This window comes from Poecilia reticulata, chromosome 12, assembly GCF_904066995.2.
Source record: "Poecilia reticulata chromosome 12, P_reticulata-male-v2, whole genome shotgun sequence".
Classification (NCBI taxonomy): Eukaryota; Metazoa; Chordata; class Actinopteri; order Cyprinodontiformes; family Poeciliidae; genus Poecilia; species Poecilia reticulata.
Window position 1 is genome coordinate 31,378,196 of NC_088841.1, and position 72,089 is coordinate 31,450,284.

A 72,089-nucleotide genomic window follows, 5' to 3' on the forward strand; every position below is an offset into this window, starting at 1 on the left:
AGTTTCCCAACAGTCTCAGAAATTGTTGGCAGTTTTTAAAGCGTTCTGAAGACGACGTGTACAAGAAGGAGATTCATCATGAAAATCAAACACATGAAGAGAAACACCACACGCTGCAGAGAATCCTAGCTAACGATTTCTCCTGCCACTCCTCTCAAAAACAACCAAGCTGGTTTTGGAGAGGAGCAGGAAACATTGAATTTTGTGAATAAACTATAAAAAGTTAATATCCTGTTTGCAGGTTTCTCTCCGGACGCTCCGGCTTCCTGCTACAATCTAAAGTCATCATTGTTGGGTTGATTAGTCTCTAAATTTTCCTTTGGTGTGAATAAAACATCAGGGCTGCACAGTGGATCAGTTGGTACCACTGCTGCCTTGCAGTAAGACAGTCCTGGGTTTGAATCCCAGCCTGGTTCTGTCTGCATGGGGTTTTCTGCTTCTCCAGGTTCATATGTGGGTTCTATTATATTATATTATATTATATTATATTATATTATATTATATTATATTATATTATAATAATATAATAAATAATAATATAATAAATAATTATCAATTATACATAATCATAATTAATTATAATTAATCAAAAAATAATTAATATTTTTATTATTATTTATATATATATAATATATATATATAAACATCTCATTCTGAACTGATCATTACCGAAGAAGGATTTTAAATAAAAAATGTAATGAACATTTTTTATGTTAATTACATAAAAAAATGTTTGGGTCGGTCTGTTGGGTCGACCCAACAGACCGACCCAAACATTTTCAGGTCACTTTTAAAGTGTATGGAAGTATTTTGGTGTCTTGATCTCGTTGATGTCATTTCGTCCGCAAGCAGATGTGATCATGTAAATCCGGGTGGATCCACACCCAGAGGTTCTGCTGCTGCCTGGACCGTCCTACCATCCAGCCGGGTCGTGACTCCAGTCTGTTGTTCTGATGTTCTTCTTCATCTCTTTGGATTGTTTGAACAAACTGTAAGTTTGCTTTGTTTCCTACTTGAACTTTGTCTTCAGGAACTTTCCTGCTTGTTTCTTCTCTCTGATGTTTGGAGAAAATGTTCACTTCTGATTTAAACTCAAAGTTTAATCTCTCTTCCTTTGGAAAGTTAATCTACAGGATTATTAGATTACTGATGAACTGGAATCAAACAACATGATGCACAGCTGATATTTCTCTGTTTTCTTCTCTGAACAAAAGTTTCAACAAATTTGAACACTAAACATCTAAATAAAAACAAGTAACATAAAATTACAACTGTAAGAATGATAAACAAAATAATTCTAACACGCCTTATACCGAGTGTGTATTGGACGACCTTTAAAATATTGGGACATCATGAACTCAACATCTGCTCCTTCTCAGAATTGCCGAATAGACCAATTTATCTCAGATTGTTAATCTTATCTTGTCCAGAAGGATTCTTTCCAAGTCAATTTTTGGTTCCAATTGTGCTTTGCACGCAAATGGAAGGAAGGGAGTCAGGTCAGTTTGAATTAGAGAAGTGCCAAAATCCTTTTGCAAAAACAACTCCTTAAATAGTATTTCCACTCTTACATAATCCACACTATTCCGCTTTCAAGTGGAATCCTAATTAACCTTACCAGTTGTTTTTGTTAATTGCTATACTAAGTTTACATAGCTTCCCGAGAGTACAACTCTGTATATAAACCTTTAGAAATATAGATAAAAGTCACTTAAAGTGAAATACATGAATAGTGGGGGTAAACATTGTTTTCTGAGTAACTTTAATTAATATAATAATTCCTATACATTGATTATACACAATGGGCCATTGCTTCCATAAATTTTCTTCCATTTGTATAAGATCGAAAACTCTGTTGGCCTTTTGTTGATTTGTGTTATTTCCAGGAAAAAAACTACCTTATGGTCCCCGCTCGCCATGGGCGACCACCAGTATTCCATAATCTGGCACAAATGTAACACAATCATGGATCTACAGTGACCCAAATCACCCAAGTCTCAAAGTGCCCACTATCGAATCAACCTCTTCTGACTGAGAGAAGGAAGAGATACGCAAACTAGCTGTTGACATATACGAGCCAGATTGAAACGGATCTTGAAATCAGTACCAGACGCTGCCAGGGATATAGCATCATCGTCTAAAACGGAGAGCCCTGCCCATGCTTTGCCCTGGGTCTGGGTCTCCAGTGAGAACAGAGCCACCACCATCTCTAAGGGACTTGAGCAGTGCTTTCATCTGCTCCAACTCAGAAGTAAGATGGGCCACCTGCCCAGATAGGCCCTCTGAATCCCTGGAGCTCTTCTTGGTCCTCTTACGTGGAGGCTCCATAGCCTCAGGAGCCATACGCTTCACAGGCTGGTTGGCACCTTGAAAGTCAGCCAAATGAGCAGTACGCAGGGACAAGGGCAGAACAGAACACTTAGGGCAGACCACATCAGTCAAGGCCTCGTTTAGATAAACTGGCCCCAAACAAGAGGGACACAGATCATGCCCATCCTCCAACTGGAGAGGTGCCAAACAGACTCTGCAGCACGGCACATCCAGCATCTCACGCTCACAAGACAAGGTCAGGTCGAGCTGAAATTGCCTTCGCCTAATGGACTATGGAACCCGGTCGAGCAGAAAACGCCACCAGGGGTTCCAAGCAGAGAAAAAAGCTGCAAGGAGCACTACGACCACCGTAGCACAGTTGCAATATTGTATGGGGCAAGCCAAACACGGCTGCACAACGTTAATAAAAAGAAAGCCGAAGCGGCTATGCTAATAATACAAGACAAGCCAACACAGCGGCACAATATAAAAAAAAACAATCCTGAAAACGGCTGCAATACAATTAACTAAAGGCAATCCAAACGCAGCTGCCACAAATGCAAGCCGATACGGCTAAGCAACAAGCCGGACGGAGTTGGCTAACGCCGTACCAACAGCAACAGGAAAATTGACGCGGGAAGCGAACAAGCCGCCACTCCAGTCGATTAAAGAGAGAAAAACTACTTACCAATCAAAGAACAAAGTTGTATCAATGAAGAGCTTGCACAGTCTCTGGAGGACGAGAAAATCCTCGAGGCTGCCAGCGACAAGCAACAATCAAATTCTTACCACCTACTCAACCTGCATGCGAGAAGATGAAAAGGGACTGAGCTGTCATTGTCACTTGACTATATAGACTTACCGTTGTCACACGTGACCATGTTGGTATAAGATTCTCAACCTGTGCATGCGCAAGAGTGATCATTCAGTGCTTTAACCACCACATCTGGCGGTAAGTAGGCATGAAATAGAACTGTTGAATATTTAGGAGGTTGTAAGTTTGTCCTGGTTTACCTGCCCTTTGTTCACCAAGATGGTGCCCATCACTTCCGGTTCACACTTATCGTTAACTGTTAATAATCTTAATGATGTCATTAGGAAACATACCAAGACATATTTAAATGTGTAATATGCTATAATAGATTTAACAAAAAAAAATACTGATGTTAAACAGCGAGAGTTAGCATGGCAGAAACCAAGTTGAAGTGTGAAAATAAAAGTTTTATTCTTTACTCTGCACTTATTTAACCTCCAAAACACCACTACTGACAACAACTCTCTACTGCCCCCTGCAGTTTGAATAATTCATGTCAACAGAAATGTAGCTTAGGTATTATTTCCCTTTTTGTAGTTGTTCAAATTAAAATGTCCCCTTCTAATGACGTTCATCAAAAGTTAAGCAATAATTTTAAATGTCATAAAGTAAACCTTTTGATTAATTATTTAAAATTTACAATTTAAGACGATGTGAAGGTTCATCCTCAGAGCTGGTTGGTGATCTGGTGGAGTCAGAGCTTCTTCTGAGACAGAAAGTCTTTAGTTTCCTAACACTTGATTTCTCTAGCTTCCTCTTTCATCTTCATTTCCTTAAACTGCAAACATAAGAAGATAAAATCATTGATGAACAATTTACAACAACCTCACGATATCAAAGTCTCTCTGTTAGACTGAGCTCAATTAAAACCAATTTATGAAGAAAACTATATTAAGTTGTAACAAACAGCCTCCATGCAGTTACAGCATGAAGCTGAATGATGTTAACAGAATAAATCATAGACAGTTTTATAAAAGGAAATTTGCAATTGGTTTATTTGTAGAACTGAAAACAGCCTTTGATACCATCAATCATGACATCTTACTAACACTGGAAACGTCTGGGATTAGGGAGGAAGCATTAAACTAGAAGCTACTTTGGACAAAGGAAACTTATAGAACTAGATAATCAAAAATCAGTGTCATGATATGAGGGAAGACAGGAGAAGCAATCGTCGGTTGGAAAGCCGTACTTCTTTATTTAGCTAGAGCGCGAGGTAACAGCATGAACAGCTTCTTATTCAAACTCGTTTTCGGTATTTCTTTCTAATGTTCCCCCAGTGGTCAGGAAACCAAACTACTGTTAAACTAGATATACAATGAAAACGAATCTCACAACAATCCGATTTACTAAACATGTGGGGTTCCACGGGTATCAGAGTTGGGACCCAAACTGTTCAATTTGTAAATAAATGGCATAGTCAAAGTAACAAACCTTATAAAATACATTATATGTGCAGATGATACAAGTATTTTCTGTACTGGAGAAAACATTCAAACCTCTCAGAGGTGGAAATGAAAAAACTACAACAATGGTTCAGAAACAATAAATTATCACTAAATGATATTCGGAAACTGTAAAAAACAATAAAATAATGCAATTAAAGTAACTATTGACAGTGTTGATTTACAACAAGTCCATGAAATCAAATTTTTGGGTGTCAGATGATAAACTTAGCTGGAAACCACAGATAAGATCTAAATTAGCCAAAAGTGTTGATGCTCTGATGGGATTAGATTTTTACTGGACAATACATTCAATTTGGGATGGGATGGGATGGGATGGGTGGATGGATGGATGGATGGATGGATGGGAAAATACATACAAAACAAATTTACAGCTTTTATACGTCACACAAAAAAATCTATCTGAATACATAAAGTGGGATGTTGGGAAAACAAACCAGTTATTTATTAAATCAAATAAAATGAAATTCTGGGACTTTGTAACATTTTAAACTATAAAATTCATGTTTAAGGTCAGAAATCAGCAACTTCCACCCAACATACAGGAAATGTGATAGGTATTTTCCTAGAACCTACATAAAAGAACCACAGACAACGTATATGAGTTTTTAGCCGACTTCTGCAGAAGGAGAAAAACTCTGTCAGCTCCTCCGAGCTGTTCACAGAGCGTTCTCAAGATCTTTGAGTAGAGCTTGTCTTTTATTTTCAAAATTCAAAGAGGGAGGATAGGCAAGATAGACAGCAGAGAAAAAACAGCAAAGGTCGTAAAACATTTTACCTAAACACAGCAAAGGTCGTAAAACAATTTACCTAAACAACTAGTAACCCAGTTCCAGATGCGATATCTGATTTACGGCCTGAGCCCGGTTCAAATCTTGGTCAAACTGTTTCACCTGAAGATGAACAGGCAGCTGTGACCCCCAGCTCAGTTAATACACACACTAAAGAAGAGAACACTTTAAACTGCTCTAACATTAGACTGAATATGAACTAAAGTAACAACAAAATGATAACACCAAAAAATCTCTAACATTCCCCCCTTTTTGTCATTTTACCATGTGTGTAAACCCTATTCAAAAGCCAAGCATAGAAAAGAAAAGAAATAAAATAGAACCAATAAATGCAAGAATGTTTTTTTTTTTTTCCTAGTCTAAACATAAAAATTACACAATGACTAAATTAATATAATGAATAAATGAAATGAACAAAAACAAAAGAAAGAAACAGCAAAATAAATCAAATGCAGGTTTCTCATCACCAACACCACTTGTTTTCACATTTTCGGTGTAGGAATCATTCAGCAAATGAATTAATCTGTTTATTGATTACAGAACATCATCATTGTTCAGAAAATCGTCAGAATCTCAAAACAAATCATCTTCATTTGTCTCATAGGATGCCTTTGCTAGCTGATAACTGACAACAGTTGTGTTAATTGTTTTAAACAACATACTTCGTAGGCAAGGAATAATGCAACCCGTAAAAAGACAGAACAGAACCAAAACAATCAGAATAGGTGTCACGAGCTTTAACAGTAAAGTCTACCATGGACCAGACATGAGCCATGAAAACAAATAAAAAAAGGATGAGCCGCGTGTTCCACTCTCCACATATTTTTTTAAGATCCTCCAGCTCATATAGAGCATCAGAAATGGTTCCTCCAGTTCCTGTTTCGTCAGGAACGAATGTACAGCACGCTGGGCCAATGATTTTACAAACACCTCCCTGAGAGGCTGTGAGCAGGTCAAGCACAACACGATTTTGCAAAACCATGTTTCTCAGTTCAGTCAGCTCTCTCATGGTGCCATTTGCCAGCTGGTGTGTGCTGTTGATGAGTCGCAGTAATCCATATCTGTTGATTTCAGCGTGGCTTCGAACCTCTCCTAATCCAACTCCTGGAAACATGCTCTGCATGAACTTTTCTCCTCCGGTCCAAATCCTGAATTCCCATGGAACTCCAGTGTCTGTTGTGAGGCCTCCCCAGCGTTTGACCTCAGGCATAACTTCACGCTTGGAGCGGGCAGCCAGAATGTGTCGTCCTTTCCTGATGAATACAATCGGGTACAGGAAGTACCAGTCTGCCATCACCCGTGAACCATAGTCTCCTGGCACTATGGTACTGCACAGCGTTGTCTCCTGTCGTCCAATGTCCGATCTGTGATGTTGAAACTCCTCTCCTGAAGCATGTTGTCACAGTCTGGGTTGTCCTTCCAGACTTTGCAGTGTGGAGTCATCCTTTGACCCCTGCAGGCTGTGCAGTCGATGAAATCCTGTGTCGGTTCACAGTGGGTGTAAACTTTGTTACACAAGTTTCAAGGTAACATCCCAAGAGAAACGTGTCCGTTGTTGAACACGCAGCTCCTCAGAGACCCGGGTTTAGCTCCTGCTAAAGAAATGGTCTCTGGTATTTTCCATGCGGTTAGTGGAAATGGAAATACGTCAGCATTAAAGGAACAGTTCATAGATCCAAAAAGTTCCTTCACGGCATCTCCTATCTGAAGTAGAACAGAATAGTCATTTTTCCACCGTTTGCATCCCTTTGGCATGGGGACGCTGAGTCGTGGTTGTGTGCTCAGGCCATAGAGACACATCTATTTGTCATCCGTGATGTGTCCTACACGCAGACCTGAGTTGTGTGTGGCGATTGGCAGCTGCGCACACACATAGCAGTTCACAGCATGTCCCTCGTACGCGGTTCTATTCATTAGTTTCCACCACAGGTTGATGCTGCAGTCACAGCGCAGTAGAAGATCCATCTGGCATATGGAGTCCCCATTGCTGCTCGGCGCACAGAGATGTCAGAACCCCCAAACTAAAGACGGGGGAATCTTAAGCGTTTCTTCACCGGGTTTGAGACGAGCTACCCTAAAAAATAGCCCCCCTTTGAAGTCCGGTCTTCCTCCCTCCGCCTCCTTAGGGTTCAAACACTCTCTGCAGCTTGCAGTGACTTAGATGTATCCAGCTGGGTCTTTACGACTGTTGGTGTGGTCATCAGCACCTGGAAGGGTTCTTTTATGACCTTTATGTAGACCCAGTTTCCTGGCTGGATGGGGGTGGTTTTATCTATTTCCTGTAGAGGAGAACAGTCAGACGGCAGTAAATTTGCATTTAACACCTCTTTCTGTTTCAGGATCCTGATCATATAATCTACCAAAGTTTGCTCCTTATCTGCTTTCTGTAAATCTGAAGGAAATATAGGTAATCTATATGATCTTCCATGAATTATTTCAAATGGTGTTAACCCTTCCTGTGTGGGTGTAATTCTCATATATATAGTTTTGCCAAATCTAAACAGTCTGACCTTGGCTTGCCAGTAGTTTCCATGTATTTCCTCAATCTGCTTTTCACAGTACCATTGGTTCTTTCCACCAATCCTGCACTCTGGGGGTGGTAGGCACAGTGATTCTTTAATGTCATTCCTAAGTGAGTAGCCATGTTTTGTACGACTTGGTTTACAAAATGTGGCCCATAAATAGTTTGTGGGATGCCATGTGTTGGAATAATAGTTTTACATATAGCTTTAGCTACTGTCGAAGCATCTGTGTGAGTTCAATAAAGTCCATATGCATTGTTTGAAATGGATGAGGGTTTTGGGAAACTTCCTCTTCTTGGTCTAATGTTTCCTTGAGGATTGTTTCTGACACAAACTGGACATGCAGTACAAAAAGTTTTTAAGTAAGAATTTAATCCATATGTGGTAAAATGCTGTTGTAGCATAGAGACCATGTGGTAAAATGCTGTTGTAGCATCATTCAGTGTCGCCCTTTTAGTTATCCACTTTGTTTTCTGCGTTTGGAGCATTATCTTGCATGTCTTTTAACACAGTTTTGTCTATTACTTGAGGATCTTCTATCTGTATTGAGAAATTGTCTCCCCCATGCTTCCCAGCTGCAGCTTCCTTTGCTACTTTATCAGCTAATCTATTGCCACTTGAAACCTCATTCTGTTCCGTGGTGTGCGCTGCACACTTACAAACTGCTAGTTCAGCTGGTAAATGTATGGCCTGCAAAAGATTCTTAAGCAAGGATGCATGGGTGACTGGTTTCCCTGTAGATGTTATCAAATTCATCAAAGCATAACTCTTCCTAAATAAAAATGACCATCCTGAAATTAAACCAAAACCTCAAATCCTCTAATTTTCCATTTCTTTTTGAATTTATTGACTATCAATCAAATCTGGATTAAAATGTTCTAGACTGAAGTCTAGAAAATGTTGCTTTTAATCACAATCATCAGTTTTTAGTAGCCGTTTACAAGGTTGCTTAAAGTCTGACTTTCCCTTAACCTCGCATTTCAGACAAGGTAACAATGTAAGTTTTTTATAAAAAATTAAATGGTCAATAATTTCATCCGTTACTCAATTTAGCAGTAAAATTTCTCTCTTCTCAAAACAATTGTCATTCATCCCAATATAAAACACACAAACACAATCCCAATCAATTTATAGATTCTTTATACAATTAAACTCTAAGTTAAGCGTTTCAGTTAAATGCAAAGAAATACTCCATAGTATTTCAACACTGCAATATCAATTAAGTTCAACACTTAGAGATGTTTAATTTAGTTCCAAACTTGTATATTTATTTCAAAGAAAATAAAACATTTGCAAATCATTATTAGTTTTGAATCTAATAATTTTAGTTGGTGTAATTTAGCCGTATCACACTCAGTTTTTTTTTCTTTCTTAACTTTTAACCATTACAGTTTTTTCCTTCACAGTTTCCCAATCTATGGCTCGTGGGCCCTAAGAGGATCACTGGTCCTTCTGTTAAGGACTGAGTTAATGGGTACAAAATGGACGATTTTGTTTAACATTGTACCTAAAAACCTTCAATATGTCCTTTTCTAGCTAGATAATTCCTTCCTGCTAGTAAGTAAGCAAGCAAGTCCTCATTACAGTAGCAGTGTGTGTCACAGCAGTGTGTGTGTATAACTTATCTGCATTTCTCCTTTCTGTCTTGCTTCTCGCTTCCCCCTCCTGCTGCTAGCGTCACTGCAGCTGGTCCTCCCTCTGCCCCTCCTCCTGCTCCCTGTCAGTCCAACTTGCCGGTGTTGGATTATTTATAAGTTGTCCAGACCGTCCCTTTGTCCACCAATGAAACAAGCGGCAAACAGTTCAGTTTGCTTTCTTTTCCAAACGTCTAGTAGGACTCCATACAGTAGTTTTGCTGCATGGCAGTTCCCAGATGTCCAGGAATTAGGATCAGTGGACACTTTAGTGCCTTCAGTGTCCAGTTGGTAGAAATCGTCCTGTCCTTTTTCGCTTCTTTATCAACTAGCTGGTGATAAAGGAGGGACGTCATCTGATTGGCAGGACAGATCCGAGCTGAGGTCAGAGGTCAGACGCAGCGCAGCGAGGCTCAGACAGAGGAAAAGGAAAGAAGCAAATAAGAGTCAATTATAACTTTCTTTTCTTTTCATCGTATAGCTTTTAGCCACTTATTATCCAACTTTTTAAGAAGTCATAAACCATTTCCTTATTCAAACACATATAAACATGAAACATGTTAAAAGCTGTAGTCTCTTTCATCATGTTCACCATTAACTTGTAAAATGTAGAATGTAAGTTTAAGTTAACTTCATCTAAGACACGTCTCACCAGAGAACAATGGATTTCTCTAAATTTGTTGATCTCAGTGCTGCAGACTGTGAAGTCAGCGGGCAGCCCTCCTCTCAAGGCCTAAGAGTTACGAGGCTGGTTAATGTCCAGGTTGGTACCTTACTCTGACCGCTGACCCCTCCAGATAGACAGCTAAGAATCATTTCACCAAGTTGGTGTTATAATATTATTCCAACACAATACATTAAACATTGTTCTCTGAGGACAATTTTATTATTTAGATTTATTTGCTCAAAAAGAAAAACAAAACAAACACCAGTATTTCTTAAAACAAATTATTTCTCACTTGTGAGGTTTAAACCAAATTTTGTAGTAACATTAAAAATTATTTTGCATACACTGATTTCTTGCAGGAATTCAATTTCTTTTATGGTTTTACTTAACGTCTTAAACTGCATGCACATGTCTCTAGCATTTCATCAATTTGGACTGGGGGTTTGTGTTTTTGGGGTGTGGTAGAGTCTGATTATGCTGAGGATTTCTCCTATTTGTGGTCTCCTCACTCCACCACCCCTCTTGTCGCCCCGTGCAACATTCTTTGAAGGGCAGTTTCTTGCCCAGTGACCAATATTGCCACAAATCCAGCAGCCTTTTGAATACCGTAGATTTTGTGGGGTGTTATTTTGGGGTCGTCGCCTATCGTGACCTCCTCTGCCTCTGTCTCTTCCACGGCCTTTTGTCCGGTCGTTGGAAAAGGCAGAGGTATATAAACCTCCAAATTTATCCAGGTGAAAAACATCTGATCCTTTCACAGCCTTCCTGACCTCTTCTAAGGTACAGGGTCTAAAGATATATAAGTTTTGTGTCCCTTCCTCTAGGGAGGGATACAGTCGTGTTGCTGGAACAGCAGCGGCTGATACTGGAGCAGACGGAGCTGCTGAAGCAGCCAGGGGAGAGGTGGCTGCAGGAGCTTGCTCTCCCTGCACCGCTACAGCATTCCGTGTGCTTGGAATTACTTTATTTTCTTCCTTCTCTATAATTAAGTTTTTAGATTCATTTAACCATAATTTAGCACACCTCAGCTCATTCTCCTTTTTAGATTTTTTTTTTTTATTCCCATTTTTCTTTCTACACTACTCTCCAAAATTCCCACAATTATTTGCCATTGATCAATTTTTAGCTTTCCATCTATTTTGTATTTCTTTCTCCATTTTTTCATGTGTACAGTGCTACCAGGAAACCTGGACAGCATGTACTTTTCATCTCCATCGGGGCCCTCAATAAGTGAGGAATTACAAGAATGTTTGTTTCCCATATGTAAAACACTTGCAATTTCAGCTTGAAAATATTATTTATTTGAATTTATTTAAATTTGGTCCAGGTTCGTTGACTCCTAGGGAGTCCTATGAACTGGAGATCTTTTCAGTGGGCCAGCAATTAAAATACCTTGTTGTGGTATTCCCCGCTTCGACTCTTTCGAGTGGGAGAATCTTGCCTATTGCATCCACAAGAGGTTTGCTGTTTAATTCCACTGTTTTATATGAGGTAAAATACAGAGCGGTATTTAAACCTCCAATCACTCTAACACGCACACACACACACATAAAAGCAGCAGCAGCAAACCAGCAATACCAGCACAGTAATGACTCTATGATTTAGCGCAACATTATCTGTTTTTGCCTTATCAGATAACTCAGCACCAGTGATATTTTACCCATCAAAAAATCAAAAACCACACAGCAATGACAAGCTTCCTATCCGCCTGAGGACTTACCCTTAAGGGGTCTCCCAAAAACAGGAGGCTCTGAGAGCCTTTCCTTTGTTTAGTTGAAACGACGTCAACAGGGACTTCAACCCAAAGCATTTAGTTGAATCAAGTGTCAATGTCAACTGGGACTCCAACCCTCAATTTAGTAGCATTTAGTTGAATCAAGTATCAATGTCAACTGGGACTCCAACCCTCAATTTAGTAGCATTTAGTTGAATCAAGTGCCAATGTCAACTGGGACTCCAACCTCAATTTAGTAGCATTTAGTTGAATCAAGTGTCAATGTCAACTGGGACTCCAACCCTCAATTTAGTAGCATTTAGTTGCAACTGGGATTCCAAACCTCAATTCTTAGCATTTTAGTTGCAACTGGGACTCCAACCCTTTATTTATGTCGACTTTATTTTAGTATCATTCGTTTGAAACATTTTAAAATTCACTTACGTTTCTGTAGTTTTCGCACTGTCCGGTTGGATCTCGTCATTCCGCCGTTGGCAGACAAAGTCGGACCTACGGCGCTGGCCCAGCGAAGAATTATACTTCCTGGGTCTTTCTTTCCAGGTCCAAATGACTTCTGGCCATGCATGGATTCAGCGCGTCTTCCTCTGCCTGACAGCGGTTGGTATGAGAGATCCCGGGTTTCGGCACCAAAATGATAGGTATTTTCCTAGAACCTACATAAAAGAACCACAGACAACGTATATGAGTTTTTAGCCGACTTCTGCAGAAGGAGAAAACTCTGTCAGCTCCTCCGAGCTGTTCACAGAGCGTTCTCAAGATCTTTGAGTAGAGCTTGTCTTTTATTTTCAAAATTCAAAGAGGGAGGATAGGCAAGATAGACAGCAGAGAAAAACAGCAAAGGTCGTAAAACAATTTACCTAAACAAAGCAAAGGTCGTAAAACAATTTACCTAAACAACTAGCAACCCAGTTCCAGATGCGATATCTGATTTACGGCCTGAGCCCGGTTCAAATCTTGGTCAAACTGTTTCACCTGAAGATGAACAGGCAGCTGTGACCCCCAGGTCAGTTAATACACACACTAAAGAAGAGAACATTTTAAACTGCTCTAACATTAGACTGAATATGAACTAAAGTAACAACAAAATGATAACACCAAAAAATCTCTAACAAAATGTTTAGTGACAGAGAGGAGGGTTATAATTTGGGAAGAGAAGGAAATGAAAAAATAAAACAATGTATTCGAACAACCAAAACCGTTTTTGTTTATCGGTGTATGGAGTAAATGTCTGGAATGGACTGAATGATGAGTTCAAAACAATACAAATATAAACAAGTAAAAAAAAACTGTTAAAAAATTTGCTTATTGGTAAATATGTTGTATAAGATGAGAGTTTCAAAGACCAAAAATGATATTGATGATATTAAAGATGTATCAATAATTTTACATGTGAGATTTAAGTGTCATGTGGAAATAATCTCAGTTTATCTGGTGTTTGGAGATTTAAATGTTTATAAGTTGATGAATATGAGGGGCAGGAAATCATAAGATCTGCTGCTTTTAAACAGATAATGTAACATTGCATGTCAGCTGGGCCTGATTGTGGAGGTTCTGGTTGATCCAATAGGTGTGTAGCTGAAACGTCCCTAGGGGACATTTAGCCAGGAGACTGATTAGTCTGTTGCTGTCCTGTTGATCCAATTTGTTTTGGAGGAAGGTGAATATTTTAACCCAGATATTTGAGTCGACAGACTGGCGACCTGTCCAGGGTGTACCCTGCCTCTCGCCAGGAACGTTAGCTGGAGTTAGGCACCAGCACACCTCACAACCCCACTAAGGGACAAGGGTGTTAAGAAAATGGATGGATGGATTTGGGTGTGGCCCAATCGGGAATCTGGAGATGACGTGTAGCTGCTCCTCCCAGCTCTTTCACTTCATACTCAGGATGTAAGGCCCAGGAGACGCTTCATCTGACGTCATGCTACAGCTGCTCAGTTGGTAGTGAGGCAGTTGCAGCCAACCCCTCAGAGACACGTTCTGTCAAAGAATACACCATGGTTCACCGCTCAGCTCCTCCTGGAGTTTCTCCTGGTACCAATCCGTCTGCAATCTGTGCTGCCATAGAAGAGGGTGACATGAGGCAGACCTGGAGGGTAGGAACCCAGGGTTTCCACCTCAGGTAGGCAGAGAGGATGCCCGTGTGCTGGATGGTCTCTGGTTACATGTCTGCATACTGGGTGTCCACAGGCTGGAAAAATACTGTCCAAAAGTTCTGACAGAGCCACAGGGTAAAACATTTCCATCTGGGAGAGAAACTGTCAAACCATCAGCACTGCACAAGATGGCTGCTCCCGATGTGATGAGGTCTAGTCCCAGTAAATTACATCTGGAGATGATCAGATCAGATCATCTCCAGTTTCCTCTTTAAAACTCACAGTTTCGATCTGATCAATAAGTTTTTATCTGGACTTTGTTCTTCATGCTGAGATCATCAGAGCTGCTGCTTCATCACTGAAATCTTCATCGGTACGATCTTTAAAGTTTTATCAGTGGAGAAGAATGGAAACATCTTGCCAGTGAAGATGTGTGTGAAGGTGTGTGTGTGTGTTAGTATCCAGATCAGAGAAGGACAGTTTTCCTCTGTCCCAGTCCAGATTCACTCTGATCCTCTGGAGATTCTTCTGGACTGAGAGACGAGTGGAAAGACCTGGAGGAGAACCTGCTGAGTATTGATCTGAATAGAACCCTATAACCAACAACAATCCAGACTTTATGACTACCTTCCTCTGAACAGACTCTTCTAACACACCGAGTCTCCAGATTGAACTGCCTCCAACATCAACATCCCAGCTGTGGTTCCCTGAGTTAAAACCCTCAGAACTCAGAACACAATCCCACCAATCAAATCTCTCTGGATTATCAGGAAGCTGCTGTTTCCCACTTCTAGTCAAACTGGTCAGATCTTCAGACAGATGGAGTTCTGGACCAGCCGTGTTTGGGTCCAGAACCAGAGGAGTGTAGGTCACCATGGTCTCCATGTTGCTCCAGATGTTGAAGGCCAGGTTGCCCAGATGTTTGGCCTGGTCTATCAGAGCTCCTGAGGGCAGCTGTGGATCCTCCAGCAGGGGGCAGCGCTGGACTCTTTCCACTGCAGCCTTGTAGTTGTGCAGGAATGAGACGTCTGCAGCTCTCAGCTCCTCCTCTGTGGCTCTGACTGTGTCTGAAAGAGCTGCTATCTCTCTGCTCAGAGCCTCCATCTTCTCCTTCATCATCCCTCTCTTCTGCTCCTCTTCCTCCCTCAGTACAGCCAGCCTGGCCTCCTCTTCCTCTGATAGAAACTGATGAAGCTGCTTAAACTGCTCCCTAATCTGCCTCTCTGTGTGTCGGGCCTGGACCTTCAGGTGTTCTGCTGTCTGATCAAACTCCTCCTGAACTTTCTTCCTGAGCTCCAGCTTCTCCTTTAAAGGCTCCAGAGTTTCCTGAAGCTTCTTCTTGTGTTGCTGAGCAGCTTCATCGATGGGTCTGAATCTGTGGTTGGTGTGTTTTTCTGAATCTCTGCAGACGAGACAAACTGGCTGCTGATGGTCCAGACAGAAGAGTTTGAGTTTCTCAGAGTGCAGAGAGCAGAGATCCTCTGAAGCTGTTTGGTTTCTCTGCTGTAACAAAGACTCACACAGATTCTTCAGAGCCAGATTTAAAGGTGGATTATCTTTAGAAGATCTCCTTTTACAAACTGGACACTCTCTTCCTGGTTTCTCTCTCCAGTATTTCTGCAGACATTCCTTACAGAAGCTGTGGCTACATGACAGAAGAACCGGATCCTTAAATATTTCCAGACAGACCGGACAGCAGAGATCATCGTCTGATCTGGAAGCCATTTTGTCTCAGAGTGAAGCTGAAACCACAGCAGACAGAAAGTCAAACCAGGAAGTCAGTTTCTCTCCTGTAGAAACTTTCTGAACTTACTTTCACTTTGATTTGATTTGATTTTTCCTCCTGCAGCAGTCTGTGTTTCAGCGTCTAGTTGCTCAGTTCTCTCTCTGTTCTCCTTGTTCAGAGTTAGTTTGATTTCAGTCGGAGACGAAGGCAGGAGTCAGAGTTCATCCTCAGGGTGTTTAGTCAGTGAGTTTTTCTCTATGAACTGTTTCCTGGTTTTTCCAGTTGTTCCTGTTGGAATCAGTCCAGATGCAGAGATGTGGCGCCCTCTAGAGGAATTAATCTTAATCTGCAGTTTTATTAAAACACTACAACTTTTTCTGATTCATGACTTTGTTCCTGCTTGAAGTGAAAATATATTTTTCCTCTCATAAAACTCTTCCAGGGTCTCCACTGTCTATGAAATTCAAATGAACACATTTCATGTTCAGCTTCCTTCTGTTTGCTGTTTTTCTGTCAGTTTCAGACTCTGGAGGTGAAAATGTTTGGTGTTGAGGAAAGATTGTCCTGTTTTCGGAACAACTGGATCAGAATCAGAAATGTTTTGATTTAAATTCAATCAATACCCTGATATTTTTTCAACCTGAAAACTGGAAAACAGTAAATACTCCCGTTTTCAGCTGTAGTATTTTAAAATTCACATTTACTTAATATATAAACCAAAAATAAAACCAGAGAAGAATAAATTAATAATATAACAATAAAAGCTGCTGCAGTAAAATAATGACCCTCAAATGATTCAGGGTCTCCTCCTCCATCCAAGCTGGCAAAGAGCAACACAATCATTGCTCTGATTGCAAACTGAGGATTTCTGTGACAGAGTTTTAAACAGATACTTTAGTTCATACTGATCTTTTTACCTACTAATGGTCAGAAACAGGTGATTCCTCTTTGGTTACTGTGCATAAAACAGAGACTGAACAGCTGATAGAGTTCTGAGTCAAACCAATGAAGAAACGTTGAAACATTTATAGAAGATTCTGCTCTGCTGTGACAGAGATGAAGAAAATATAATAGATCCCAGTTTCCATAAGCAGGAAAAGCCAGTGAGAAAAAACGGCATTACAAACTGTAAAACTGTAAAATGTCTCATTAAGTTTGATAAATAAATAAAAAAACCAACTGTAAGAGTCATATTATTTTTAATTTTCCCATAGTGTCCAGAAGAATATTAAAGTGTTTTTTCAGAATCTCTGATTTTTGATTCTGTATCTGGCAGCTGAAGGAGGAACAGCTTATCCTGCTCTTTCTCGTCCTTACTGATAACTTTGCCTGTGAACTATTTTTAAAGTTACAATTTTTTAGTTATATTTACATTATCAACATCATAACTGGATCACTTCAGACCTAAAGACTGGGAGATTTTGTCACTTTTATTTTTACCTTACTTTTCTGCATCTCCAAGTTGAACTAGGGCAAAATGCCCCCGTCCGACCCCAAGGACATTAGCAGTATTCTACAACGACTTCAGTCTATAGAAATGAAGATTCAACGCCTGGAGGTGAACTTTGAGATCAACGCTACCTGTAGATATGAAACAACTCTTCCTCAAATCATCGGAGAAGTTGTACACCCCGCACCAAGCAGCTCACCCTGGATCGCTCAGGGCGCCAAGCCGAAACAAAAGTCTCACACTGCAGAACCCGTGAGACAACAAAAGGGAGAACCCCTCACCTGGACGAATCAGCATGGCCGGCTCTGAGCCGAAACCGACCTTCAACTTCAACACCTGCTCCGCCAAAGAATAGCAAACAAGCAGCTGGACCCAAGACGGCTCCACCGACCCTGCTCCCAAGGACAAAGCGACCAGCCCGAGCCTCAAAACATTCTGACTCCGTGGGAATCCCAATGAAAAACAGATTTTCTGCACTCCAACCTGAGCCTCTTAGTGAAAACCCACCTTCAAACATCAACAATGAAGCAAAACCAGCACATCCACCCCCCAAAGTTCCAAAGGACAAAGTGACCACTAGGAAAATGAAAGGTATGCCAAGAGGGCTTATTGTTGCAGATGAGGCAGTAAATGGAGTCAGTCATGTTTGCAATCCCAAGAAAATGAGAGTGGTTTCTTTTCTTGGTGACACTGTATCTGATTTGACTCGCAAAGTGCTCTCTCTAACCACTGAACAGCCAAACATGGAGACTTTAGTTGTGCATGTTGGAGCAAACGATCTGGCAAAGCAAAAATTCTGAAAAAGGACTTTAATATTCTTCTGGACAGTATGGGAAAATTAAAAATGAAAATTATTTATCAGTGGTCCAATTCCATCACCAAAATGGGGAGACGAAAAACATTCCAGGCTGGACATAATAAAAAAATGGCTGATTAAAACCTACTCTGCCAGTTCAGTGACTTTCATCGATAACCTCTGGATCTACTGGCAGCGCTTTCACCTCTTTGGAAAAGACAGATGCAGTTGTAACAAACATGGGATAAGGCTGCTCACTACATACATTTTTTATTTTGTCAACAAGAACAAAAATATGACCATCGCTTCAGAAGAACAGGCTCAAGGATGTCTGACTAGGCTGGAGCCCTCCGCTTATCAGAAGCACAGTGTCCCAAAACAAACTGATAAAACATCGACTGGGGACAGAATGACTGGTTCCCTTCCTCATTCCCCTTCCCTCATTTCCCCCCCTCCCTCCTCTTTCCCCCTTCTGTCCCCTTCCCCCTCTCTCTCTGCTCCTACACTCATTCACTGCTTTCACAACATACCTTTGAAGAAATGTCTACCGGATCTGAGTTTCTCAAATTTACAGATGGAATGGATCAAACAGGTTCACCTCAGCACGACTCTCCATTGCGCTAACATAGCAGACCTCAATTCATCTAAGCCACCTGCCTCTGACTTCCCAGAGGATCCAGCACTCTGCGTTTCTGAGGTCTGAGACCGGGGTCCAGATATTATCTTTGCACCTGTCTTCCTCCAGTTTGTGTCTGACCCCCCCCCCCCCCCCCCCCCGCCTCCCTCCCCCGGCACTGCATAACAGGACATTACCTGTCCGGATCACTACAAGAAAAGTTACAAAAAAACAGAAATACAAAAAACAGCTGTCTTAATTCAAACCTCAGACTGATTCCCTGCCTAAAGGAACCTTAGACTGAAGAACTTTCAGCCTCCAAGTCACTTTAACTGACTCTATTAAATACCAGATCTCTCTGTGCTAAAGCTCTATTAATTAATGATTTCATCACCGAGCATAATATTGATGTTTTATTTCTGACAGAAACATGGCTGAATGACAATTATGAGCCCATTGTATTCATTCAATCAGCGCCTCCTATGTACAATTTTTTAAGTGAGAATAGAAAACACAAAAAGGAGGAGGCATGGCTTCAATATTTAAGAATACCATAAACTGTAGTAAAATCTCTTTGGGTAATTTTATGTCTTTTGAGTACCTTCGAATTGAGGTAAAAGGCCACAAATGAACTTTGACACTTCAAAACTCCAACATATATGGAAAATTTCTGTCTTAATTAAGCTTCTGTTTCTCATATGCATTGATTATGATTGCTTGATAATTGTCGGTGATTTCAACATTCATGTTGACAACCCCCCAGACTGAGGGGCAAAAAAGCTCTGTAATATATTAGAGAGTTTTTTGTTTAACACAATATGTCAAACAAGCAACACACACGCATGGACACACACTGGACCTGGTTATCAGTAAGGGTGTGAATATTTCCAATGTCTCTGTAACTGATACTGCCCTGTCGGATCATTTTGCTGTTTTCTTTGACAGTTCTTTATACTTTAACCCACTTGGACAAACAGCTACTATCACAATCGTACTTTCACAGAAAACACTGCAGGAACAATTAATCAAATCTACTTTCCTTCCTCTCCCTTAAGCTATAATGACGTAGATAAATTGGTATATGATTTTCAGTGCAACCTATCAGATATCATTGATTACATTGCACCCATTAAAGTGAAGGTTGTGACTGGTAGGAAGAAATCTCCATGGAGAAATGCACAAACAGTTCAATCTGCAAGACAACTCTGCCATAGGCCCGAATGGAAATGGCGTAAAGCTCAACTGCACGTTTATTATGACATCTACAAAGAAAGACTAGGTAACTATCACACAACACTAAAACATGCAAGAGAGGCTTTCTTTGCAGATGTCAAACGAAAACATTAACAATGCTCGAGCTTTATTTGCTACTGTTGACAGGCTCACAAACCCTCCTATGTCGTTGCCACCTGAACTTCAATCTAATGCCGCCTGCAACAAGTTCTCCAGTTTCTTTTCAGAGAAAATTCAAAAGATCAGAGGACTAATTGGCACATCCACTCCAAAGCCAGTACCAATGCTGTGCCCAAACAAAACAAATGCAGGAAAAATGACCCAATTTCAACTACTAAATTATAAAACCCTAGAAGAAATTATAAGTCAATTAAGCTCCGGTTCCTGCTGTCTGGATATCCTACCCACAAATTTCTTTAAGAAAGTCCTGCCTGTCATTGCTAATGATCTGATCGTAAAATAGTAAACTCATCGCTCTCTTCAGGTGTTTTCCCTCAGGCTTTGAAAACATCCATCCATCCATTTTCTTGCACCCTTGTCCCTTAGTGGGGTAAGGAGGTGCTGGTACCTCTCCAGCTAAGGTTTTGGGTGAGAGGTGGGTACACCCTGGACAAGTGGCCAGTCTGTCGCAGGGCAACACAGACACACACAGGACACACAACAATGCGCACACACACACACACACACTCACACCTAGGGGCAATTTAGACAGACCAATTAACCTGACAGTCATGTTTTTGGACTGTGGGAGGAAACCGGAGTACCCAGAGAAAACCCACGCATGCACCGGGAGAACACGCAAACTCCATGCAGAGAGACCGGGGCCGGGAATCGAACCCAGAACCTTCTTGCTGCAAGGCAACAGCTCTACCAACTGCACCACTGTGCAGCCCCCTTTGAAAACTACTGATAAAAAAGAACAAACTAGACAAATCACTACTGCAGAATTACAGGCCAATCTCCAACCTCCTATTCATCAGCAAAATTATTGAAAAAGCTGTTTTTAAACAATTAAATAACTTCCTAACAATAATGAATCACTTTGACTCCACCAAGTCTGGTTTTCGTGCTCACCACAGCACGGAGACGGCCTAGTCAAAGTGTTCAATGATATCCACATAAATACAGACTGTGGGAGAACAACAGTGCTGGTTCTGTTGGACCTCAGTGCAGCTTTCTAACACTCAATCTTCCCCAGTGTTTTTCACTTAGTTCCACGACTGCAGTGGATTTTATAGTCAGTGTTAAAAGCAGCACAGAGTCTGAAGCGATGGAGGAAATTTACGTCAACATGGAACCTGTTGTACAAACTGCATCTAATGACACAGGTACAAATAAAGTTACAGAGAAATCTAATCTGTATTTAATTACATTTGGTTAAGGTTTTTGTTAAGGTTCGAGCAAAGAGAGGCTCTGCCTCAGTGTGGATTTGGGAATCCTGAATGTTTTACTTTTGGCTGAACTCATTGCCATCAGTGAGTCTTCTAGTCTTCTTAAAGATGAGTAAATTTTAAGAGTAAATTTTATGTTTCTGTAATAAAAATGTCATCAGGACTTCTGAAATCAAACTGATCAAATAGCAAGGGTTTGAAAAGCATAAAACATGGTGACTCAAAGTGTTGCAGAGAATCATTACACTGTGTTACATAAGTTTGATTCATTTTTAGCAACAGATGCATTTGCAGCCATTTAGTTTAGCATGTCTTTAATATCTCCTCTTTTTCACACTATTTACCCAACAATGTATTGTTCAGTGTTACCTCAGTTTAAATTCTACAGGCATAACCAAAATTATGAAACTATAAGTCTTCAGTGAAACTACGATGCTACTTCTCTTTTGCAAACATGCTTGTTGATTTTTTTTCCAGCTCATGACATGACAGCAGATTTTTCTGACATTAGTAACTTTCTGACTGAGCAGAACAGCGCCAGCAAGTTTCCCTCCACGAAAGCCAACTTTACTGAAACGACTCCACGAGACCAAGAGACTTTAAGGTTTGTCAAAACTTTTAAAAATGTGGATCTCATTAACATGTCTAAAACCTTTTCCCCTCTGAATTATAGAGTATAACTAATAACTTTCAATTTGTGGTTAATTGATATAATGTAAATGAACAACTTTTATTGTAATTTATTAAGTACTGTATCATTTGTGTGCTCTAAAAATGACAATGTAAAAGAAACAAAACTTAGTTTTTCTTTTTAACAGAACAGATAAACATCAGTTGTTCCTGTTAATTCAGGGGCTGCAGAAGAAGAAGAAAGGAGCAGATCCAGTAGTGATTAATGATTGGGATTTGTGTTCAGTGTGACATTATTTACCAACAATCATGTAGCTTATTAGCATCGTGTTACATAAAACCTAAAGATAAAATGTACACTTGTCATTTATAAAGCAACAATTTTACCCGTCGTACTCCGTGTTTCTCTTTCTTGTTAAAACTCTGACATGCTAAACAAACACTGGAGGATGGTTGTGGGGAGGATCGGTTCAGCATGAGTCGTTTTGATTGTGTCTTAATGTGACTTTTACTACGAGACTTTATGGACCTCCAGTGGTGTCCAGTAATAAAGAAACAAAGAAAGAAGGCAGCAAACGTACATGTTGGTCCCACAATGTTCCCCTGAAAATATGGATAAAATCAGACATTACAGGGTAAAAGTAATTTGAACAGGGGAAGCATATAAACAAGTCAAGTCAATAACAGGTCAATGACATGATGCAAGCTGCATTTTTAACTCAGATAACTTAACTTTTTTTTTACCGACTTAATACATTTAAATTGCTGCACTGACCTATTGTAAATTAGTGTTTTATAAATGTATTAAGAAATGTTACAGATTTCCCAAAGGACTGAACTGAAGAGAAATGATGAGCAATGTGTTATAGGTTGACGAAAGCAAAGATCGGTATTTATTTGGTAACATAAAAAGTTCGTTTTTGAGGTAAAACTAATAAATTACAAATATCTTCCAATACATTTTCCCACATACCATAACTTGGTGTCTGAGCAGGTAAATTTCATCCCTTGCAATAATAAGAAGCTGTTGTCAGATTCCATGATCTTAAGTTTCGTATACAAACAATTTTCAAAGAAATAAGTCATAATATCCTAACGGTTAATGGGCTCTGGTTGTTGGTCAACATCTGGCGCCATCTTGTGGAGAATAATTAATACTGCAGCAGATAATTTAAGGTTTCAGCAAAAACTGTCACCTTAATTGGTTCACTTTGCTAATATTTATTATAGATGGATATTTTTGTTTTCAAATCATACACATTTGGACCAGTTTGACTCATACTTACTCAAAGTTGCTTTATTTTTCAAGATGATTGTCATGGCGAATTTATTTGCACTAAAATCACCAATTAGATGAATCCATTTGGTGTCGAATCACAGCCTAAATGTTTTAAACACTTTAAAAAAAGAAAACAAGCAGAAGCTAAATATCAATAGCTCATTTTAAAAATCATCAGAATTTAACACCAACCATTAAAATTATTGTAAAATCACTGACACAAAGTCTGTGCAGCACGTCTTCATCTCCTCCAGTTGACTAATCCATCCAACTGTTCATCCAACCAACAAACCATCCAACTGTTCATCCAACCAAAAATCCATCCAACTGTTCATCCAACCAACAAACCATCCAACTGTCCATCCAACCAACAATCCATCCAACTGTTCATCCAACCAACAATCCATCCAACTGTTCATCCAACCAACAAACTATCCAACTGTTCATCCAACAACAAACCATCCAACTGTTCATCCAACCAACAATACATCCAACTGTTCATCCAACCAACAAACCATCCAACTGTTCATCCAACCAACAAACCATCCAACTGTTCATCCAACCAACAATCCATCCAACTGTTCATCCAACCAACAAACCATCCAACTGTTCATCCAACCAACAATCCATCCAACTGTTCATCCAACCAACAATCCATCCAACTGTTCATCCAACCAACAATCCATCCAACTGTTCATCCAACCAACAATCCATCCAACTGTTCATCCAACCAACAATCCATCCAACTGTTCATCCAACCAACAATCCGTCCAACTGTTCATCCAACCAACAAACCATCCAACTGTTCATTCAACCAACAATCCATCCAACTGTTCATCCAGGTTTTGAGGTGTGTGAATTTCTGAACAAGATAGTACAAAAATATATAAAATATATAAAAATTGAGAGTTAAAGATTAGAGAAAATTTTGCTTTGCAAAGGTTTATAAAATCTGAAGAATTTCCTGCCAGAACCAAAATAATAATGTGAAGAAAAAAAAATTATATCGCAGCAGGTAAAGAAAACCAAACTCTAAATCTATTGTTAATCTCTTCATGTTAAATAAATGAAAAAATATATTACTTATTAAATATTTAGCCATTATTGCAGTTTGAATCAGGCAGAACTGATCTGATCGTTTCCATAGCAACGATCAGAAGCAAGACCTTGCTCCAGAACTACAGCGAGCTCACTGATGAGGTCATAGATTACATCATGTTCATCACAGCAGATCAAAGACGTTCTGAGGCTTTGAATGCTGGAATCTCAACACATCAGCCAGAATCCAAATGCTTCTCTAAGATTAGTTTCTGTCTAGTGAGTATTTTTATTTTTTGAAGATGCCATACCCTTTTGTTTTATCACTTGGCTTAGGCGTCGGGTATCTGGTGACAAAAGGGATGAGGAAGGTTTTTGATCATTTCTTCCCAGGAGATGAATCAGACGAAAGGACCACTCAGGACAACGAAGAGAAAGATTGGTTCTGGGACGGACTTCCATCCCGTCCCGAAGCACAATCTGACCCGGCTGGGGAGGATGAGAAAGATTGGTTCTGGGACGGACTTCCATCCCGTCCCCAACCACGAGCTGACCCGGCTGGGAAAGTTTGTGTAGAACAGGCGGCAGATCCTGAGTCTACAGAGACTTCACAAAACAGGACTGCAGATAGTAGAACTGATCAAACCGACCCAGCTGGAGAGGTTTCAGGGAACGTCACAGCTTCCAAGCTGTTTTTGGGAGGGACTGTTCCCAAAAACAAAACGACCGCGGACAATACAGATCACTCGAAGGATCAGGAAAGACTAAACCACCCAGCATGGGGTGGTTCAACATCTTCTTCTGAAGACAGACTTTGGGCCCAGGTTCTTAACGGTGCACGAAAGAAGAACCACCCCGGACGGGGTGGCTCACCATCGGAGGAAGAAGACAGACTTTGGGCCCAGGTTCTGAACGGTGCACGAAAGAAGAACCACCCCGGACGGGGTGGCTCACCATCAGAGGAAGAAGACAGACTTTGGGCCCAGGTTCTGAACAGTTCACAGATGAAGGACCACCCCGGACGGGGTGGCTCACCGTCGGAGGAAGAAGACAGACTTTTGGCCCAGGTTCTGAACAGTTTACAAAGTATGAACCACCCCGGACGAGGTGGCTCACCGTCAGAAGAAGAAGACAGACTTTGGGCCCTGGTTCTGAACTGTTTACAAACGAAGAACCACCCCGGACGGGGTGGCTCCACCTCTTCTTCTTAGGAAAAACTTTGGGCTCAGGTTCTGAATCGTTCACAAAATAAGAACCACCCCGGACGGGGTGGCTCACCGTCGGAGGAAGAAGACAGATGAGGAGAAAATTTGGGACCAGTTTTTACTGTGTTCCCTACAGAAAAACTGATACAGTTTTTCTGTAGGTGAAGTTATCTATGACTTTCTAGAACAAAATGATTATTTTGTGATTACAGCTGCCGTAAAGATGGGAGCCTCATGACAACGACGGAGGACAACCTCTGTACAAGTTTCCCTACAGTCTCAGAAATTGTTGGCAGTTTTTAAAGCGTTCTGAAGACGACGTGTACAAGAAGGAGATTCATCATGAAAATCAAACACATGAAGAGAAACACCACACGCTGCAGAGAATCCTAGCTAACGATTTCTCCTGCCACTCCTCTCAAAAACAACCAAGCTGGTTTTGGAGAGGAGCAGGAAACAATGAATATTGTGAATCAACTATAAAAAGTTAATATCCTGTTTGCAGGTTTCTCTCCGGACGCTCCGGCTTCCTGCTACAATCTAAAGTCATCATTGTTGGGTTGATTAGTCTCTAAATTTTCCTTTGGTGTGAATAAAACATTCATTTTGTGAATAAAACATCAGGGCTGCACAGTGGATCAGTTGGTACCACTGCTGCCTTGCAGTAAGAAAGTCCTGGGTTTGAATCCCAGCCTGGTTCTTTCTGCATGGGGTTTTCTGCTTCTCCAGGTTCATATGTGGGTTCTATTATATTATATTATAATTATATAATAAATAATTATTCATTATAAATAATCATAATTAATTATAATTAATCAAAAAATAATTATTAATATATATATATATATATATATATATATATATATATATATATATATATATATATATATATTTTTTTTCACTACAGGGTTGAGATAAGGCTCTAAAACATCTCATTCTGAACTGAACTTTACCTAAGAAGGATTTAGAATAAAAATGTAATGAACATTTTTATGTTCATTTTTTATGTTCATTACATAAAAATGTTTGGGTCGGTCTGTTGGGTCGACCCAACAGACCGACCCAAACATTTTCAGGTCACTTTTAAAGTGTATGGAAGTATTTTGGTGTCATGATCACGTTGATGTCGTCTCGTCCAGAAGCCGATGTGATCATGTTGATCCGGGTGGATCCATTTCTGCTGCTGCCTGGACCGTCCTACCATCCAACCGGGTCGTGACCCCAGTCTGTTGTTCTGATGTTCTTCTTCATCTCTTTGGATTGTTTGAACAAACTGTAAGTTTGCTTTGTTTCCTACTTGAACTTTGTCTTCAGGAACTTTCCTGCTTGTTTCTTCTCTCTGATGTTTGGAGAAAATGTTCACTTCTGATTTAAACTCAAAGTTTAATCTTTCTTCCTTTGGAAAGTTAATCTACAGGATTATTAGATTATTGATGAACTGGAATCAAACATGATGAACAGCTGATGTTTCTCTGTTTTCTTCTCTGAACAAACTGCTTCATATTTTTGTTTCCTGGTATCAAATTCTTGTCTCCACCATTAAAGTCAGAATCAACAGTTTTCTGTTGCTCCCTTTCAAAATAAAACATATTGTTAAAATGTGTTTGATTCAGTCAGATTATTAAATAGTTAATCTTCTCCACGTGTAGAGTTTAATGACAGTGAACTAAAATCATTCCTGTTGTTCAGGTTGAACAAGTGACTGTGAATGTTGCTCCATGTCTCCATCTAGTGGACTGATAGTAGAAGTGCAGCAGCTGATGCAGCTTCCTCTCCTCTGTAAATCTTGTTTAGCTGCTGCTGCCACCAGCAGACGTGGCTCAGTTTAATGTTCCATGTCTGACCATGTTGGAGGAAAAAGAGAAAAATATTCTGCTGCTCTGACCTAAAGAACAGGCCTTCTGATGGTTGGGATTCATTATCAATTTGGTCATAAAAAGTAAATATTTCTGTAAAGACTTTCACTGGTTCTGTCAGAAGGAATGGACCAGAACTCCAGCAATGTATCATGAGAACCTTGTGGAAGGAAACCAGAACCTTTGACCCAAATTAGACTGAAGGAAATTCTGACCAAACCTGAGGAGATGGATGCAAACTTCTAAATATAAAGTTATGAAACTGTCTCCAATATATATTTATTTATGTTTTTCTCTTTCTTATTTCTGAATCATGGGACATTTCATATTCTGGGGTAAAAGTTACTCAAGACATCAAAATGTACAAATAATCTGAATTCAGATTTAGGATTAAGTTACTTAATTAATCCTGAGTTTAAGTAAGTTACTTACTTACTTACTTAAGTTACTTACTTAAGTAAGTAAAGTTTATTCATAAAGCACTTTTCACAGACATAGAATCACAGCACTGTACAATAGAGTTATACAAAAATACACAAAGCCAACAAAAGAACTGCGACTACAACTCCTGACCTGTGGCTACAACTCCTGAGGTGGGCCTCCCATACCTGAGCTACTGTTATCAGACTGTTATCTGACGGAATGGAAGAGCAAAACACCTGGAGGAGACGGAGCGTTTAGGTCCAGCAGCATCTTCATGGTGAAGCAGTGAAAGTTCTCCAGGAACTAATGAGGCTGGGACGTCTAAAGAGGTGAAGCTCATGTCTCTGCAGGTCTTCATGGAGGACAGCTAACAGCTTCAACAAAGGCGTCAGATGAAGAGCTGATGAGGAAAATGGTTCCAGCTCTGGAAGCAGATTCTCAGAGCTTTGGGAGGATCTGACAGAAACCAGGACTTTTTCTGGAACCAGACAACAATCACCACATTTTGGTCTCGGTTACAAACTCAGAGGAAACTAGTGGGAGGAGGAAGAGGTGAGGATGATGACGGGATGAAGATGATCAACACTGTTCACAAAGTTTATAATTAATGCAATGGTTTATATTAAATTTCCATCAAATCTAAACAATTATTTTATAAAACAGTCAAAGATCCTAAAAGGTGAATTATGGAGCAGCAGCTCAATCAGTGAAGAGGAGATTAAAGTTTAAAACGTCTCTCTGGCTAATTGGATCTTAGAGAAAAGAAACATTTTCTAGAGTTCAGGGTTTTCTATTCATTTCAACCTGAAACTGATAAAAAGTTAAATATTTTAAAAAGATCAAAATGTCTAAAAACCAGAAGCTGCAGCTGTCCTGGATGAACTGAATGTTTAGATGTTTGAATGGCTGAAATCATCCAGAGGATGAAGGAAGTGGTTAAAGGTCAAAAACTTCCAGAATCAACTTGAAGAAAGAAGAAGAAACAGGAGGATAATAGTGCTGAGGCAGCATTCACACAATGAAACATCTGGACTCACCAAGCCTTTCTGCAGTTCCTCACAGCTGGAGCCAGTCTCAGTCGTCCGCCATCTGATGTCTTGTACTTCTCCAGGTCCAACCCATCCAGAACCTTTGACATCTGCAGCATGAAGGCCAGAGCTGAACAATCAGTCACTGAGAGCTCCTTCCCTGAATCCAGCAGCCGTTGGATCTCCTGATAAAATGAAACGTCGTTCATCTCCACCAGACAGTAGAAGATGTTGATGCTTCTGTCAGTAGAGATATCATCAGTGTTCATCTCCTTCAGGTTGGTGATGATTCTCTGGATGGTTTCTGGACTGTTCTCTGTCCGAGCCAGTAGATGCTCTAAGAGTTTCTGGTTGGACTCCACAGTGAGACCATGAAGGAAGCGGACAAACAGGTCCAGGTGGCCATTTTTATTGCGGAGCGATTTCTCCATGACTTTCTTCATGAACTCATCTAGAGATGTTTCATTGTATTCTTCTCCCAGGAACGTCTTGATCACCTCTGACCTCCTGCTGGTGAAGCAGTGGAGCATGTAGACTGCAGCCAGAAACTCCTGGATGCTCAGATGAAGAAAGGAGTAGACAGAGATGTTGCGCGTTCCTCTCTCCTCTTTAAACATCTGAGTGAAAACTCCTGAGAACAACGCAGCATCTTTGAATGTTGATGCCGCACTTATCAAGGTCTTTGTCATAGATCAGGTTTCCCTCCAGCAGCTGATCTAAAGCCAGACTACCTAGAGACTCAATCAGCTTCTTGTTCTCTAGAGCTTCTTCAGCTCCTTCTCCATTCTTTTCCTCCTTTATTTTGTTCTGAAGCAACAAGAACTTGATGTACATCTCAGTCAGGGTCTTGGGCAGCTCTCCTCCCTCTCTGGTCTTCATCATTTTCTCCAGAACTTTAGCAGTGATCCAGCAGAAAACTGGGATGTGACACATGATGTGGAGACTTTTTGATATCTGGATGTGGGAGATGACCCTGCTTGCCTTCTCCTCATCATCTCTGAATCTCTTCCTGAAGTACACCTCCTTCTGGGGGTCAGTGAACCCTCTGACCTCTATGGCCCTGTCAATAGAGTTATCTGGGATCAAACTGGCTGCTGCAGGTCGTGTGGTTATCCAGAGGAGAGCACAGGGAAGCAGTTTCCCAGTGATGAGGTTTGTCAGCAGAACATCCAGAGAGGTGGACTTTGAAGGATTATTCAGGACGGGATTCTTCTGGAAATCCAGAGGAAGTCGACTTTCATCCAGACCATCAAAGATGAACAGAACCTGAAACTTTTTAAAGCTGCGGATTTCTGCGTCTTTAATGTGTTTAAAGAAGTGATGAATCAGTTCCACCAAGCTGAAAGTTTCTTCTCTCAAGTTATTCAGCTCTCTGAAAGTGAATGGAAATATGAAGTCGATGTTCTGGTTGGTTCTGCCTTCAGCCCAGTCCAGAGTGAACTTCTGTGTTAACAGTGTTTTTCCAATGCCAGCTACTCCCATGGTCAGCACTGTTCTGATCCATTGCTTTCTACCAGGGTTGGGTTTAAAGACGTCTTCCAGGTTTATTTTTGTTCCTTGATTACTGGATGCTGTTTTAATCTGTCTGACCTCATGTTCCTGGTTGACCCCTGCAGTTCCTCCTTCTAAGATGTAGAGCTCTGTGTAAATATCATTCAGAGAGGTTTTCTCTCCACGTATTGCAATGCCTTCACAGATAGATTGGAACGTGTCCAGAAGAGACTCTTTGAGGTCATGTTGACATCGATCATCAAAATCTGAACAAAGAGATAAAAACACAAGATGAAACACTTGAAAAAATGAAGACGCAATTGATTGAATTTTAATTTGATTGTTTCTTTATCAGGATGTTTAAACAAAGGACTCATTCAAATTATAGACCATGAGGAGGATTTCATTCAGAAGAAACATAAAACATTCAAATCATGAAGAAAACAAGTCATGGAGCTTTATGGTACCACTTTGCTTGTTAATAAATTGACTGGACTACAAACATCATGCTGAACATTCAAAGTGTTTTCACACTAAGAGTCGCCTCCTGCCAATCTACAGGAAAACTTTTCTATAGTTTCTGACCTACAGCCCAGCAGGTGGAGTGCAATCATAATGCTCCATTTATTTTTGTTATAATTAGTCACTGTTGGATGAGTTCACTTCCACCCAGTCATGATTGGTGAAGGGACTAACCTAAATCAGAGGAGTCGGAGGACAAACTCAGCTGATTGGACAGGGTAGGATCTATGTTGTGAAGACGTTTGATCATCAATCTACTGGCTCTCTGTCCTTTCATCCTCACAGCATCGATGGTCTCCCGGGCCTTGTTTGTGGTCACTGGGTTCCCTTCAAATATCGCCCGTTTCTCCGAAAGATTAAAGACACCATCTGTTTCCAGGTCGTCGAGGAGCTGAATCAGGTTTTCCTCAGAAACTCTCTTCACAAACTCAGGGCGAACCTTGAAAAGTTTTTTCTCTGCAGGCAGAAATCAGAAACATAATTAATTCAAACTGAGAAAAACGTGATGAAGATCAACTATTCATGTTGCTCCATCCAGGGATTCAGAGTCTGTTGATCAGCTCCTCAGGTCTAAACCTGTTGTTGTGTTTCTGCCTCATATCTGAGTGACGACCACTGATTCTGTCTACATGAGACCAAATAAAGTTTCTGCTTCATCACTTTCTTTCCTCACTGCAGGAAGAACAATAAAAGAAACACCTTCTAAATATGGAGCTGCACTATTTTAGGAAAAAAGGAAATTATTATATTAGTGGTGAATATTGTGATGAAAATATTGACTGATTAACATTTTCATCACTTTTCTTTCTTCATTTCCATCTCTAAACTTAAGCATCTCTGACACCAAGTGATGGAATAAAAGACACAGAATGTCTGAGATAAATTATTAATAAATGATGTGATTACTGGATAAGTTAATCAGTGTATATAGTAATATTCCTGAAGTATCAGAGCTGCTGGCCTGTTCTTCACTTCGGTTCCTTTTAGTTTCACCAGAGCTTCACTGAACAGGAAGCATGAAAACAATAAGACACTGAGGCTGAGCTTCATCACATGGCAGCAACACAGGCTGTGATTGGTCAGTTTGTTCCTTTAAGATTCTTCATTTCTGCTTCTGATCACTTACCAAAATCCTCTTCCTGTTTCTCTGCCATCTTTTACCTGGAAAACATGAAGATTCGTTATGTTTCAGACTTTATTTCATGAATAGTTTATTTCATGCAGTTGGAATGGGAACTATAAATACCCTAAAAGTACTTATTTAAAACACATGAGCACAGACCCTAAAGAAAAACATAATTATGTAATCATGAAAGCTACAATGTCAGAGCAAACTATTAAAAAAACATCTGTGGTATAAAAATACATTTATCACATCTTTCTTTACAAGAAATGACGTTCCTGACTGTTCGTCTGATTTCCTTCAGGTTGAGATGTAAACATCTTCACCTCTTGCTTTTTGCCATCTGACTGTAATGTGTGGCTCCTGCCACCAGGTGGCAGCATCAGCTGCAGAAAGCTCCTCTAGTTTTCTGCTATTCTGGCTTGAAAAGCCCAACTTCGGTTCCCATTTGGCTAAACAACAACTTAACACATTACAGTTTACTTGGAAACTAAAAGACTCACTGCAGCCATTTGAGTCAAAGGTCAAAATCCTGCCACCAACCCAAAGAGGAAAAGCATATATTACATAAACACAGACATTTAGCACTGAACCAAAAATAGCTAAAGATTTAACTAGTAGATTTATCTACTTCACAGGGAACTTTGATTTGTTTCATTACAACAAGTTCAGACTAAAGGAGAAAATGAAGGCTGGAAATATCAGTGAAAGATTTGAGTGATTAAAATATAAAACATGTAAACAGAGTTACTATTAAGAGTAAATTATTACTGTGATTGAACCAATAATTACGCAAATATTTGCTAATTATTTTAAAAACTCAAAATAGAGCGATGGTCAGAGTGGAGGAAAGTTTTCTTGGTATTAAAGAAACTTAAACATCTGAGCTTTCACAACCAAATCTCAGAGTTTTAGTTAACTTTTTATTTGTAAGGTCAAAATGTCAAAAATATAAAGAAATAAAAATAAAACAAAACATTTGATCCAAAATGGCCGACTTCCTGCTGGGTGTGTAAATCGGGTCCAATAGTTTTTACAGGTTTTGATGTTTTAACTCTGTTCAGGTCTAAATAACAGCTGTGGATGTTTTTAAATACTCTAGGGGGCGCTGTGTTGCTATGTCACCATAATCACTTATTATTGATCAATAATTGATTGAAATGTGATCAGCTGTCCTCTGTCACCACAGACTGATTCAATCTACTGATAAAAGCCCAGATAAATCCTCTCTGAACAATAAATTATTGAATTCATATTGAAATATTTTCCATCCACCAACCAGAACCCATATATCTCAGCCGGGCCACAAACACTCAGAACCTACTGGTACCACTTTGACTCCACTATGAAACTGGGAGCAAACTCAGCTGGTTGTCTGGGTTACAGATGAAAACTCAGAGTTCCTGGTTGAAATCAGGAGCTGCAGCTCTGAACCAGAACCAGAACCAGGCCCAGTTCTGGTTCTGTCCAGCAGCTCAAAGAGAGAAAACCCAGTCAGGACTGGAAACCAGTAGAAAGTGGAGTTAAAACTCACCTTAGATTCTCCTTCTGTTCACACAAACCGAGTCGGAGCAAACTGGAGAACTGGACCCGATTCTCCAGAACCTGAACCGGACCCACCTCAGGTTCCGCCCCCTCTGACAGCAGAGGTGTGTTCACCTGTTGAAATGACAGGAATCCTGTCTGATCATTGATACCAGGAAATAAATGTTTAAAAACAATAAATTCACATTTTGGTTTAAATGTTCTTTATGTTTTAAATATATTTAGTATTTTGAATCAATATTTTATTAAATTAATGGAGATTTTCAATTTTATCTATTAAGAACTTTAACAACCAACAAGTTTCTGCTCAGAAACACAAGAGCAATAAAACTAATAATAGTTTCTGCTTATTCTGATCTGAGCCAACGAGCCAAGAACCTTGAAATGTTGAATTTTCTCCACATGTTGACACGACTCTGATATGTTCATATTATCAAATACAGATTTTATTAATTTATTTAATCTTGTTTAATGTTGATCTGAAGGGAACTTTGATTCTCACCTGAACCTCTTTCCTTCTGAACATAATGTTCTTTAAGCTTCGGCCTCTTTTAGCCTGGAGGCATCACACTGCTACAAGTTTGAACGTGCAGTAGGCATTTACTGGAAGATGTTTATGAGTTTGTGTCTCTGCTGTGCAGGAATGTTTCCTCATTCTTCAGTTTGGGTCGAGGTTCATCTGTCACACAGTCGGCCTCACATTTAACTCTACAATATTTAAATTTAACGTAGAAATGTCTTTGTTTGCTGCATTTTCTAACATACTGCTTCTGATAGTGTAGCAATAATAATGAAATATAACATCTAAAACTGAAATATGACTGTGTAAAAGTTTTAAAGCCGTCAGGATAATTACGTTGGGAAATTATATTGACAATATATTGTTTACTGCAGTCAGTGCATTAAGTCAACTGTTTTTGACTTAATGCACTGACTGACTGTCACATGTCGCACAGAACCCAAGTAGTATAGCTTTGCTGGAAAAACAAATATCTTTTCAAAAATTTCTGTAAAAATAAAAATTGTACAAAGTCACTGACCCTGAATATAACACTAAGTGGGATAGTAACTGAGTAAGACATAAAATAATGAGCTCATTATTTTGTGTTTAGTGATTCTGACCAGCTTGATTCACACATGTTTTTATCAATATTGATGTGAAATTGGCTGTAGATTTAACCCACTTGGCCTGACAGATATTTATTTTACCATCACATCCAAATTCAAAACCACTCCACTTTATTTGCAATGATTTTGATTTTTTCATGTGGTTTATTTGTTAAAACAGACCAAATACAGTGACTGTCCCAAATACATTTTGTGTTTAGAATATCTGGCCCATATTTACGGAGGACTGAAACTAACATGCTTAGAAATAAATGCAGAAAAATATTCGTCTTTTTTATTGAATATCAAGTTAAACAGAACTGCGCAATAAAGAGGCCCAATTTAAAAATGTTTTATATACTTTGTGTTCAGCTGCACATGTTCTATCATTTGAGATAAAACAGGTTTTAAAAGGAACAAATGGTCTATGATTTGAATTTTATGTATAATTGCAATTATATAAAAAAAATAAAAATGACTTGAAATTAAAGGTTCCTGACTTGAGACTTGACTCGGACTTGAGGACGGAGACTTGAAACTTACTTGAAACTTGCAACACAGTGACTTGGTCACACCTCTGGCAATATTCAAACCCGCAATTTAACAAGATATGTAAATCAGAGCCGGACCACCATGCATATGCTGTCTTTACAGAATTACACTATTAAAAATATGAACAAGGGCTCAATGCAACCTTTTAGTGACTGTAATCTATATAAAAAGATCTGCCTTTTTGCTGCAGTGGAGATGAAGATGGTCCATTCAGGAAAGCAGAGCTGCATCAAACTTGTGATTCTCACATGACATCTTGAGCAGGACCTAAAATCACAACACAAGATTTATGATGTGTGCAAATAAATGTTTATGTTTGGTAAAAATGAGTTATTTAGTTTAAAAGAAGTCTTTTAAACAAAACTTTTTGTTTAAAAAAATCATTACAATTCCAAACGTTTTGATTACAATTTTATTTTACTTAACTGAGGTTAGTTTTTTTTCCATTGAATAATTGGGAAACAAATTTAACTTCATACTCTGTGAATCAGAAACTAAACTTAGTCTGGGTTGAGTTTTTTCCCCTTCATTAATGACTTTTATTACATTCATTATATCTATCATGGTAATTCAGGGTGAGTTATTTTTGATTCTAAATGAATATCCTTGTTGGACTTTTATTTAAGTTTTATTCTCCTTCAAGATACATTTACCTAACGCCAGAATAAATTAAATGTACATTATGCAGCAAAGGAAATGACTTCTTAAAATGTTGGGTAATAAGTGGCTAAAAAACTATACGATGAAAAGAAAAAAAGTTATATGGAAATTGTTTGTGTAAAAAGAAATAAAAACAGAAAGACGAACAAACCCTAATTGACTCTTATTTGCTTCTTTCCTTTTCCTCTGTCTGATCCTCGCTGCAGCGCGTCTGACCTCTGACCTCAACTCAGACCTGTTCGGCCGATCAGATGACGTCCCTCCTTCATCACCAGCCAATGACAGTTGATGAAGAAGCAAGAAAGGACAGGACGATTTCTACCACCTGGACACTGAAGGCACTAAAGTGTCCGCTGATCCTAATTCCTGGACATCTGGGAACTGCCATGCAGCAGAACTACTGTATGGCGTCCTGCTGGACATTTGGACTGGAACTACAGTATATCTCCATGTTTGGCTCCAACTGAACTCTTTAGCTTGTCATAATCTTTAGCTTATTTGAAGCTAAAGATTATGACACATGGGCAATGCCATGTGTAAAAAAAAGAGGGGGAGGGGATAAGGGTGAGGTAATACTATATAACTACTAAATTCTTACATAAAAAAAATTTTGGTGATGAACTTTTGAATTAACAAATACAGTTAGATGATGATTGATGCTTTCTCTAAATGGGTTGAAATAATTCCAGCAAAGCATGTAGATGCTTTGACGGTAGCAAAGGTTAGCTGCCAACACATAACATTCCACAGACTGTTTACAGTGACAAGTGAAACAAAACATGGCTGTTCACTTGGGAATGACATTTAAAAACCACTGTGCCTATCACCCACAGAGTGCAGGGCTGGTGGAAAAACAAATGGTATTGTGGAAAGCAGATTAAGAAATTGCATGGCAGACACTGGTTGACCCTGGCCAGAATGTTTAGCCTTGGTGAAGCTCTATATGAGAATCACCCCAACAGCAAATGGTTTAACACCTTTTGAAATAATTCATGGGAGAGCTTACAGATTGCCTCTGTTTGCTCCAGACTTACAGAAAGCAGATGAAAAACAAACATTAGCAGATTATACGATCAGAACTCTTAAACTGAAGGAAGTGTCCTGTGCAAATTTACTGCCTTCTGATTCTCTTCCTTCACAGGAGGCCGCTCCCATCGAGCCACTCCCATGGGGACTCCATATGCCAGATGGATCTTCTACTGCGCTGTGACTGCAGCATGTCTGATGTTTGGAGGAGGAAGTGACATCACTTTCCACCCACATGACTACAGCACCAACCTGTTGTGGCAGCTGATGAACAGCACTGCTCACGAGGAGAAAGAGGTGAACTGCTATGTGTGTGCGCAGCTGCCAATCGCCACACACAACTCAGGTCTGCGTGCAGGACACATCACTGATGACAAGCAGATGTGTCTCTATGGCCTGAGCACACAACCACGACTCAGCGTGCCAATGAAAAGAAGAAAATGTGAATGGTGCAAAAAGGGTTATTCTGTTCTACTTCGTACAGGAGATGCTGCGAAAGGGCTTTTTGGATCTATGAACTGTTCCTTTAATGCTGACGTACTCCCGTTTCCTTGGAAAATACCAGAAATACCAGAGACATTTCTTTAGCAGGAGCTAAACCCGGGTCTCTGAGGATCTGCGTTTTCAGCGACGGACACGTTTCTCTTGGGATGTTACCTTGGAATTTGTGTAACAAAGTTTACACCTACTGCAAAACGACACCGAATTACATCAACTGCATTGCCTGCAGGGGTCAAAGGGCGACCCCCGACTGCAAAGTCTGGAAGGACAACCCAGACTGTGACAACTTGCTTCAGGAGAGGAGTTTCACATCGGATGAGAGGACGACAGGAGACAACACTGTGCAGCGCCATAGTGCCTGGAAACTATGGTTTTCGGGTGATGGCAGACTGGTACTTCCTGTGTGGAAATGGAGCTTACATGGTCTTGCCACGCTATTGGGGAGGACTGTGTGCCTTGGTCCCCTTAACCAGCCCAATTGCATTCATCAGGAAAGGACATCATGTTCTAGCTGCCCGCTCCAAGCCTGCAGTTATACCAGAGGTCAAACGCTTGGGAGGCCTCACGGTGGACACTGGAGTTCCTTGGGAATTTAAAATCTGGAATGTTGGAGAAAAGTTCATGCAAGGCCTGTTTCCATGGGTCGGAGTAGGAGAGGTTTGAGATCACGTTGAAAATCACAGATATGGATTACTGCGACTCATCAACAGCACACGTCAGCTGGCCAATGGCATCGTGAGAGTGCTGACTGAACTGAGAAACATGGTTTTGCAAAATCGTGTTGTGCTGGACTTGCACACAGCCTCTCAAGGTGGTGTCTGCAAAATCATTGGTTCAGCGTGCTGTACATTCGTTCCTGACGAAACAGGAACTGGTGGGACTATTTCTGATGCTCTACATGAGCTGGAGGAGCTTAAGCATTACGTGGAAGGAGCAGCACAAGGATCATCTTCTTTTGATTTGCTTTCGAGGCTCATTTCCGGACCATGGTGGAATTTACTGTTGAAGATTGTAACACCGTTTTTGACTGTGTTGATTCTTTTTTGCCTGTTTACAGGATGCGTCATTCCATGCCTTCGACGTTTGATACGTAAGACATTCAACACTGCTGTGGTCAGCTATCAGCTGATGAAAATAACCTATGACACAAATGAAGATGACTTGTTTGAATATTTCTGATGACAAAGTGCTGTAATCAATGAGAAATTAATTTGTTTGCTGAATGATTCCCACACTGAAAATGTGAAAACAAGTGCTGCTAGTGATGAGAAGACTGCATTTGATTTTTGCTCTTTCTTTTATTTTTTCATTTATTTCATTGTATTTCTATGTTTAGATTAGAAGAAAAATTCATGCATTTATTTTACCTATTCTTTTTCTTTTCTTTGCTCAACTTTTGAAGAAAGTTTACACACATGGTAAAATGATAAAAATGTTTTGGTTTTATCATTTTTGTTATTTACTTTAGTCATATTCAGTCTAATGTTAATCAACGTTCAGTCTAATGTGAGTCAGTAAATGACGTGATGCAAATACTTTTTGATTGTTGTGTTGAATATCGGTGTACCGGTGAACTGATTGTTCCCTCCGGAGTTCGCTCTCAAGGGAAAGAGCTTGATGACCTGTGTGTTAGATAGAGCTCGCCGCCTGTCTTATTGTTCATCTTTTCTGACTATGTTTTCCCAAACAAAAGGCCTGCTCAAGCAGAGTGTGGCAGAACGCTCTGTGAACGACTCAGAGGAGCAGTTTGCTGAGTCTTCTCCTTTTGCAAAAGCTTGGTCATAAAATTCACATACGTTGTCTGTGATTCTTTTAATAAAGGTTCAAAAGGAAAAATACCTATCATGTGTTGTCTTTTCTCTTAAGACTAAAATGTTCCCAAACTTTGACAGTTTTTGTTGCTTTCATTCCTTCTTCTAAGCATCTCCGTTTCCCTCCGTAGCTATAAACTATGGCACAAACGCGTCAAACGTTTGCATTGTGCAACACAAAAACCTTCTGGCTAGACCGCAGTGCGCTGGATAGTTTAACAGTATTATTTATTACAATTTAATTAACGAAGCTTCGAGGCAAATTAATTTACCTCGAGGATTTTCAGTAATCGAGGTAGTTGAATTATTAGAGGAATCGTTTCAGCCCGAGTCCAAACTGGGGAGAGTTTAGCTGGAAACTAAGAATGAGATTTTTTACAACCCCCAAGGTAACACCCAGTTATGATAGTAATGCTAGCGCCCTCTGCTGGGAGAAATGTGGACAAATGGAGGATTTTTCCCACATATTTTGGGAGTGTCCTATGGTAAAACTATTGTGAAACAATAAAAGGAGAAACAGGGAAAATATAAAATTTCACTACAACCTTTGAAATTCACCGTTTAGTTGTAGATGATATACACATTGCTGCTGGAGAAATTTATAGTTTATATGTTGAAGCCCTTGGGTTAATTGCTCATCAGGTTATTACTGCAAACTATGGCTTCTCCTTGCAGGAGCTTGTTTTATGCCAGAGACTGACTTTACCTCCATGCCCGTTCTGTAAAATGCAGATGGAGAATTAAAGAAACCGCTGATGCCAACTTGAGCAGCTCATTGTCATTCATTGCCACACCGATAGAAGCCACCAGAACCACATAGGCCACATTGGTGCCATGACTTGTCCAGAACTACATCGGACCGGGCTGGTGACTTCTGATTCTCACGTCACTGGAGCCCCACTGTGTCATCTGAGTTTTCAACGGAAATATAAGTAGCGCATCTGAGTGTGTTTCCAAATCCTTGTGAAAGGACATTTCTTTTGAATGGTCTTGGACTTTTGACAAAATGAGTTTCAGTAATTTTGGACAATCAAATGTGACTCAATTGACGACCATCTGATAGACAAATTGGCATCACTTTACAATTACAGCCTGGGGCCAAACAAAGTCCATTCGAGGGCCACAATTGGTCCCCGACCCCCACTTTGACCATCCCTTTTGGAATCTATGAAGCGATAGAAACACAGTTTGTGTGGAGAACTCTGCCCCTGGTGGACATTAAAGCAGGTCATTCTGCATGTGGATTTAAACTGAATTAAAGTTTAATGTCACTGAAAGCCAAAGTTTGTAGTTATTTTAAAGTTTTTACTTTATTTTCTCTTTATGGCCAGAATATTTGAGATTATCGTTTAAAAGACAAGCCCAGGTTTCACTGCTAATTCATGAATATTTAGATGAAAAATGTTTGAAAAATGTCCAGAATGAATCTGTTTTATATGCTACAAAGTTGTAATATGTTAAATTTACCAATAAAATATGTAAAAGTTTTATTTCTTTATTTTTAAGTTAATTCCTTTTAAAAAGAAGAATAAACGTTTGGAGTTTAACTTTCAGACACAGATGATAAAGAATTTAAAAACGTGAAGTTTTGGATTATTTAATGCAAAACGTGTTGAAATAATTAACAATATTAGCATATTGATTGTTTCTGATTCCAACACCAATACAAACACTTCACTGCCATCAATATGAAAACATTAGAATCTCTCATTCTCAGTTTTAATTTCTATTCTATTTACATTTGTGTCTTTATGAAAAGTATTTCTTTGTTAGATTATTTTTTTAATAGAATTTATTCATTTCATTTAAAACAAAACAGATGCTATACATACAAAAAAGAATATACAAAACACAAATAAAATGAAAGGTAGCAGAAGAAGAATAAAATTCTTATTAATATCTGCCCCTTTTTTCCAAAATAAACAAATTCAAACAATTATAATTTTCAATTAATAAAACATAACAAAAGAAAAAAAGAAAACATCAACTCCTTCTTGTACAACAATTGTTATGATTGCACATTATACAATTGTATATGTCTTCAACAACTTAACTTTTATCATTCTCTTAAATATATCTTTCGAGCCAGCATTTTTATAATCACTTTCCAGATTATTCCACAATCTTATACCTTGTACTGATGTACATCGGTCCTTCAAATTTGTTCGAATCTTGGGCTTTACAAACATTTCTATACCCTTAAGATTGTAATTACTTACTCTCTTAACGAAGTATAATTGCATATTAAGAGGTAATAAACTTTTATGAGCTTTATACATAACCTGCAAAATATTGTAATCAACCAACTCATAAAATTTCAATAATTTCAACTGACAAAATAAAGCATTTGATGGGTGATTATAATGTTTTCTGGTGATACATCTTATTGCTCGTTTCTGTAAAATATAAATGGGATTTGTAATTGTTTTACATGCTTTCCCCCAGACTTCAATACAGTAAGTCAGGTGTGGAGCAATTATTGCATTATATAACATAAATAAAGCTTTGTCATGAAATAAATCCCTTACTTTGTACAATACTGCCATGGATTTGGCTATTTTTGTTTTTAAATAATTTACATGGGGTTTCCATGTCAGCTTTTCATCAATGATAACACCCAAGAACTTAACCTCATTGACCCTACAGAGCTCAACATCATCGACTTCAAAAGGAAGATCGATAGCTTTATTTCTTTTACTAAATATCATATAATTCGTCTTATTCAAATTTAATGATAATTTATTTAATTTAAACCAAGTTTGTATCTTAATAAATTCTGTTTGTATCATCTCCATCATTTGTTTTATGTCTTTTCCTAAACAGAAAAAGGTAGTATCATCTGCAAATAACACACATTTAAGAAGCCCTGACACATTTACTAAATCATTCAGATATAAAAGAAACAACTTTGGCCCAAGTACAGAACCCTGAGGAACCCCACATGTAATGTTGCGGAGTTCAGATCTTGCATCATTCACCTGCACAAACTGCTTCCTATTATCCAGATAACTAGATACCCACTGTAAAGCTGTACCTCTTATGCCATATCTATTTAACTTTTCCAGAAGAATGGTGTGGTTAATGGTGTCAAAGGCCTTCTTCAAATCAACAAAAACACTAACACAATACTGTTTTTGATCAACAGCTTCTGTTATTTGTTCAATCAAGTCCATGATAGCCATTGATGTAGAATTTCCAGACTTAAACCCATATTGACTGCTACTTAATATATTGTGTTTATCAATAAATAAATTTAATCTATTTACAAATAATTTTTCCAAAATCTTTGAGAACTGTGGTAACAAAGAAATTGGCCGATAATTTGCAAACAAATTTTTTTCTCCATTTTTGTAGATAGGGATTACCTTGGCTATCTTCATGCCGTCTGGAAATACACCATTTTGAAATGATAAATTACAAATATATGTAAATGGCTCAATAACATAATCCATTATATCCTTTACAACCCTCATATCCATGTTCACCCAGTCTTTTGATCTTTTGCTTGCAAGATTGTTTACAATATTCTTTATTTCTTTTTTGTCAGTTCCATCAAGAAAAATACTGTTGGTACAACCCATGATTGTATGACTCAAATTTGTATCTATTTTTGGTATTTTAGCTGCAAGACTAGGACCAACATTCACAAAATAATGATTAAATTCATTTACAATTTCGTTCAGATCATGTATTTCATTGTCTTCCTTTACAAAGTGCTGTGGTATGCCTGCATATCCTTTATGATTTTTCAGAACACCATTCATTATTTTCCATGTTGCCCTCATATCACCATTACTTCTATTTAATAAATCACTATAATATTTCTTTTTATACTGTCTTATAATAAGAACTAATTTATTTTTATACTTCTTATATTTGTCCTCCGCTTCTTTTGTTCTTAATTTCAAGAAACATGAATATAAGTAATTATTTTTTTACAAGAATTTTTAAAGCCTTTTGTCATCCATGGTTTGTTGACAGTATTGTTTTTTGTATAATTATTTTTTACACAATTTCTTCCATACAAATCTTCTACAATACTCATAAACACATCATATGCTTTGTTCACATCATCAACATATACATTCTTCCAGTTCTGTTTTTTTAAATCGTCTTTTAATTTATCCAAAGCTTTTCTTGATGTGTCTATTTTTTTCCCTTGATTTTAATGTCTTTTGTACTACTTTGAACATCTTTATAAATTGTAAAAATTGGTAAGTGATCACTTACATCAGTAATCAAAATACCACACATTATCTCTCTGTTTGTTATATTTGTAAAAATATTATCAATTACTGTAGCATTGTGGGATGTGATTCTTGTGGGTCTTGATATCATTGGATAAAGATTTAAACTGTGCATTAAGTTTATAAATGTAACAATATGTTTTGAGTCAGTTTTATTGGCCAGGTCAATGTTAAAGTCCCCACCCAAAACAATTTTTTATTACAACTCCCCTCAAAGACATCTATAATTTTATCTGTAAAAAAATCTATGTTGGATTCAGGTGATCGATATACACAACTTATAATAATGTTTTTAGAAATCTTATTTATTATTTCAATTGTTATTATTCCATAATATTATCTATAGTCCATGACATTTTATTAATGATTTTACATTTTATTTCTTTATTAACTAATAGAGCAACTCCTCCTCCCCTTTTATTGCTCCTGTTCTTATAATATAACTCATACCCATCAAAATAAATATTATCTATGTTTGAATCATTAAGCCATGTCTCTGAAAGTGCTATTATTGAGAAGGTTCTGTTTAACTGTTGTAAATAATCTGTTATTTTAGATAAATTTGCATTCACACTTCTACAATTGAAGTGGATAATAGAAAGACCATATGTCGTATTAATATTCTGGAATTGCTCTACATCGTAATATTCAGAGTCTTTATATTTAGAAGAATAAAAACCAACCAGAACATGATGAGGCTGAAACAAATCGATGTTCTTCAGTTTAATAAAAACCAAAACCATGCAGATGTTTTCAGAAGATGAAGGACAACAAACAGGATGAGAACCAACCAATGATTGACTCCCTGTAGATCAATCAGGTTGATCTTAATCTGCTCCGTTAGACAGGCAGGAATAAAATGGAGATAGAGCGACACCCAGCGGCGACACGCAGTACTCCAGTGTTTAAGCAGAACCCAGGTTCGGTTTTATCTGATTTACTACCTTATTTTGAGATATAAACATTTATGAAGCTACTATTTAATCACTGTTTTATACACATTTTCCTATATATTTTTTAAAGTATTCGGTTTGAACTGGAAGCTGATTTGTTCTCTCAAAGAAAATATTTATTTTTAATAATTATTTTAATTTCTCATGCAAATGAACAAACCAGAAGCAGATTTATATTTATTTCAGTTCAAACATCAATTCCTCTTCTGCCCTCAAGTTTTACAAATCACTAATGTAACAATGTGAACAGAACAGTGTTATATCTTTTATAATTTAGTCTTAATTTCTGTAGTTTATCTGTTAGTGATTCATTTTATTAAGCAATAGTTTGCCAGCTTGGTATCTTTCTAGTCAGCAAGATATCAAACAAGCATGGAAGTTAAAATTGACAGGACTTCTCTGGATCGCTCTTGTTTTTGAATTAAATTGATTTACAGTTTTTACATCTGAGTGACTATTTTTTATAGTGCTTTTATAAAAGCAAATGTTGATATTAAAGCCCAGAACCTTCCACGTAATGTATTACTAAATGAATATGTTAGCTGTGATGCTAGCGAGCATTGGTATTGTATGAAACAGCAACGTGACGTAGATAAAGCTGCTTCCATTGGCCCCGCCCCCTGACCCGACGTCATCGGCTGCAGTCACATAATTAGGCCCGAGCAGCTAAGCGCTGCGAAGGCCTATTGTTTTTCGAATGTTTATTATTTTTTTTTTTTTTTTTTTATTTTTCTCGCCTCAAATGAATTGCCTTTTTGGGGGCTTTAACATATTCAAAAACTCACCAAAATTGGTGGGCCCATAGAGACTGTGAAAAATTTACGTATTTTAAGGTCTACGCAAAAATCGCATAAAAAATGGCTCAACAGCGCCCCCTAGAAATTTTCAAAAGACCCTTTCCTATTCACTTACTTTATCGTAGAGACTTGAAATTCGCTACAGTTGTAGAGCTCCCCAAGACACTCAGAATTTACAATTAATGTCATAGTGCAATTATCCTAGGAAGTCGGCCATTTTGGATTGAAGTTCCGATTTTGACCCCATTTTGGCCGTTTACACACGTCGCATTTGATCGAACTCCTCCTAGGGCTTTTGATGGAACGGCTTCAAACTTTGTCAGTTGGTTCATAAGGCATGCCCGATTAAAAGTTATCAAAACGGTGAGTTTTCGTGCATGCTGAAGGGGTGATACCAGGGGTCAAAGTTCACTGACTCACCATAAATAATCAGCAATTATATCTCCTACAAAGAAACTCATAGAGCCACCAAACTTTCTGTGTGTGATCACCTTTGGATGACCTACGACACCCAGTTGTGAAATTTTGAGATTACCTAAGCCACGCCCCCTTAGAACAGGAAGTGTCATGTTTTATTGTGATCGGTCCCTATCTGACCTCTTTAACATAATCAAAATGAAACTGTGTCCACAAACAGAAGACATGTTGGTGTGTCAGAGTGTCCAACCCCGTTTGGTTTGGATGCAGCAGGTGGGCGTGGCGGCGTGGCGAATATACCTGTCCGTACGTTTGGCTCTGTATTCCACAATTTTGAGTCCAGTTGCACCAAACTCACTGAGATGGATCCTGATCCAACTCCGGACAGTAATCCATTGCAATATTTGGTGGGCGTGGCCTGATGTCTCAACAGCGCCCTCTAGAATATTTTAAATCATCAGCCCCAAGCCATGCTTTAACCTAGAATTATGAAACTTGATACACATGTATATCTTGTCAGGATGTACAAAAAAGTCTCTTGGAGCCATCGTCAAAACCCAACAGGAAGTCGGCCATTTTGGATCAAAACTGCCATTTCCTGTTTTTTATAGACGTCGCATCTGATCGAACTCCTCCTAAAGCTTTGAGATACAGACTTCAAACTCGCTCAGCACACACTTAAGACATTGAAGATGAAAAGTTATCAAAAAAATTCTCGTACATCAAAGCATGTGGGCGTGGCTAAGTGTCAAACTTTGGCTTTGTGCCATGAAATACTAAAATGCAATAACTTCTACAGGAAAAGTGACAACTTCATCAGACTTTCCATGTCTCATTATTGGCCAGCCTTGATCACATTCACAAGGTCATATGATGACATCACCTTAGCCATGCCCCCTCCAACAGGAAGTCACCTGTTTTTGTCTGCAGGAAGTCTTTCTTTTACTCTCACTCAAACGGTTTCAGTGCTGTGCAAATTGATATAAAATGACATGATGATGAACTCTGTGTATGTTGACTGCTAGCTGAAGCATGTGGACGTTCCTTATTAGCAAATAGCAATGCTAGCCATGTCTACGATCATCTCTAAATCAACCAAGCTTCATCCAATTTGCACCAGATTTTCTATGATCGACTGTGGTGATCCTCTAAAGATTAGATTATAACTTGACTTCACTTCACTCCCTAGGTTAATCAAACAGCTGTATCTTATCTCTACATTGGCTAATCTGCATGAGATGTTGTGGGCTGCAGCAGGGAGCGCTGCTGTAAACACAATGCAGCTAATGTCAAGACAAATGACAAGATAAAGTATCAATCAAGCTGTTCAGATGCACATACATTCTCCCAAAACTTAAACTGTCATGATTTGTTTTTGTTGGTGGTGAGGATGAATACTGAGACCCAGGTGATGATAATGATGATGATGTTTATTATAATTTAATAAAAGAAGCTCAAACACAGTCCAGTACGGGCAACACCGGCAGGAAAACTTGCAAACAACTAATACAGGTAGCCACTGAAACAACTGAAGACTGAATGCGACAGCTACATTATAAATTGATTCCACTTAGCCCAGTACGTTAAGTGGAATCAAACCAAACCAACTTTATTTACAAAGCACTTTAATACAAACACAGCTGATAAAAAGTGCTGTACATTAAAACACCACATAATAAAAAATTAAGACATACAGCTTAAAATACAACATACAATTTAAAACTAGATCCCGCTGGTGTTGAAAGCCAAGTAAAATTGATGGTGCTGTGGTGTATGCACAGCAGCTATGAAGGTTACCAGCCTGTTTGGTTCAGCCTATCTCTGTGAATCAGCGTTTTCTGACATGAACTTCATCAAGAACAAACACAGAACATGCCTCACTGATGCACATCTGAAAGACGCACTCACAGTTGAAGTTAGAAGTTACACACCACATTATGGAGCACTGGTGAACTGCATGCAATGCCAGTCTTCTCACTAATAAGAAAACCAATACCAGATGTCAGTGGCAACATGGCAGTGTCATGGCAAAGTTGAATTAAAATATTGAGGAATTGTGTTCAATTTAAAAGTGTGTTCATGACATGCAAGAGTTACAATTTTCTTAAAAATGCAGCAGATTTGGTCATGAGTTCAAAATTTTACATATTTAAAAATATGTAAGTTGATCCTTTTGTGAGGCAACATTCCAAGGCCCCATGTTTTGCTTACAATTGTTTTTTTTACATGTGCCAAATATGTACAACAAAGTATTTAATTATACATTTAGATGTTTGCACGCTAGCTGGAGATGGGCACCAGCAACCCTCCCGACCACACTAAGGGAAAAGGGTGCAGGAAAATGGATGGATGGATTTAGATGTTTAACATTATTGAAATATAAACAAAATGCCTTTTAAATATAATTTTGTTCCTTACACACCTTTTTGTTGATGGATATGTTCAATTTCATGTGTCCCCAGTGCAGCGTAATAGACTTAATCAGGACATTTAAACTATAAAATATATTTATATTTATGTTTTTCTTCAATAAGTTGATTGACTGGACTAAACCATATTTTAATATGCAATTTAAACTACTGAAACTATTTTCTCATTTGATATTTTCTTCATATTATACATGTGCCAGTACTAACTTTCCACCCTGTTAGGATGTTTCAATTCTGCCTTCAAATGTCTAAAATTCCATAAAAACCATTTAATGTAAATGACATCAATTGGTTCTGATGTGAATTCAACCATGGAAAGCAAAGTAAGCTTCAACTGTCACCATCTCTGTAGTTTTCTTATTTTAAATATGTTAAACCTGTATATGTAAAGCTTAAAGTTCCACCCTGTTAGGAAAGATTGTGAAAAATGTTTATTCAGTAGAATTAAAAAAACCTAATATTATAATTAGTCATTAAAGTTTTATTTTGTTGAAGTTTAGCTAGCTAAATGTTGACCACATAAAGAGTTACAGGTAGATTAGTTAGACATCTACCTATAACTAGAATTCCTGTTTGGAACATACCAGAGTGTTATGTTCCACTCTTTTATGTTCCACCCTGATAGGAAAGATTGTGAAAATGTTTAATCAGTAGAAATTAAAAAAACATAATGTTAGATTTAGTCACTAAAAGTTTGTTATTCGGTTGAATGTTAGCTAGCTAAATGTTGACCACACAAAGAGAAACAGGTAGATTAGTTAGAAAAGTTCCACCATGTTATTTTCCACCCTGTTATGTTCCACCCTGTTAGGAAAGATTGTGAAAAATGGTTATTCAGTAGAATTTAAAAAATATAATGTTAGATTTAGTCACTAAAAGTTTGTTATTCGGTTGAATGTTAGCTAGCTAAATGTTGACCACATAAAGAACTACAGGTAAATTAGTTAGAAAAGTTCCACCCTCTTATGTTCCACCCTGGTATGTTCTTGAACCAAATAAGGTAGAAATTAGGGTGAAAAGAAATAACTTTGTCAAATAAAAAATTTTGAGATGATGGAATAGAGTTGCAGAGTAGTCTGAGGTATTATCAGATGACTTTGCCATTTGTCTGTTTTCATTTAACTAGTTACCCCATTGACTCTTGTGAGGGAACAATGAGTACCTGTCATGGAAAAATCCACTACAGGGATATCACATGTTCTTGCCAAATAGAGCCAGGAAAAAATCTCTACATATACTTTGACTTGAAAGAGCAAATCCTGCAACTAATAATGAAAATTATCAGATTTTAGAGTCAAAGACTTTGATTTTCCACCCTGTTATTGGAGAATCCACCATGTTATGTTCCATTCCACAAATGTTTTTATTAAATATTGCTACAGAAACATGAAGTACTGTGGATTTTTCTGAAGCATGTTGGGAGTTGAAGACCAATAAATGCAAATATTGGTATAAGTTTTTAAAATTACCAATATTTTCAATGCTGTCAGTAATAATGAATTAAAAAACAGATATTTCTTTACAATAGTCATAAATGATTCGTAACGTCATGATGTGTTACAATTTCAAGAATAAAACATATTATATAGTAAAAGGGAAAAACTCTATGTAAGAAATGTCATTTTTCAAAATTTAAATGTTTAACTATTTGTGGTCCATATCTAAATGTTCATAACAGGGTGGAACACATTCAGAGATCATAGGTGAAAAAACCCCACATGTAATAATTAATTTATCCAATCCTGAGCTTGCCCATTATTAATTTCTTATTGTTAAACATGTCAGTGTTGTAACAAAATATTTAAAACTTAAAACAATACTTTTTTTTCAAAAATCCTGAGGCCGAAATGTTGCTGCAAAAAGAATCACACAATTACTGAGATTAAAAGAGATAAAGTGCTGAATATTGATATCTGTTTCCCACCTTGTTTTTGTTGCTAATTATTGTGAGAAATCATTAACGTGAACAGTGCCTTCTCATGGATGAGTATTCTCATGGATCAGTATCATTAATCATTACTGATAATGTATAAGGCAAACTGAGTAAATTTGTTATTTCAGAAGAGCGTGTCAAACTGGTAGCCTTTATATGACTCGGTACCCATGAAGTAGCTCTCAGTTTCAAAAAGGTTGGTGACCCCTGATTTACTCGCTGCAGCCAATCAGCAACAGATTTTTGTGCATTGTCTGTGAGCAAAGCCAAACATGACACACTGAGTAAATTCAAGGAGGCGGGTTCGGCTGTTCCGTCAGAGCATCAGCGGTGGCTGGGGGAAGGCGGTGCTGGGCACACGCGGTGGCTATAGGCCGAGCGGCGCTTGGCTGCTCGGGCCGCTCGATGCTCCGCGGAGCTTTAATTTGTTTTACAACTTTGTTTAAACTTTGTCAGTAAATATTAACAATTTAATAAACTGAATTAAATGTAAAATGTCTCATTAATTTGATCAATAAAACATCAAACCAGCCATAAAACCAACTACACTGTAAAACACTTGAAGCTGGTTTAACTTGAAAATTAAAGTCAATTTACTGTTTATTTTACTTCAAATTCTTGTTTCAATTTTGGATAAAGGTCTAAATTAGTAGTTTTATTAATATTAACCTAAGCAGTTATTATAGTTACTCATAGCCAAAAGTTGTACTTCAGTTAGAGTGAAACATTTAAACAAAAGTAAAAAGTTTCCATCCAAATGATTCAAGAGTAAAAATCTATTTGGTAAAAAATCGACTCAAGTCCTGATCATAAGATCATTAAATATTTAAAAATTACATCATCAGACAGAACAAAATACAAACTTATGAAGAGGTTTTGGTACTTTAATGATTAAAATGACAATTATCCATAAATGTAACATAAAATAACAAAATCAGACAAAAGAAAACTAAATATTCCGTTTGGAGCTAAATAATTTAGTCAGCAACATAATTATGTAGTTTGTAAAATAAACACATTGCTGGGATCATTTTGCTCACATGTTCAATAAAATCACATTTTTTTATACATCAGATCCTGAAAAACATAAATAATTACCCAGAGATGAACAAAAAAACAAGACCTCTCACTCTGAGTGATTTTAGAATCAGAGCTGAACTCAGACTAAAGAGTCAGATGAGAAAGATTAACGCTGCCCTGCTGCTTCCAGCAGCCTGGAGATGAATCTGAATCTGATCAGAGATGAAGAAGATGATCAGATCATCTCCAGATGATCAGATCATCTCCAGATGATCAGATCATCTCCAGTTTCCTCTTTAAAACTCACAGTTTCAATCTGATCAATAAGTTTTTATCTGGACTTTGTTCTTCATGCTGAGATCATCAGAGCTGCTGCTTCATCACTGAGATCTTCATCGGTACGATCTTTAATGTTTTATTAGTGGTGAAGAATGGAAACATCTTGTGAGTGAAGGTGTGTGTGAAGGTGTGTATGTGTGTGTTAGTATCCAGATCAGAGAAGGACAGTTTTCCTCTGTCCCAGTCCAGATTCACTCTGATCCTCTGGAGATTCTTCTGGACTGAGACACGAGAGGGAGGAGCTGGAGGAGAACCTGCATAATATTTACCTGAATAGAAATCTATAAAAAACCATCCAGACTTTATGAGTCCCTTCCTCTGAACAAACTCTTCTAACACACCGAGTCTTCAGATTGAACTGTCTCCAACATCAACATCCCAGCTGGGGATCCCTGAGTTAAAACCCTCAGAACTCAGAACAGACCATGACCTAAACCTCTCTGGATTATTAGGAAGCTGCTGTTTCTCTCCTTTAGTCAAACCAGTCAGATCATCAGACAGACGGAGTCTTCGACCAGCCGTGTTTGGGTCCAGAACCAGAGGAGTGTAGGTCACCATGGTCTCCATGTTGCTCCAGATGTTGAAGGCCAGGTTGCCCAGATGTTTGGCCTGGTCTATCAGAGCTCCTGAGGGCAGCTGTGGATCCTCCAGCAGGGGGCAGCGCTGGACTCCTTCCACTGCAGCCTTGTAGTTGTGCAGGAATGAGACGTCTGCAGCTCTCAGCTCCTCCTCTGTGGCTCTGACTGTGTCTGAAAGAGCTGCTATCTCTCTGCTCAGAGCCTCCATCTTCTCCTTCATCATCCCTCTCTTCTGCTCCTCTTCCTCCCTCAGTGCAGCCAGCCTGGCCTCCTCTTCCTCTGATAGAAACTGATGAAGCTGCTTAAACTGCTCCCTAATCTGCCTCTCTGTGTGTCGGGCCTGGACCTTCAGGTGTTCTGCTGTCTTATCAAACTCCTCCTGAACTTTCTTCCTGAGCTCCAGCTTCTCCTTTAAAGGCTCCAGAGTTTCCTGAAGCTTCTTCTTGTGTTGCTGAGCAGCTTCATTGATGGGTCTGAATCTGTGATTGGTGTGTTTTTCTGAATCTCTGCAGACGAGACAAACTGGCTGCTGATGGTCCAGACAGAAGAGTTTGAGTTTCTCAGAGTGCAGAGAGCAGAGATCCTCTGAAGCTGTTTGGTTTCTCTGCTGTAGGAAAGACTCACACAGATTCTTCAGAGCCAGACTTAAAGGTGGTTCATCTTTAGAAGATCTCCTCTTACAAACTGGACACTCTCTTCCTGGTTTCTCTCTCCAGTATTTCTGCAGACACTCCTTACAGAAGCTGTGGCTACATGACAGAAGAATTGGATCCTTAAATATTTCCAGACAGATCGGACAGCAGAGATCATCGTCTGATCTGGAAGCCATTTTGTCTCAGAGTGAAGCTGAAACCACAGCAGACAGAAAGTTAAACCAGGAAGTCAGTTTCTCTCCTGTAGAAACTTTATGAACTTACTTTCACTTTGATTTGCTTGTTTTTCCTCCTGCAGCAGTCTGTGTTTCAGCGTCTAGTTGCTCAGTTCTCTCTCTGTTCTCCTTGTTCAGAGTTAGTTTGATTTCAGTCGGAGACGAAGGCAGGAGTCAAAGTTCATCCTCAGGGTGTTTACTCAATGAGTATTTCTCTTAAGTGTTTCCTGGTTTTTCCAGTTGTTCCTGTTGGAATCAGTCCAGAGGTGGAGATGTGGCGCCCTCTAGAGGATTTAATCTTAATCTGCAGTTTTATTAAAACACTACATCTTTTTCTGATTCATGACTTTGTTCCTGCTTTAAGTGAAAATATATTTTTCCTCTCATAAAACTCTTCCAGGGTTTCCACTATCTATGAAATTCAAATGAACACATTTCATGTTCAGTTTCCTTCTGTTTGCTGTTTTTCTGTCAGTTTCAGACTCTGGAGGTGAAAATGATGTTTGGTGTTAATGAAAGTTTGTCCTGTTTTCACAACAACTGGATCAGAATCAGAAATGTTTTGATTCAAAGTTGATAAATGATAAGCATGGTCACAAAAACAAGTTGTCTTTTAGGGCAAAACAATAAATTTCAATGGACTTGGAGAAGGCATTCGACCGTGTCCCTCGGGGGGCCCTGTAGGGACTTATCCGGGAGTATGGGGTACCGGGCCCTTTGATACGGGCTGTCAGGTCCCTGTATGACCGGTGTCAGAGTCTGGTCCGCATAGCCGGCAGTAAGTCGGGCTCCTATCCAGTGGGAGTTGGACTCCGCCAAGGCTGCCCTTTGTCACCGATTCTGTTCATTACTTTCATGGACAGAATCTCTAGACCAGCCGAGGTGTTGAGGGGATCCGTTTTGGTGGCCTTAGGATCGCATCTCTGCTTTTGGCGGATGATGTGGTCCTGTTGGCTTCATTAGATCGTGATCTGCAGATCTCGCTGGAGCGGTTTGCGGCCGAGTGTGAAGCGGCTGGGATGAGGCTCAGTGCCTCCAAATCCGAGGCCATGGTCTTGAGCTGGAAAAGGGTAGAGTGCCTTCTCCGGGTCAGGGGGGTCGTCCTGCCTCAAGTGGAGGAGTTTAAGTATCTGGGGATCTTGTTCACAAATGACGGAAGAAGGGAGCAGGAGATCGACAGGCGGATTGGGGCAGCGTCTGCCGTGAAACGGGCGCTGTACCGGTCCGTCGTGGTAAGAGGGAGAGGAGTCAAAAAGTGAAGCTCTCGATTTACCGGTCGATCTACGTTCCCACCCTCATCTAAGGCCATGAGCTTTGGATCAAGAAGCAGCTGGGGAGAGGGAAGTCTGGGCCCCCTTCTGAAGCTGCTGCCCCCGTGACCTGACCCCGGATAAGAGGAAGTAAATGGATGGATGAATGGATGAATGGATATAATTCGATCAGGATTATTCTCCAGAGCTTCAGAAACAGAGAGCGTGACTGCAGGGTGTAGTCAGCAACTTAAGGAAAAAGGGATTCAGGCAAAATGCTGCTTCTCGGCTCAACTCAGAATCTACCTGGAAAGTGACACGAAAACCTTTCCTGCACTGTCTGACGCTGTACCGACGCTGGAGGAGCTCGGTGAAGGTGAGCGAGAGGGAGAAGATGGAAACGGAGCTCTCCAGAGAGGCTTGGAGCTAAAGAGACAACAGCAGGAGACGTGGGGATGCAGGATTATCTGATGCAGATGTAAAAGTTTACATCTGAGACTGTGGTGAGACAAACTGAGGATTTCTTGTGGACCATAAGGTATTCTCTAAGTAAATATAATTTCAGATAGGAGGATGACGTTATCAAAATAGCCAATGTCACTTAATTCATTGAGTTTGGACTAAATATGGTTACATTTTCAGGGGTAGCCATCAACACCGTGTTCTGTATTATTCCCATAACGGGGCAGAGATCTTGCCAGACATCTAATGCTTTTCTTTGGTTTGTGATCTGGACAGCACTTAGTGCTTTTTTCCCCAAGAACCCAAGTTTCTTAAATCTGGGATCTAAAGCAGCAGCAAGTAGGACAGTGTTTGAGGATTGAGGCCGACACATAGTCATTCCCCTCTTGGGATCTGTGTCATCACTTAAGCCTGGTCTCAAAAACTTGGGCCTGTATGGACTTGTTGAGGCTTTGCCCAAGTTGTGGAAGTGCAGAGAGAGAAAATGTTGGAATTATTTAGCTTATATTTTATCACTTTTATGCTAGTGTGGTGTGATTACCTTCTACCATTTTAATCTTCTCTCTGTGTGTGCAGGTCAGAGAGGTGCAGAAGTGACAGGTTAGAATATTCTGCTTCACGTGATGAGCTGCAGCTCGGCCTGTCTGTCTGGAACTTGATGAACAGAATCAGCTGAAGCACGGCTCAATGCACAGAGTTCTGATTGTTTTTGTGTTAACTGGAATGTGATTTAGACTGCACTGTCCCCCACCCCTTTAGCCAGTCTCAATCTGTGTAACCAGGGCACCATTGTCAGGCTGGATTCTGTTTTGTTTTCGTTTTGGTTGTTTTCTTTGTTTGGGGAGGTTTGCTGCTTCCTCATTCCCCCACCAGATGCCGCCTGTGAGCAGAGCCCCTGAAGCAGACTGGAGACACACCTGCGGTGCATTAGGAGACTGATTCTGTGGCTACTTAACAGCGGCGAGCTGACACTTCGGCGCCTGAGTGTTTGTGTTACATGGTAACCTAACATTCCAGTGAGAGGCCCTCGAGTTAGCTCACGAAGTGACTTTACTTATGTTTGTTCTCCTGGTCAGGTTTGTTTCCTGAGGTTTTCCAGCGATTCCCTGAGTGGAGTTAAAGCTAACGCCTGCAAGTTTTCCGTGTACATCTCCACGACGCCCTTGGTGTTACTAAGCGGTGCCAGCCCCGAGCACTCCCCTCCTGGTCCTTCGTCCACCTTGGATTCCCCGGTGTCGCACGGTTCGTACCGGATGGTACTGTGACTCCACGGAGTGCTCACCTCTGGGCTACTGTCGACCGTCAGCTCGCCCTCCACACAGCCACCTACCTGTCCGTCCTCCCGCGGTCCCCAGGATCTCCCGGCTGCCTCCAGATTGTGGTCTGCTCCTACGAGTCATTACCTCTGCTCAAAGTAAGCCTCCGCCATTTACCACAGCACCTCGTTTTGATCTCGCCTTACCTCTCCCTCTCACCAATAGTGGCTGATCTGGTGGTTCCCTTCCCGAGTCCTGTTCAACATTCACTCCCTTTCCCCTTCCCCTGTACAATAAACCATATTATTGTTTTGAAACGTCTGTCTCCTAATTGTGTTCTTTCATGTGGGTTCGACAACTGGAACTAAACATGACAGAACACTCAGGCCAACAGTTAACCCCAGTAGACGCTATCAGGAGAGCGTTGTCAGAACAACAAGAACTCAAACAATCGGATCATACCACTCTGCGTGAGCTGGGCTCCCAACAAGCTGAAACTAATCGCCGCTTAACTGATCTGTCAAACGTTCTCCAAGCTCCAGCTCCACAGGGTCCAAGTATGCCGCCCCCGTCTCTGGAGGTTCAGAGTTCATCCACCGCCGCCGCATTCTCCGAGGTACGCCCCCAGCACCCGATAAATTCTCCGGGGAGGTGAAGAAATGTAAAGGTTTCATTTTACAATGCGGAATAATATTCAATCATTCACCTCAAAGTTTCTGCCGTGACGACGCTAAGATAGCGTACATGCTGTCCTTGTTAACCGGACGAGCCCTGGAGTGGGCAGAAGCCAAGTTTCCTTCCCCCACTAACTTTGGGTGTATGTTTCCTGAATTTTTGAAAGATTTCAAGCAGGTTTTTTGCAGAGACACCGACAAGACCTCAGTTTCCCGTGAGTTATGGACCCTCAAGCAGGGTCAGACTACTGTTTCTGAATTTGCTATAGATTTCAGAATAAAGGCTGCCGCTTCCGGTTGGGACGCAGCCGCGCTTAAGAGCGCATTTTTTCACGCGTTAAACGACCAAATAAAAGACGAATTGGCCACCCTTGACGAACCCGAGTCCTTAGAGGATTTTATCGGCTTAACCATAAAATTAGACAACCGCATAAGATCACGAGTGAGGGAAAGAACTCGCCGCAGCTTTCACCCTCAGGGTTCGTCATCTGCCTCACCGTTACCATCAGTTCCTGCAGTTACTCTCGAACCGGAACCCATGCAGCTGGGACACACTCGCCTGACCCCGGAGGAGAGACGAAAGCGGTTGAACTCTCGCCTGTGTCTCTATTGTGGTGAGTCAGGACACTTCATTGCAAATTGCCCTGTCCGTTTAAACCCCCAGGTCTGTCAGTAATGACGAGGAGACTGCTGGACCCGAAATACACCACCCAATCTTGTCTGCTTCTCCCAGCTACCATAATGGATCACCTCTCCCTTCCCCTGTCTGCTCTCATTGACTCTGGTTGTGAGCAAAATCTAATCGACGCTTCCCTAGTTAAACAGATGAACATTCAGACAGATCCTCTTCCGGTCCCTCTCCGAGTCGCCACTCTCAATGGAGAATCCTTGCCACCGATCACACACAAAACCGAGCCTGTCCGCCTCATCATCTCTGGTAATCACTCAGAAAACATCTCACTCTTTGTCTTTTGTGCTACCAGTTCACCCATTGTTCTGGGCCATAATTGGTTGGTTGCCCACAACCCACACATAAATTGTGTTAAAGCACATGTCGAATCTTGGTCTCCCAACTGCCATGCTAAGTGTCTGTATTCAGCAGTTCCCTCGAGTACCACATCTCGTGCGAACCCCGAAAGTGAACCCCCTGATCTCTCCGCAGTCCCCGTCGAGTACCATGACCTCGCCCCAGTGTTCAGTAAAGATAAGGCCTTATAACTTTCACCTCACCGTCCATATGACTGCACTATCGACCTCCTGCCCGGAGCTCCTTTGCCCAACAGCTGTCTTTATAATATCTCACTCCTGAATGACAAACCATGGAAAAGTACATTAACGATTCACTAGCGGCAGGCATAATTCGTTCATCCACCTCGCCCCTTGGTGCTGGATTTTTCTTTGTGGGAAAGAAAGACGGTGCCTTACGACCATGCATAGATTACAGAGGTTTGAATCAAATCACCATAAAAATTAAATATCCTCTTCCACTCCTTTCATCAGCCTTCAAACCGGTTCAGGGTACTACTGGGTTTTCCAAACTAGACCTTAGGAATGCCTACCACCTCCTTCGCATTAGAGAAGGAGATGAATGGAAAACTGCCTTTAAGACGCCCATGGGGCATTTTGAGTATTTGGTCATGCCTTTTGGCCTCTCGAACGCACCTGCCTTTTTCCAAGCCCTGGTAAATGGTGTTCTAAGAGATTTCATAAATGACTTCGTTTTTGTCTACTTGGATGACATTTTGATTTATTCCAGCTCCCTGAGAGAACATAAATTGCACGTCCGCCAGGTCCTCCAGCGTCTTCTGGAGAACCGACTCTACATCAAGGCAGAGAAATGCAAGTTCCATCAGCCATCTGTTACCTTCCTCGGATATGTCCTCCAGGGCGGACGGGTAAGGCCGTCGGAGGACAAAATAAAAGCTGTGTTGGAGTGGCCCAGACCGGAGACTCGGAAGCAGTTACAGCGGTTCCTAGGGTTTGCCAATTTTTACCGCCGTTTTATACGTAACTGCAGTCAGACGGCCACTCCACTAACAGCACTTACCTCCTCCAAGACAACATTTTCTTGGACGCCTGAAGCCGAAGGGGCCTTTACTCAGTTAAAGTCACTGTTTGCCAACGCACCTATCCTCATCCAGCCCAATCCCACCAGACAATTCATATTAGAAGTCGACGCCTCTGACTCCGGAGTGGGGGCCGTCCTGTCCCAGGTCTCCCCCAGCGACGATAAGTCTCACCCATGTGCCTTCTTCTCTCGCAGATTGTCACCCGCAGAACGAAACTATGAGGTGGGAGATCGAGAGCTGCTAGCTATAAAACTAGCTCTGGAGGAATGGCGCCACTGGCTGGAGGGAGCAGAACACCCCGTTGTGGTTTGGACCGACCACAAAAACCTCGCTTGTCTTCAGTCAGCCAAACAAAACAACCCTCGACAGTCCCGCTGGTCAGTGTTTTTCTCCCGGTTTAATCTTTCCATCTCCTACCGCCCAGGTTCTAAGAATGTTAAGCCAGACGTCCTCTCCAGACTTTACACTCCTGACGACTCTGAGGAGGAACCGGCACCTCTGCTACCCCCTAGCTGCACGGTCGGAGTCCTCACTTGGGAGATTGAGGATGTCATTCGTCAAGCCCAACACCACGAGCCACCCCTGGAGTCCTGTCCCCCGGTAGGATATATGTTCCCACATCCGTTAGAGCCCGCTTCCTACAATGGATCCACGCGTCCAGATTTTCTGGACACCCAGGGGTAAGCCGCACTATTGGGTTGGTCAACCGAAGATTTTGGTGGGGGTCCGTTCATCACGACGTCAAAGAGTTCGTTCTAGCCTGCCCCATCTGTTCTCGAAATAAATCTTCCATAAACCACCCTCCGGCTTACTGCAACCCCTGCCGGTCCCTAGACGATCATGGTCACATGTCGCTATCGATTTTGTCACAGGACTACCACCCTCTAAAGGTATGACCACCATTTGCACCATCATAGACCGTTTTTCTAAAGCCTGCCACCTCATCCCTCTCCGCAAGCTACCCACCTCCGCTCAAACAGCCCTCATACTTTTTAAGCATGTGTTCAAGCTGCACGGCGTACCCCAGGAAATCCTTTCGGACCGTGGCCCACAATTCATCTCTCAGGTTTGGAAACAGTTCTGTGCCGCCCTAGGGGCAAGACCTGTTCTCTCCTCTGGTTATCACCCACAGACCAATGGACAAACGGAGAGGATGAATCAGGAAATGGAGGCTACCCTTCATTGTATCTCCTCTGCCAACCCGAAGATTGGGCCCAGTACCTCCCTTGGGTGGAGTACGCCCACAACAGTCATGTGTCCGCGGCTACTGGTTTATCCCCGTTTGAGGTTTCCCTGGGCTACCAGCCGCCACTGCTAGCCGCGGATGAAGACAAGACTTCGGTAACTTCTGTTCAACACCACATTCGCCGCTGCAATAAAATCTGGAAAGACACTATCACTGCACTCAACAATACAGCCGCACAAAATAAGCGCCTGGCCGACCGCAGAAGGACTCCTGCACCTGCTTATGCTGTGGGCCAGAAGGTATGGCTGTCCACGAGGGACATACCTCTGAAGTCCCTTTCTAAGAAACTCTCTCCCAGGTTTGTCGGCCCATTTGAGATCCTTACCGTCATCAGTCCCACCGCTGTCCGTCTCCGTCTACCCGCCTCCCTGCGCATCCATCCCACCTTCCATGTCTCTCAAATCAAGCCTGTCCGATCCAGTCCCTTGTGCCCTCCGGCCGAACCCCCTCCTCCCGCCCGTGTCATTGATGGCCACCCGGCATACACCGTGCACCGGATTGTTGACTCCTGTCGGCAAGGTCGTGGAGTTCAGTACCTCGTCAACTGGGAGGGTTACGGTCCGGAGGAACGCTCTTGGGTCCCCCATTCCTTCATCCTTGACCCTTCTGTTATTAGGGATTATGTCGCCTCTCAGCCATCCACCTCCTCTCGGCCGCCAGGTGGTGTCCGTTGAGGGGGGGGTACTGTCAGGCTGGATTCTGTTTTGTTTTCGTTTTGGTTGTTTTCTTTGTTTTGGGGAGGTTTGCTGCTTCCTCATTCCCCACCAGATGCCGCCTGTGAGCAGAGCCCCTGAAGCAGACTGGAGACACACCTGCGGTGCATTAGGAGACTGATTCTGTGGCTACTTACCAGCGGCGAGCTGACACTTCGGCGCCTGAGTGTTTGTGTTACATGGTAATCTAACGTTCCAGTGAGAGGCCCTCGAGTTAGCTCACGAAGTGACTTTACTTATGTTTGTTCTCCTGGTCAGGTTTGTTTCCTGAGGTTTTCCAGCGATTCCCTGAGTGGAGTTAAAGCTAACGCCTGCAAGTTTTCCGTGTACATCTCCACGACGCCCTTGGTGTTACTAAGCGGTGCCAGCCCCGAGCACTCCCCTTCTGGTCCTTCGTCCTCCTTGGATTCCCCGGTGTCGCACGGTTCGTACCGGATGGTACTGTGACTCCACGGAGTGCTCACCTCTGGGCTACTGTCGACCGTCAGCTCGCCCTCCACACAGCCACCTACCTGTCCGTCCTCCCGCGGTCCCCAGGATCTCCCGGCCGCCTCCAGATCGCGGTCTGCTCCCACGAGTCATTCCCTCTGCTCAAAGTAAGCCTCCGCCATTTACAACAGCACCTCGTTTTGATTTCGCCTTACCTCTCCCTCTCACCAACAGTGGCTGATCTGGTGGTTCCCTTCCCGAGTGCTGTTCAACATTCACTCCCTTTCTCCTTCCCCTGTACAATACACCATATTATTGTTTTGAAACGTGTGTCTCCTGATTGTGTTCTTTCATGTGGGTTCAACAACTGGAACTAAACATGACAACCACAATCTCTAATAAAAGAGGAAGGGCGCAGGAAGAGACTCAGAGTGGTAGAAAACTGACTGTAACTGAGATCTTCTTTCTGTTACTCTCTTCGCCAGTAAAACCTTATTCACATCTCCTCTCTCATTTGTGTCTGTGTTTCATGACTCTTCTAGGTTTCCAGACCTAACAGTAACATAGTCTTGCATTGCTGCTTCTTCAAATGGCTCAAGAGCCTTGCTGACCTCCTCCATAACATCCCCCTGCTGGGGCTTAAGATCAAGGTAGAGTTTTCCTGGTGGCGTCAATGCTGGGTCAGACAGTGCAGCAGTTATCGGCCATCTTTGCTCCAGCAGCCTGGACATCATGTGGAAAGTCCTGTTCCAACGAGGGCCTACATTTTGGATGAGCATGTGTGATGCTGTGCCCATCTGTTGCTGCTCATCCTTCAGCTTTGTCCAAGCCAGTTCACTTTTTTAAATGTTTAACAAGACGTATTGCAGCTGCCACACACTTAAGAGATGCTCTGGTTGTTCTTCAGAGCGTTCTGTACCACCAAGGTCAGGATGAGCCCTGCACACTGCACAGATACCCACTTATGCTTTTCTGCCTAAATCTTCACTGCTGCTACAATATTGGCACCATTATCCTGGATGACAGCTGTGACTTTCTCAGATGGAGCATCAAACTTTGCAATAACATCTTCCAGCCACTCTGCAATGTTTGCTGCTGTGTGTCTTTCTTCATTGTTGTCAGACGGTGGGACTCCATTTTCCAGTCCTCTCCAAGAAAGTGGCTTGTCATCCCAAGATGCACCTCTGTGGCAACACTGGTCCAAATGTCTGCTGAGAGCAAAGCTGCCGTCTCTTTAGGATGTTTCTCAACTCGTCTCTGATTTCTTCATACTTTTTCTCCACCGTTTTACAGAGTAGGTTCTGGAAGGAAGGACATGATGTGGACTGAAGGTGGAGATCATCTTCTGGAGTCCTTCATCCTCCACCACGGACAGCAGCTGCATGTCTGTGATGATCAGGTTTAAATGCTGTTTGTGAACTCAGCTGCTTGAACAACCGAACATCCTGGAACCATTTGAACGAAGCTGTTCATCGTACGACTCTTCCATTTACTGAAAAGAAGCACGAGAAAATTATTGCTGGTTTGTTCCTGGTTATGTCTTAATAAATATATTTCAGGTGGTCTTCATTAGATGACATTAGATAATATTGTTAAGGGAGAATCAACACTTTCTGATAACTCTGCTGCAATCATAGTAGCTTTAGGAAGTCAGTTATACTTTATTTATGGATTTAAAACTTTCATTTATGTCTGAGGTTTGATACAATAGCAAGAAAAAACCGTACTAACTAAATATTCACCCTAAATATTAAATTTACATTAGAATGGAAGTCCAGCATTAAATAAATGTGTTTCAGCTTATGCCTTCAATCTGTGGCTGCAGCTTTTATTGTTAACAAACTTACATAAAGTCCTGGATAGTTTTTAACTCACACAATTTACAGACACCAAGTAGCTGCTATGTTTAGTCGGTAGATGAAACGTTAGCAAACAATACGCCTCAGTTTACATTTATAACATGACAGATTATCACACATTTAGATTAACATATTTAGCAAAGAGAACATAAACGATACCTGTTAGCAGCTGTGGACGAGTTCGATGCAAACAGCGGCTGTTTTCTCTTCAGATGCTGCATGATGAGCTGTTGTGGTTCGTCAATTCTGCTTTGCAGTGGATGCATTGAGCTGTGTTGTCTTTTCTCTTTAGACTAAAATGTTCCCAAACTTTGACAGTTTTTGTCGCTTTCATTCCTTCTTCTTCTAAGCATCTCCGTTTCCCTCCGTAGCCACAAACTACGGCACAAACACGTCAAACGTTTGCAATGTGCAACACAAACACCTTCTGGCTAGACCGCAGTGCGCTGAATAGTTTAACAGTATTATTTATTACAATTTAATTAACGAAGCTTGGAGGCAAATGAATTTACCTCGAGGATTTTCAGTAATCGAGGTAGTCGAATTATTAGAGGAATCATTTCAGCCCGAGTCCAAACTGGGGAGAGTTTAGCTGGAAACTAAGAATGAGATTTTTAAAAAACCCCAAAGGTTTTAAAAAAGTTATGATAGTAATGCTAGCGCCCTCTGCTGGGAGAAATGTGGACAAATGGAGGATTTTTCTCACATATTTTGGGAGTGTCCTATGGTAAAACTCTATTCTGAAACAGGGGAAAATATTAAACTTCTCTACAACCTTTGAAATTCACCGTTTAGTTTTAGATGATATAAACATTGCTGCTGGAGAAATTCATAGTTTATATGTTGAAGCCCTTGGGTTAATTGCTCATCAGGTTATTACTGCAAACTGGCTGAAACCACATCCACCTGCCCTGGAACAATGGATCCAGAGCTGAAGACTGTCAACTTAATGGAGGACAAAGCTGCAACTCTGAGACTGAGGAGAGACATTTCTGTTACCTCTTACCTGGAACAATAGATTTGAGTCTTTCTGGGTAAAAGGGGAAAAATATCTTAACTACATGTCTGTAGTGCTATTTCTGTGAAGATGGGGCAATGTGTTCATACTTATGAGTGGATCATGTCAAGGAACTGTTCTAAAAACAGGTTTTAAAAAGTCATAAGGATGAATTTTATGATCTTGTTAACATGACACTGCACACAGCGAACTCTCAAAATGTTCACCTTTCTATCAAGATAACTAGTCGTCTTGTTCTCACTTGTTTATGGGTCGATCCAGCAGAGACAGTAACGCTTTGTGCTCCTTTAACATGGAGGGATTTCCAGGGAAACTGCACTGATATCTCCCTGATGAAGCCTTTGACCTGCCAGAGAAAATGCAGTTAACAAAACACCAACTAAAATACATTATACAGAACCAGGAACCTCCCATGTAACTTATTACTAAATGAATATGCTAAATGTTGTGAACAAAAGCAATGCTATCCACCTTGCTTAGCTACTGACTAGTTCTTTTAACCGCCATGAAAACCGACTGCAAAGGGTTAAATTAACCCAGAATCAAACCGCATTAGAAACTAGCCAAGATGGCGTCAAGTAGCAAGCTTGTTAGCTGTGATGCTAGCGTGCATTGGTATTGTCTGGTGCAGCAACGTGATCCAGATAAAACTGCTTAAATTAATCACAAACTACATAAATGAAATAAATACTGATGTGGTGTGATATAAACTACACGGTTAGGAAACATCTGGAAGTAACAGATCAGGATTTCTCTGCTTGCTTACCGTCACTTGGACCGGAGCGCCGGGAAAGTTCATCCTCTTCTTTTACCGTCTGAAGACGGACGGCAACCAACTTACAGGGACTTTACTGCCACCTGCTGGTGAAGGACATTGTGTCCGGTTCCCCGTTTCACTTCACAGAACTTCAATGAAACACACTCACATCATTTTTAGGCCTTCGCAGCTAAGCGCTGCGAAGTCCTATTGTTTTTCAAATGTTTATTAGGCCCGAGCAGCTAAGCGCTGCGAAGGCCTATTGTAATCGTGCTGTTTATTATTATTAGGCCCGAGCAGCTAAGCGCTGCGAAGGCCTATTGTAATCGTGCTGTTTATTATTAGGCCCGAGCAGCTAAGCGCTGCGAAGGCCTATTGTAATCGTGCTGTAAATTAGGCCCGAGCAGCTAAGCGCTGCGAAGGCCTATTGTAATCGTGCTGTAAATTATTAGGCCCGAGCAGCTAAGCGCTGCGAAGGCCTATTGTAATTGTGCTGTAAATTATTAGGCCCGAGCAGCTAAGCGCTGCGAAGGCCTATTGTTTTTCAAATGTTTATTATTTATTAGGCCCGAGCAGCTAAGCGCTGCGAAGGCCTATTGTAATCGTGCTGTTTATTATGATTCTAACGTAAAATAAATTGGCTTTTTGGGGGCTTTATCATATTCAAAAACTCACCAAACTTGGCGGGCGCATAGAGCCTGGTGAAAATTTACGTATTTTAAGGTCCTCGCAAAAATCGCACAAGAAACTGCTCAAGGGCGCCCCCTAGCAGCTTTCAAAAGACCCTTTCCTATTCACTTACTTTATCGTAGAGACTTGAAATTCGGTACGCTTGTAGAGCTCCACAAGACTCTCAGAATTTACAATTAATGTCATAGTGCAAGTATCCTAGGAAGTCGGCCATTTTGGATTGAAGTTCCGATTTTGACCCCATTTTGGCCGTTTACAGACGTCGCATTTGATCGAACTCCTCCTAGGGATTTCGATCGATCGGCTTCAAACTCGGTCAGATTGTTCATAAGGCATGGCCGATTCAAAGTTATCAAATTCGTGAGTTTTCGAGCATGCTGAAGGGGTCGTACCAGGGGTCAAAGTTCACCGACTCACCAGAATGTAATAAACTGTTATATCTCTTACAAATAAACTCACAGAGCCACCAAACTTTCTGTGTGTGATCACCTTTGGATGACCTACGACACCCAGTTGTGAAATGTTGAGATTCCCTAAGCTACGCCCCATTAGAACAGGAAGTGTCATGTTTTACTGTGAACGTTCACCATCTAACCCCTTTGACCTAATCAACATGAAACTGTGTCCACAGACAGAAGACATGTTGGTGTGTTAGGGTGTCCAACCCCGTTTGGTTTGGTTAAAGCAGGTGGGCGTGGCGGCGTGGCAAAGTGACCTTTAACGCCGTCTCCTTACGTTTGTCCTTGAATTCCACAGTTTAAAGCCCAGCTTCACCAAACTCACTAGGTTTGATCCTTGTGGGCCCCTCGACAGGAATCCGGTGTGATTTTTGTGGGCGTGGCCTAATGTCTCAACAGCGCCCCCTTGAAGATTTTAAATAATCAGCCCCAAGCCATTCTTTAACCTAGAATTATGAAACTTGGTACACTTGTGTATCGTGTCAGGACCTACACAAAAGCCTCTTGGAGCCATGGTCCAAACCCAACAGAAAGTCGGCCATTTTGGATTAAATTCGCCATTTGCTGTTTTTCACAGACGTCGTATTTGATCGAACTCCTCCTACAGCGTTTGACATACAGACTTCAAACTCAGTCAGCAGAGAGTTGAGACATTAAAGGTCTAAAGTTATCACAGGAATTTTTGTATGTCAAAGCATGTGGGCGTGGCTAAGTGCAAAACTTTAACTATTCGCCATAAAACATCAAAGTGACATAACTTCCACATACAAGGTGACAGCTGCTTCAGACTTCCTATGTCTCAATACTAACCAACCCTCATTACATTCTCATGGTCAGATGATGACGCAACCTTAGCTCCGCCCACTTTTGACTGGAAGTTACCTGCTTTTTCTACTGTATGTCTTATTTTTACTGAGTAATACATTTGAATTAATCTTCTAACTGACATTATATGACCTGATGATGAACTGTGATGATGAACTCTGACTCATGGGGGCGTGGCCAACTGTCTGTCCTTCGCCATATGCATACAACTGTCTCTGAATCACACACGCATCTTCCGATTGGCACCAAACTGGATACGTTTGACCTGTGCTAAATGCTAAAGAGCCCAAAAGGTTTGAATTGTGATTTTACTCTACAGCGCCCTCTAGATTATCCCATCATCAATATCTCCTCTCTACATCGACCGATCTGCACCAAATTTGTGGTGTGTCGCCAGGGAACCATGCCGAAGTAAACGGTGCGAACTGCCTGGCGGACGCACGCATCAACTGTGCGAAAGGGTACGCGGTGCAAGGCGAGCGGCGGTGCTGGGTCCTCCGCGGTGGCTATAGGCCGGAGCGGCGCTTGGCTGCTCGGGCCGCTTGAGGCTCCGCGGAGCTTTAATTAGGCCCGAGCAGCTAAGCGCTGCGAAGGCCTATTGTAATCGTGCTGTTTATTATTAGGCCCGAGCAGCTAAGCGCTGCGAAGGCCTATTGTAATCGTGCTGTTTATTATTAGGCCCGAGCAGCTAAGCGCTGCGAAGGCCTATTGTAATCGTGCTGTTTATTATTATTTTCTTGTGCCAAATGAATTGGCTGTTTGGGGCTTTATCATATTCAAAAACTCACCAAACTTTGCGGGCGCATAGGGCGCGTGTGAATATTACGTATTTTAATGTCATCGCAAATATCGCATGAGAAACGGCTCAAGGGCGCCCCCTAGCAACTTTCAAAAGACCCTTTCCTATTCACTTACTTTATCGTAGAGACTTGAAATTTGGTACAGTTGTAGAGCTCCCCAAGACACTCAGAATTTACAATTAATGTCATAGTGCAAGTATCCCAGGAAGTCGGCCATTTTGGATTGAAGTTCCCATTTTGCCCCGATTTTACCCGTTTACACACGTCGCATTTGATCGAACTCCTCCTAGGGATTTGATCGATCGGCTTTAAACTCGGACAGATTGTTCATAAGGCATGGCCGATTCAAAGTTATCAAATTCGTGAGTTTCGAGCATGTTGAAGGGGTCGTTCCAGGGGTCAAAGTTCACCGACTCACAAGAATGTAATAAACTGTTATATCTCTTACAAATAAACTGAGAGAGCCACCAAACTTTCTGTGTGTGATCACCTTTGGATGACCTACGACACCCAGTTGTGAAATTTGAGATTACCTAAGCCACGCCCCCTTACAACAGGAAGTGTCATGTTTTACTGCGAGCGTTCACTATCTGACCCTTTCACCTAATCAACATGAAACTGTCCACAGACAGAAGACATGTTGGTGTGTCATGGAGTCCAACCCCGTTTGGTTTGGATGCAGCAGGTGGGCGTGGCGGCGTGGCGAAGTGACCTTTAACGCCATCTCCTTACGTTTGGCCTTGAATTCCACAGTTTAAAGCCCAGCTGCACCAAACTCACTAGGTTTGATCCTTGTACGCCCCTCGACAGGAATCCAGTGTGATTTTATGTGGGCGTGGCCTAATGTCTCAACAGCACCCCCTTGAAGATTTTAAATAATCAGCCCCAAGCCATTGTTTAACCTAGAATTATGAAACTTGGTACACTTGTGTATATTGTCAGGACGTACAAAAAAGCCTCTTGGAGCCATGGTCCAAACCCAACAGAAAGTCGGCCATTTTGGATTAAATTCGCCATTTGCTGTTTTCAGACGTCGTATTTGATCGAACTCCTCCTACAGCGTTTGACATACAGACTTCTAACTCAGTCAGCAGAGAGTTGAGACATTAAAGGTCTAAAGTTATCACAGGAATTTTGTATGTCAAAGCATGTGGGCGTGGCTAAGTGCAAAACTTTGACTATTCGCCATGAAACATCAAAGTGAAATAACTTCCACATACAAGGTCACAGCTGCTTCAGACTTCCTGTCTCACTACAGACCAACCCTCATTACATTCTCATGGTCAGATGATGACGTAACCTTAGCTCCGCCCACTTTTAACAGGAATTCAGCTGTTTTTCTACTGTATGTCTTATTTTACTGAGTAATACATATGGAATTAATCTTCTACCACTTCACATAATATCAACTGATAAATGAACTGTGAGGATGAACTCTGACTCATGGGGCGTGGCAAACTGTCTGTCCTTCGCCATATGAATAGAACTGTCTCTGAATCACACACGCATCTTCCAATTGGAACCAAACTGGATGGTTTGACCTGTGTTCAATGCTAAAGAGCCCATCGGGTTTGAATTGTGATTTTACTCTGCAGCGCCCCCTAGGTTATCCCATCACCAATATCTTCTCTCTACATTGACCGATCTGCACCAAATTTGTGGTGTGTCGCCAGGGAACCATGCCGAACTCAACGGTGCGAATGCCTGGCGGAGCGCGCCTCAACTGTGCGAAAGGGTACGCCGTGGCAGGCGGTGGCGGTGCTGGGTCCCCGCGGTAGCTATAGGCCGGAGCGGCGCTTGGCTGCTAGGGCCGCTTGAGGCTCGCGGAGCTTTAATTAGGCCCGAGCAGCTAAGCGCTGCGAAGGCCTATGTAATCGTGCTGTTTATAGGCCCGAGCAGCTAAGCGCTGCGAAGGCCTATTGTAATCGTGCTGTTTATTATTATTCTTGTGCCAAATGAATTGGCTTTTGGGGGCTTTATCATATTCAAAAACTCACCAAACTTGGCGGGCGCATAGAGCCCGTGTGAAATTTACGTATTTTAAGGTCCTCGCAAAAATCGCATGAGAAACGGCTCAAGGGCGCCCCTAGCAACTTTCAAAAGACCCTTTCCTATTCACTTACTTTATCGTAGAGACTTGAAATTTGGTACAGTTGTAGAGCTCCCCAAGACACTCAGAATTACAATTAATGTCATAGTGCAAGTATCCTAGGAAGTCGGCCATTTTGGATTGAAGTTCCGATTTGAGCCCATTTGGCCGTTACAGACGTCGCATTTGATCGAACTCCTCCTAGGGATTTCGATCGATCGGCTTCAAACTCGGTCAGATTGTTCATAAGGCATGGCCGATTCAAAGTTATCAAATTCGTGAGTTTTCGAGCATGTGAAGGGTCGTTCCAGGGGTCAAAGTTCACCGACTCACCAGAATGTAATAAACTGTTATATCTCTTACAAATAAACTCACAGAGCCACCAAACTTTCTGTGTGTGATCACCTTTGGATGACCTACGACACCCAGTTGTGAAATTTTAGATTACCTAAGCCACGCCCCCTTAGAACAGGAAGTGTCATGTTTTACTGCGAACGTTCACTATCTGACCCCTTTCACCTAATCAACATGAAAATGTGTCCACAGACAGAAGACATGTTGGTGTATTAGGGTGTCCAACCCCGTTTGGTTTGGATGCAGCAGGTGGGCGTGGCGGCGTGGCGAATGACCTTTAACGCCGTCTCCTTACGTTTGGCCTTGAATTCCACAGTTTAAAGCCCAGCTCCACCAAACTCACTAGGTTTGATCCGTGTGGGCCCCTCGACAGGAATCCAGTGTGATTTTTTGTGGGCGTGGCCTAAGGTCTCAAGAGCGCCCCCTTGAAAATTTTAAATAATCAGCCCCAAGCCATTCTTTAACCTAGAATTATGAATCTTGGTACACTTGTGTATCTGTCAAGACCTACAAAAAAGTCTCTTGGAGCCATGGTCCAAACCAAGAGGAAGTCGGCCATTTTGGATCAAAGCCGCCATTTGCTGTTTTCAGAGACGTCATATTTGATCGAACTCCTCCTACAGCGTTTGAGATACAGACTTCAAACTCAGTCAGCAGAGAGTTGAGATGTTAAAGGTCTAAAGTTATCACAGGAATTTTGTATGCAAAAGCATGTGGGCGTGGCTAAGTGCACAACTTTAACTATTCGCCATAAAACATCAAAGTGACATAACTTCCACATACAAGGTGACAGCTGCTTCAGTCTTCCTATGTCTCAATACTAACCAACCCTCATTACATTCTCATGGTCAGATGATGACGCAACCTTAGCTCCGCCCACTTTTGAAAGGAATTCAGCTGTTTTTTCTACTGTATGTCTTATTTTACTGAGTAATACATATGGAATTAATCTTCTACCACCTGACATAATATGAGCTGATGATGAACTGTGATGATGAACTCTGACTCATGGGGGCGTGGCCAACTGTCTGTCCTTCGCCATATGCATAGAACTGTCTCTGAATCACACATGCATCTTCCGATTGGAACCAAACTGGATACGTTTGACCTGTGTTCAATGCTAAAGAGCCCATCAGGTTTGAATTGTGATTTTACTCTGCAGCGCCCCCTAGGTTATCCCATCACCAATATCTCCTCTCTACATCGACCGATCTGCACCAAATTTGTGGTGTGTCGCCAGGGAACCATGCCGAACTCAACGGTGCGAACTGCCTGGCGGACGCGCGCCTCAACTCTGCGACAGCTTACGCGGTGGCAGGCGGGCGGCGGTGCTGGGTCCCCCGCGGTGGCTATAGGCCGGAGCGGCGCTTGGCTGCTCGGGCCGCTTGAGGCTCCGCGGAGCTTTAATTATGATTCTAACGTAAAATAAATTGGCTTTTTGGGGGCTTTATCATATTCAAAAACTCACCAAACTTGGCGGGCGCATAGAGCCTGGTGAAAATTTACGTATTTTAAGGTCCTCGCAAAAATCGCACAAGAAACTGCTCAAGGGCGCCCCCTAGCAGCTTTCAAAAGACCCTTTCCTATTCACTTACTTTATCGTAGAGACTTGAAATTCGGTACGCTTGTAGAGCTCCACAAGACTCTCAGAATTTACAATTAATGTCATAGTGCAAGTATCCTAGGAAGTCGGCCATTTTGGATTGAAGTTCCGATTTTGACCCCATTTTGGCCGTTTACAGACGTCGCATTTGATCGAACTCCTCCTAGGGATTTCGATCGATCGGCTTCAAACTCGGTCAGATTGTTCATAAGGCATGGCCGATTCAAAGTTATCAAATTTGTGAGTTTTCGAGCATGCTGAAGGGGTCGTACCAGGGGTCAAAGTTCACCGACTCACCAGAATGTAATAAACTGTTATATCTCTTACAAATAAACTCACAGAGCCACCAAACTTTCTGTGTGTGATCACCTTTGGATGACCTACGACACCCAGTTGTGAAATTTTGAGATTACCTAAGCACGCCCCTTAGAACAGGAAGTGTCATGTTTTACTGCGAACATTCACTATCTGACCCCTTTGACCTAATCAACATGAAACTGTGTCCACAGACAGAAGACATGTTGGTGTGTTAGGGTGTCCAACCCCGTTTGGTTTGGATGCAGCAGGTGGGCGTGGCGGCGTGGCGAAGTGACCTTTAACGCCGTCTCCTTACGTTTGGCCTTGAATTCCACAGTTTAAAGCCCAGCTTCACCAAACTCACTAGGTTTGATCCTTGTGGGCCCCTCGACAGGAATCCGGTGTGATTTTTGTGGGCGTGGCCTAATGTCTCAACAGCGCCCCCTTGAAGATTTTAAATAATCAGCCCCAAGCCATTCTTTAACCTAGAATTATGAAACTTGGTACACTTGTGTATCGTGTCAGGACCTACACAAAAGCCTCTTGGAGCCATGGTCCAAACCCAACAGAAAGTCGGCCATTTTGGATTAAATTCGCCATTTGCTGTTTTTCACAGAC

The 72,089-nt window shown here is 41.0% G+C and overlaps 1 protein-coding gene, 1 long non-coding RNA gene and 2 pseudogenes across 3 annotated transcripts; all 4 read right to left on the reverse strand.

Moving 5' to 3' along the window:
* Positions 1-5,191: 5,191 nt before the first annotated feature.
* On the reverse strand, positions 5,192-12,804 carry LOC145554211 (uncharacterized). The gene is made up of 2 exons (XR_014090243.1): positions 12,773-12,804; positions 5,192-5,408 (listed from the first exon to the last, which is right to left on the reverse strand). It is a non-coding gene; the product is annotated as an uncharacterized LOC145554211 (long non-coding RNA).
* Positions 12,805-13,056: 252 nt separating this feature from the next.
* On the reverse strand, positions 13,057-15,820 carry LOC145554196 (E3 ubiquitin-protein ligase TRIM35-like; annotated as a pseudogene).
* Positions 15,821-28,497: 12,677 nt separating this feature from the next.
* Positions 28,498-33,884, reverse strand: LOC145554195 (protein NLRC3-like). Of its 2 annotated transcripts, XM_081613693.1 has the most exons (4): positions 33,374-33,884; positions 31,843-31,877; positions 30,891-31,172; positions 28,498-30,460 (listed from the first exon to the last, which is right to left on the reverse strand). In XM_081613693.1, exons 2-4 carry the CDS (start codon positions 31,868-31,870, stop codon positions 29,313-29,315), a joined length of 1,458 nt encoding a protein of 485 aa, XP_081469819.1. In that variant the 5' UTR covers positions 31,871-31,877; positions 33,374-33,884; the 3' UTR covers positions 28,498-29,312. The 2 variants fall into 2 exon arrangements, with proteins under 2 accessions (XP_081469819.1, XP_081469818.1); XM_081613692.1 differs by lacking the exon at positions 33,374-33,884 and having other exon boundaries at positions 31,843-31,978.
* A 16,829-nt stretch (positions 33,885-50,713) lies between these two features.
* On the reverse strand, positions 50,714-52,796 carry LOC145554198 (nuclear factor 7, ovary-like; annotated as a pseudogene).
* Between the last annotated feature and the right edge of the window lie 19,293 nt (positions 52,797-72,089).

What these genes read in the sequence shown, in the direction of transcription:
- LOC145554195 (XM_081613693.1), bottom strand. Translation starts at nt 31,870, where the DNA reads ATGGCAGAGAAACAGGAAGAGGATTTTG. An exon ending in GAAACAGGAAGAGGATTTTG is followed by an intron (nt 31,173 to 31,842) that starts GTAAGTGATCAG and finishes TTCTGCCTGCAG; the next exon opens with AGAAAAAACTTTTCAAGGTT. An exon ending in CTCCGACTCCTCTGATTTAG is followed by an intron (nt 30,461 to 30,890) that starts GTTAGTCCCTTC and finishes CTCTTTGTTCAG; the next exon opens with ATTTTGATGATCGATGTCAA.